This window comes from Lycorma delicatula, chromosome 7 (genome assembly GCF_047948215.1).
Source record: "Lycorma delicatula isolate Av1 chromosome 7, ASM4794821v1, whole genome shotgun sequence".
NCBI classification, from domain to species: domain Eukaryota; kingdom Metazoa; phylum Arthropoda; class Insecta; order Hemiptera; family Fulgoridae; genus Lycorma; species Lycorma delicatula.
The window spans coordinates 13996962-14069050 of NC_134461.1; the positions used below are offsets into that span (position 1 = coordinate 13996962).

Below are 72089 nucleotides of genomic sequence, written 5' to 3' on the forward strand. Positions count from 1 at the left end.
CAGCGGAAGGATCCGATCGGCGGCGGAGTCGATAATCCGAACGTATGAAAACCCCGAAAACACCACCGGCCATGAAATCCTGGATTTGTTAAAGCAACGATTGATGGTACTGTCATGTCGGCTACGGCGATATCGGCAGAGTAACACGGGCCAGGAACAAGTTCACTTGTTCTGTACCAATCAAAAGGAGCTGTATAAGCGGTTGCAGGTTTCGCCTCACCAACAACTTCAGCCGAATGCGTTCCCTACTAGTGAGGAGGTCTTGGGTTATTGGGGCACGCTTTGGTCGTGTTCCTCACAGCATAGCAGTGGGGCAAGGTGGATTCGTGAGGAACGAAAACGAGTTGATATGAGTCCAGACAACGGTAGATCATTTAATCACTTTAGAAGATGTACAGGAGGCGATTAGGAAAACCCATAATTGGAAGGCGCCTGGGATTGATGGAGTGCATAACTTTTGGTACAAGCGCTTTTATTCTGTTCACAAGCGTCTTGCAGAATTTTACTCTGCCATCTTGCGAGATGCAAGTCTAATGATGACCTTTTTCAGCCAGGGGATGAACTATCTGATCCCAAAATCTTCTACTGCGACGGTAGACCCGTCCAAGTACAGACCTATTACCTGTCTCCCTACAATATATAAGCTTTTTACTTCTGTTCTCACTGCCAAAATCAATAAGCATCTTGAGATGCATCAGATCTTAGCTGAGGAGCAGAAAGGATGTCGTCAGGGTAGTAGGGGCTGCAAAGAGCAGCTAGTGATTGATAGCGTTTTCTCTGTAGCGGCAAAGAAGAGTCGGGGCAGCCTATATACTGGTTACATAGACTACAGGAAGGCCTTTGACTCGGTTCCGCACTCCTGGTTGATAGAGGTCTTACGTCTGTACAAAGTCGATCCCGTTGTCGTTGAGTGCCTAAGTGTCGTTATGGGTAAGTGGTGCACAAATCTTTGATGACTATTCCAAATAAGAACCCCGTTAAGGTCGGAGTAACACAGATCAACCGAGGTATTTTTCAGGGCGATTCCTTGAGCGCTCTATGGTTTTGCGTAGCGTTGAACCCTCTATCTTCCATCTTACAGAAGTCCAGGAAGGGTTTTGCTCTTGGGCAGTACAGTTTTAGCCACCTCATGTATATGGATGATATTAAGCTTATTTCTGACACTGAAAAAGGGGTCCGGCAACTTGTCAAATTAGTCGAGAGGTTCAGTGTCGACATATGCATGAGTTTTGGTCTTGACAATTGTAGGATCAATGCCATGAAGAGAGGAAAATGGTCGCAGATTGAGTCGTGTGAAGTGCCGCAGATGGATGCTCCTGCACTCATGAATGCAATGCAGCGTGGTGAGACATATAAGTACCTTGGTTTCTTGCAGGATATTGGAATTAGCCATAGTCGAGCGGAAGAGGCCCTTACATGTGGCTTCAAGAGTAGAGTAAGACCCGTCATGAGTTCCCAGTTGAGTGGTTCTAATAAGGTAAAGGCCATTAACATATTTACCGTTCCGTTAATTTCCTATAGCTTTGGCGTGATAAATTGGACGCGGACAGACCTGAAGGGCTTAATAGAATGATGCGTGTATCGTTCACGCGACACCGCTCCCATCACCCGCTCAGCTCCGTCGAGCGGTTTCACCTGTCCAGGAATATAGCAGAAAGAGGCGTTGTGGATTTGCGGGAGATGCATACAAAACAGCTGCTGAATCTTCGGAAATACTTCCTAGAGAAGAGCCAATCCAGCTTGCTCCACGGGGTTATAGTAAAAGGTGACAGTAGTCTTACCCCACTACGCCTCATTGATGAGAAATTCCAGCCCCTTGAGGATATCTTCTCCGAGATCAGTGTGATGGATAGGTGGCGTTCGAGGCAGTTGCATGGGAGGTACTATGCGGCGCTTATGGATGAAGCGGTTGATCGAGATGCGTCTGTGGCCTGGCTGGAGTATGCCGAGTTGTTTGCTGAGACGGAAGGCCTTGTGTTTGCTATACAGGATAGGGTCGTCAGCACACTCAGCTACAGAAAGCATGTCGTTAAGGATCCTGCTGTAACCATTGACCTGTGCCGTCTTTGTGGATCGACCAACGAATCCATCGAACATGTCGTTAGCGGGTGTCATACATAAAAACATAAAGAAAATTAATTTTTCACCCTCCATTCCCACCTTGCGATCGAAAGTAATACCGTACTTTTCTTCGAAAGCCGGTAAAAAATATCTTACAGAAATTTCGTTTACATAACTATGCAAAAACTAGAAGAATCGGTTTGCTTCTCTGTAACTCTGTAACTCTGTAACTCTGTAACGACATTTCATATATTTTACTGAAATAGGTTATTTTTAATAACGGTATTTTGAGAATCATCATCATTATAATTATGCACTATACCATACAAAAATTCTCCGTTTTTGTATTTTCTTTGTACGTGAATATAAACACAATAAATCAGAACGTTCGTGTGTATTTTTATTTGTAAGTATGCGTATTTGTAGTCGAGTAAGAACTCTGGTTTAGGGAATACGTGTGTCGATCTGCTCCGTGTTATTGCTAGTTTTGGTGGGTATTTTCAGCGATTTTTTTGGATTGGACGATTGGCTTTGATGAATAAAATATTGGTGCGTGTTATAAAGTGATTGATTTAAATATTGGACATGGGACTCATTTTTTATAAGCGTTGCCTATGGCAATAAGGTTGATGTAACAATGTTAATGTAAAATGCACATCACTTAAAACATCTCCGAAACATCAACGTACTGTTGACTCTATAAGAAGAGAAATCCACAAACAACCTACCCTCAGCGACAAACCTTTTAATCAGCCTAGGCAAAACCTCGAAAACACCATCACGGTGTTTTCCCAAAGGCATCACGTCTACCAGTTTTGAACAAAAGCCTACACTCACACTTGAATGTCGCCTCATCCAAGTCGGTGTTTTGCTCTGATTTGTAACGATACAGCAAGAGAGATACAACCACCTCCAAGGACAGGTGACAATCTACATAATACACAATGACGCGAGGCCTCTTTTTACGTTTCCGATTCTCCTTGATCTCCAACCTTTTGCTAACGACAGGTTATGAAATGACTCTAAACGTCTCTTTGTTACCGCTACGACAACCAGAACTTTTCTAGTATCCTTTATGTTCCTAATATTCAAATTTGACCTCTTGCCCTGAAAGACAATCTGAAATTCCTCTCTAATTTCTTTAATTGTCTTTGTGGAGCCCTCCTTCAGTTTTACGAAATTGACTTCTGGCTGCTTACGGGCTAAGCTTGCCTCCAACTTGCCTTTAAGCACTTCGGCGTAGCATTTCCACTCCGTCCTAATAGGCATAGGCAGTGGTACCGGGACGAAACTGCCTCTTAAACGATAACCTTCTTAACTTCAGTTGGCTTAGACGCAAGCGCGTCAAATCCATTCACCGAAGCAGAGAACATTGTCCTAAACTTATTAAGCCTCGACTGTGCCGCTGCAGAGACGCTTCGAGAGCCTTCAATAAACCCCAACAACTGCTCACATCTTTCCTCAAATTGTGCTACTAGAGAGACAGAACTACCAGCCCTACGTGGCCTTAACGAAATCACTAATCAGACTACTTTTGGTAGTCGGTGGTCGAACCCGCCTGCCTAGATTGGCTTTCGCCATCGGCGGAGAAGCCGGAAACATCCCCTCCTCCCCACCGGGCAACCTATTCGTTTCTAACCTGCCTGGGTCTGGTTTTACCTTAGACACTCCAGACTCTAAAATTGACATCTTCGCCACTGCTTTCCTAAGTAAATAAAATAATCTAAGCTAATCTATTTACTTACTCGCTGATATCTACTGCTTTGTCGGGCAAACCAACAAATGTGACAACTGTCCGCATCCTGACCCCCGTAGGGGAAAACACCCTACGCGACTCACTTCGTTCCTATTCCTTATGGGCTTTACCGGAAGTCATCTTCGAAACTTCGGCTTTTGACATATCCCAGTCCGCCTCGGCCAGGATGCCACCGATGCGTATACCACAAATAACATTCCGATCGCTGTACTACTATTTAATGAACTCAAAACAAAACGCATCTTACCGAGTCTTAAATAAGACTGAAAGGACTTAACTAAACAAAGGAGCCGAATTACCTACCCGTTGAAGGTAAAGTGAGTTCAACAAACAACATGAAACATAAAAATATTACATGGAACAACCGCAACAGCAGCATTGAAACAAAACAAAGAACAAAAGCTACAACAAAAACATAATTTATAAAACAAATCAACAGAAACATAATACAAGAGAAATCCAAGCTGGGCTCTAGATTCCCTCAGCGATCCTTTCTTTTGCTAAGTACACTATAAAACTCTTCACTATTGCTCATTCGACCTGGCTCCTCCAGTTTACACGTAGGTTGTACGCCGACCCGATTTGATCAAGCCGACAGATGGTCTCCGTGCGCATTAACTCGTACTTCGAGCATTCATAAAGAAGATGACAGGTGTCATACAATTGTCTACACTGAGGACATATCCCAGAATCTACCAGGCCGAATTTCTGCAATCTGTTCCTAAAAGCACCATGGCCGGAAAGAAATTACGTCACATATTTATTAAGATGTAAGCAAGAAGCCTCCCGTAAACCAACAACATTTGGAAAGATATCTTGTGTATAACGCCCACCCTCTGTCTTATCCCATCTGGCCTACTACAAAGCGTTGCCATGTTGTTCAATTTCTCGAACTTTATCCGAAGTCAACTCATCAGACTTCTTAGCAACGTACCGCTGCTGCTTCTCAGACGCAATCAAGTCTGTCGGTTTCACGCCTGCAATCACCAAGATTGCTTACCGTGAAATAGTTCGGTAACCACCCGTTACCGTTGACAATATTAGTCGTTGAGCCCTTAATAATATGTCCCGATAGCTTTTATATTTTAGCCTATCCGCCCAAAAGACGCCGCATATAGCATAATAGCCTCATCGGATACGCCTTTACACAGAATGTTCATAGTCTTTAAATCAAGACGCCAATCAGACTGACCGTAGATCGAAAACCGAAGAAGGCACTGCAGGGCTCCACAAAGTATCGAAGGTGCTTCTTAGCGAGATACGGGTTGCCGGAGGCCGATTGTCCTCTTGTCACTCTTCGCACCTCTTAGCCGCTGGTGGATTGTTTACGAAGTGCAAGCCATTATGAAAACACTGATTACGACCCCGGTCTGAAAAAAAACTCATGGAAGACTAGGGCGAGCTCTATATGGGCGAACCATTACTTGTTACAGAGAACTTACACCAAGACTTGTTGCCACTTCTTCGCCACGTGTCTTGTAGAAAAAAAACTCGATCGCTTTAGAAGGTCCTCTATGAGGCGGAAGCACGTCTAAATCAAACACCGGATACCAGGAAGGAATTGGTCGAAAACGAACAAATGATGAGCGCTCTACGCTTTTGATATAGATGCTGTTAAAGCTTTAGTCGGTAAGAATTTAACTCTGGCGGAAGGTACACACTCGATCAACCGTTTAAATTAACACCAAAGCATCGGATGGAAAGCCACAGTACGTTGTTTGCTTTTAAGTCCTCTCTGATGAAAGTATCAGCCATCAGATTAATTCGACACTTGTAAACTAAACATCCGGATCATAAAAACCAACCCTTCGAATTTTTTGCAAGAAAATTACATACTTAGAAAAATCAACAGCCTTCTATTTGTAAAACAAGCCTTACTGATAAAAGTACGCTTGAAGCATATTATTTTGTAGCATTAAGAGTAAACTCTTAAGCGATCGAAAAAAATCTCATATTGCTTGCTGCAGTTGATATGGTCAGTGTTTTAATAGGCGTGGAAGCAGTAAAAAATTTTAAAAATTCCGTTTTCTTACGGAACAGTATCAAGGCGAATTGATGATATGGCTGGCGATGTTTGCGATCAGATAATTCAGCAAATGTGTTCAAATTAAATTTTTAGTTTTAATTGGATGAATCAACAGATATGGCAACCGTTTATCAGTTCTTACGTTTTGTGAGAATTGAATGAGATAGGGATATCAAACAGAGATTTAATCAAAGAAAATATGTTGTTTTGCAAATCAATCCGTGGTCATACAACAGGGCAATGCCTTCTTGATGTTTTTTATAAAGATACTAAAAACTGTAACATAGATTGGACAAAATATATTGCAGTTTCTAATGATGGTGCAAAGGCGATAACAGGAAAGAGCAATGGGAATTTCTGAAAAAAATTATAAAAGATCGTCTTATACTAAGGGAGGAATGGACGCTATGCTTCCATCACAGACATGAGATTGCGACCAAAAATATGCCGGAAAATGTCAAATTCTTTGTAAAGCTGCAAAAAATTGTAAATTTGATTAATAGTCGACCATTACATAATAGACTGTTTGCTAAACTACGCGATGAAATAGGCGAAAAGAAAAAATCTATTCTTTTCCATACAACAGTCAGATCGTTATCGCGGGGGAAATCGTTAATCCGGATATTGGAATTGCAAAATGAATTAATAATAATTTTCCAGGATAAACAAACGCCATTCTCAATGTTTTTACAGAATAATTAGTATATGTTGCGCATCGGCTTACTTAGCTCATTTAAACGACTTTAATGTGAATTTACAAGGACGTGATAAAAACAATTTATCAATAACAGATAAAGTTTATGCTTTCATTAAAAAGCTTGATATCAGGGTTATTCGCCTTCAAAGCAAAAATTTAGATATGTTTCCACTCACTTCTGATTATAATGAGAAAAATATGGATGAAGAAGACACTAATATTCACTCCAGTTAGAATAGCAACAAGATGCATTTGTACGAGTTAAAAATTAAATCGGTGTAGTATTTCCTGGAAGATGAAAATGATTTCTGTAAGACATCATTTAGTGATAACTGGAGTCCATTTAGTGAAAATGTTGTTGCAGCTGCTAAGTTATCAGTTGGATTTACAACCAGCTCATCAAAATAAAAAGCTACAACCACAATACACATGGATATAGTAAAAGGAACTGGCTAGGACGTTGTATGAGAAGAAAGTGTTTATTATTGGATATGATAGAAGGCTTGGTGAATGGAAGGAAAGGAAGAGATTTCAAATGACGGATGGGATTTTAGAAAAGGAAATATATGCTGAAACAAAGAAGTTAGCAAAGTATAAATCAAGGTGAAGAGCAGCAACCGTGACAGGATCTATCCTAATGGCAGAACACTGAGAAACTGAGAATGAATGAATGAATATCTATATAAAATGAAATTCCTAATGTTATAAATAAATTGCCTCTTAACATTCACAAAAGTTCATTGTTCTCCAAATAAAGTTTTAAGTAAACTTCTAAAACCTCTAGAAATTAAAAGTTGCAACGTACTGAAATTGAATTTGAAATTGAAATTCAAAATTTCTAATGGGCTAGTTAAATTTAAACTGAAAATATTAGGGTGATATCAGTTTATTTTAAAGTTCAGTTTAGGAGTGGTTGACCTGAGACTGTACAAGACTACACTTAATTCATATTTATCCTCTGAAGTAATACCTTATGGTGGTTCTGGAGGCTAAATAGAAAAAGAGAGAGGTTACAAATGAATTAAATTATTATTTTTAAATGTAGGAGATACTGAAAATCAATGATAAGTCTGCTGAAAATTAATTATCCTGAGTAAATAATACCTTTAAATATTAGTACACTAGTAATTAGTATTATCATGTGACGATAAGAGTATGCTTAATAGGTACAGTCGTTGAAGGGATGGTTGCAGAAAAGAGGAAGAGGTAGAAGGTACTAGTTAATAGGTAATATAAAGATAGGAAATAAGTATGAAATAATGAAAAGAACTGCACAGAGCTTTGAGAAGTGCACAGGGTGGAGAAAGGCCATGAGAGAATCTGTCTTATGAGCACAACTACCATTGATAATGAATTAGCATAATTGAAATGAATGTAATTAGTTAGTAAGAACAAGTGTAGTTGTAGTGCATGTATGTAATGTAATTAGTGTAATGGTAATTACAAGTTAGTGTAATTAGTTTTATACTCTTAACAATTACAGTGTACAAAAAGTGACAACCTTTTGGGAGAACATGAGTAAATTACAATAGTTGTTGAAAGTGGCCTCAATTATGCGATTCACATAATTGAATATGACATTGCATGCTGTTAAACACATGTTGTAACATCTTCTGAGGAATTGCAGTCACACATTATTCAATTTCTCCCTCAAATTTGGGAATGGTATGAGGATAAGTTTTGTAAGCAACATCCTTAAGTTATCCCCATAAGAGGGAATAAATCAGGAGACCGAGGGGGCCACAACCCCTTCAAAATCACTTGTCTATGAAAACGCTGACCCAAGAAAGTCAAAGTGTTTTTGGCTGTACAAGCCATAGAATTTTCCTGCTGAAACCACATGTACTCTAGCCGGTCTGTTGATATAGTGCTTACAAATTGTTGCATCATCTGTATGTAATGCTCACTGTTCATTGTGCCATGAAAGAATGTCATGAAGATTCGCCAACGTTGGTTGTTTAGTGTGCAACCAGAATTGGTTGCACACTAAACACCTGCTTTTTGTCCATGTAGAGGAAACTTGTGCAGCTGATGAGGATTTTCCTTACATCAAATCGTGAATTCATCACGTATACATCAAGATGGAACCATGCCATCAGACTGAAACCGATGATTGAATTCTTCACCATTTGGGGTTACAGATGGCATGAACCACTTACAGAAAGCAACACGTTTTCCAGTGTCTGCAGGTAACAACTCGTGAACAACACAGATTCTGTATGGATGAATCTTTAAGCATTTGCACAATGCTGTACCAACAAGAGACCAGACTGGCTAGATAGGCGTCGCACAGGCTTCTTGGGATTAACAGAATATGTTGCTTGCATGTCGATCAACTTTTCTGGTGTTAGCATTTTTGGCTGAATCTGCCACACATTCCCTGTCTGTTGGAACTTGTTGTACAGCCGCTTGATGGAGGACTTGTTTGGTGCATCCATACCATACTTTTCTGTGAAGGTTTCTACGTCTGGGTATAAATGGCAGGTCTAATGCATTGGGAGACAATGAATATACTCTGCTGCATTGTGTAACACTTTTTCCTCAATTTTCTTCAATTAAATCTGCAACCATTAATTAAATCAGGAACCATTCTTCCATGAGGTTGTCACATTTTGAACACTTCTCAAGAGTGTACAATATACGAAAGTCTCAGAAAGAGTTATGGATTAAGAAATGATATTGCTGCTGATTTGGAAGATTGTAAAGAAGAAAATATTGTTGCTTACCTTCATGCAAACAGATTACTAAACTGGCTGTAGTAAGTCTTCAGTAAAATGAAAATTTCTATATGTTTGACTGCAGACCCCCTGTGTAAAGACCCTTTAGATCTTTAGTGTGTTTCTATTTTTTTTTTTTTTTTTTGAATTTGTTTAGATGTTTATTTAAAAGATTTTTAATACTGTGTTTTTTTTACATTTAAATATAAAAGTCCTGTACACCTTTACATCTCATAATTCTATTGGTGATTTTTGTTCTTTTTTTAGACTGTGACGAGGGCTTAAAAAAAAAATCTTAACTCAGCTTTTTACTTTTTATTAAAGCTCTGATGACTTAGGTAATTCAATGAAAAAGAAATTACACCAGAGAGATCAGATATCTATTACCACAATATCAATATATTGTAGAACTTAATTCTTCAGCGACTTATATTTATATCATCTATAAATAAATAATCATCGCTATTTTTCAGTTTAAATTCAGTATAACTAGATCACTTAATAAGTTTTTGCTAAGTTTGAAATTAAGTTAGCTGTTAGAATGAATAAATTTAGAAAAAAATTAATTCTAATCAATCATGGTTTTGGGAAGTTTTATTTGCTATAACTGCAGAGATGGATGTTATTGATAAATCATGGATAAGAAAATAAATATTAATCTGTAGGTTTATTGTTTGATTTGTGAAAGTCAACTGATACATTTTTCTCTTACTTGTTTTTTGAAAAACTATAAAATCCGTTTCAGAATATTCTTAGATGTTTTATTATCCTGCTTAAACCATCATAGAGAGTTACTGAAACTTCAGCTGGAATGAGAAGAATAATTTTATGATATTTTAATCCATTTGCGAATCCATAAGTGTGTAGTACCTCATTCAGTGAATTAGACCTCTTTTTTTTGCATGACATTTTTTTAACTAACTCTGTATCATATGAGTAAGCTAAGTAAAAACATCATCCCGGTCTTATTTCTCATTTTCAGGAAAACTATTCGTACAAGATGAGAATTGCTTTGGCTTTTTAAAATATTTTATAAAATTTAGTCATTGAAATAAATTAGAATACATAAGAATTCTGTAAAATCCAGTGGACATCCATAGCTGATCGGTAATGTCCTTGTTTTTCATCCACAAGTCGGTGAATTTAAATACTGGTTATGCTATACATTTTGTATTATTGCTTACATCAACAAATTATAAAGTGTGGAACAGTCAATTTTTATTGGGGTTTGCATGGGAAATTTTTATTTAATATATAGTGAATAGATTTATGAGAAGTCAAAAGATGACAGGGCCAAAAAAATTTTCTTAAATTAAATTTTATAATTTTTAACATACAGAACAAAAGACTCTGTTTTTTTTAAATTTGCATTTCTTTCATATCTATAAACCATTGTTCAAAGAAGTTATTCGACATGAACTACAATGTAGTAATATAAATTTTAAGTTTCCAGTCTTGGTTTTAAACTTAATAATGAATAAAATGTTTCGTTTTATGAAAATAGAATTTTTACTCGCATAACTTTCAAATTTTAACTGAATGAAGTATTGTGTAGGTAGTTATTAATAATTTATCTTGTACAAAGTTATAGTGATAATTAATATATTAGAACTCCTCTACTTTTATTGTCATAAATGATACTTTCTTATCTTTCTTAGCCTAATAAGTTTCTCTAAACCAGTTTATTATTGGTTAATTTTAAATTTTGTCAACTTGTACAATAAACAGTCAATAAACAATAAACAGTCAAATTGTTCGTAATAGATTAAAAAATATAATCTTATAAGAACAAAAAATATAGTTATATCGGCTTGTTCATGTACATGTGAGGTCTTTTCAAAACGTATCTGACCATAGGCTGTTCCAGTTCTATTCTCCTTTGAACTAATCCAGTTGTGATTCTACACTATTCTCTGGTCCCTCAGATCTGTCCAGAGGATTCAGTGGCTTATCAATTGCATTTGGTATTTTGGTTTCTCGGTAGAGTGTGTACCTTCCGATAATTCATATTGCTGTTTGCATTCTATGGCTGCCATATAGCATTGTTCAAATTAGACTGAACTACTAAGTCTACTAAGACTAGTAGACAACTCAAGGAGGATTTTCAGGTTGTTCTTCATGGCACTAGAAAAACCTAAGGATTAGGGAAATTAAAGAGACCAGCAAAGGTCTGGTAATGGTTGCGAATGACAAGGAGACAGTCCACGTCATCTCAGAGTCTCCTGAGGTAAGGCAGCTTGAGGTTAAGGTCGCCCCGACATGAAAACGTTGGCCCTGGGGTCATTGTCTACAATATTGACTGGCTATCTGATAAGGAAGTTCTGTCTCTCGTCCGGGAGCAGAACACCGAAACTGATGAGGAAAATTCAGTAGATTCCTTCAATGAAGTTTGCTACTTTAATAGATTTAGGCATTTGGTCTATCTTTCTGCAAGCCTTATTCCAGTAAAAATTGTTTACTTTGCTATCTGAGCAGTTTTTGACTTCCTCATTGTTGCTAAACTCAGTGCCAAATAAACTCTCTTTGAGAGAAAAAAAAACAAATAATTGATGGTACAGAATCAAGACTGTAAATGTGGTAATATCGCCTGATCAGACTTATGAAAAGTTTCTGTGTCTGAGTGGTGTGGGACTGGCATTATTGTGCAATTTAATTACTGCAACTTTTAAAAGCAAAGCATCTTGTTTCCTCCTTTTGTGGGTTTGAATTTTTTTCTAGAAAATTACAATAATACTAGCTGTTGATTGTCCAAATAATCGCAATAAATTGGGCCATTATAATCCTGAAAATCAGTACCACTTCTGTCCGTTTTAAGTGTTAAAATCAACTTACAAATTTTCATAGTTAATGTAATTTTTACAATACTATTTTAACATTTGCGAGTGAATTTCAGCCGGTTTTACACCTTCCAAAAATAAAAATCTTACAGCATACTGTTTTTCCCTGGTACACTTCATAATAATAGAAATCCTTTTCATTCAACTGATCTTTTCAATGTTAAGAGGTGCCAACTTGAACATCATACACACTTACCTTACACTTTATTATCACTTATCATACACTTGATTGCCTTTAGGAATTAACACGTGCTATTATTGTGGATGAAGTTGTTATAAACAGTATGAAGCTCATGATTTTCCAGCGGTTGAAAATTGTTTTGTTCATGCTGGATTCACTTGTATTTAGAAAATGAACATAACCCTATGAAAATTGGATACCTCTTAGTTTTTGAAATGTTTCATTGTGCTGTTATAATAACTTTTTAAAATCGTTAAACTTCTAAAAATGAGTACCATGAAGTGTACAAGAATACGACTTACAGCTGTTTATTAACAGTTGATGAATTCATAGAAATAATTTTAATCAATTTTTTAATATTCTAGAAGTCACCAGTATCTAGCACAGTTCTCTTAATTCAGAGCCTGCAGGAAGCTCCATTTCTTGTTTGTATAATGAGTGTAGTTCGTTGGGTTTTCTGGCGAGATTACAATTAACACAACAAAATGGTAGCCAGGATTGACGCTGTTAATGTTAACTGCTTTGGAGGACTCTTAACTGCACAAGAAAATTCTAGTCAGAAAAAAATTTATTGAAAATCATTATAAAAAGACAACTACTGATCCAGTTACCTTACAATACAAAAGAGTTCACAAATATTAGCATCAACACAAATATTTTAAATAGTAACACCTTTTGTGTGGTACATCTTCTTAAAGATAAGAAAAAAATTGTATAAATAAAAAGTAGGCACAATGTCTGTACCCAAATGGTAGCTTTGGATTTTGAAAATTACTAAATTTAGTAAGTTCTAACAACAAAATTTAAGAAAAAAAAATTAAACTGAATTAAATTAAAATTTATTCTAAAGGTTAAATTTAGATTTTTAATTTTTTAATAATTTTTATTTTTTAACACAAAAAATTGTTTTTTGTTCCAATTTAAGGAGTAAATAAAAATATTCATCACCTAATCATGCTGATCAGCTGATCAGCTGATCACTGATCAGAGATTACCCAAGAATTTATTGTGAATTCTCATTCCAAGACTACAAACAGCAGCACAAGAACAATAACATTAGCCAAAGTTCAGTAATTCAAACATTAAAAAGTGAAAAAACTTTAAATCATGAAAAAACATTAATAAGAACTTATTGAAGATTACAATCTAAGACATAAGTTCTGTTAAATTATGTTGAACAATAATTGTGCGGATCCAAATTTATTAACACAGTTTTTAGTGAGAACCAATTTTTTTAAATGGCAATATACACCATAATTGTCAATACTGGACTGATAATATACATCGGTTTCGTGAGGATACAATACAATATAATACAATACAATACATTGCAGGTATTGTTGATGGACAATTGATAGGGCCTACATTTATTGATGGAAATTTAAACACAGTGAAATATGAGCCTTTGTTTCTCGATCGTAATCAAACATTCCTAAACATTTGGTTTCAACAAGACGATGCCCCACCTCATTTCAGCCTTCTGGTAAATGAAATATTAAATACATTTTTTCCTGGAAGATGGATCAGCTAAAAGGTCAAATAGAATGGCCAGCAAGATCGGATTTGTCACCATCGGATTACTTTCTATAGAGCCACTTTTTATCTTAATAAGCCCAAGATATTGATGATTTACAAAATAGAATTTGAGAATCGAGCACAAAATATATAACTAGGGTATCATTGAATAATGCAGTATCATCTTTTTGCAACTGACTGGCACATTATCAAACAACAGAAGGAGGACATTTTGAACATTTATTAAAATGAAATTTTAGTATATAAACAAACGTTATGCTTAATAAACCCGTTATCATTATTCGATAAAATTATTTAATCGACTTTTTATAAATTTATTTATTTGTGTTAATTCCTTAAATTATAAATATAATTGTTTCTAATACAAACTTTATCCAGTAACCATTTTAAGTACAGATATTGCACCAACTTTTTATTTATACAATTTTTCTTGAGACCTTTAAAATGATGTCAGTCAAAGGGTGTTACCATTTAAAATATTTGAGTTATAACTACTGAGCCAGTCCCGAAGAAGGGGTTGAAATTCTATTTCTTGTCAGAAGATAAAGTAGTTGGCCAATACCTTATCCTAAAAGTTACAGTATTCTATCTTGAATAGTTTTAAAGTTGTTGAGGAGTTTCCATACTTTTGACTCGCTCAAACTATTACATACAACTTCAGATTTTCTAAAATCCTAAAATACAAATCCTTAATTTATTTCTCAATCGCTTCAAGACAACACCAATACTGTGATGAAATATAAATTTTTCAAAAAATGTGTTCTAGAAAAATATTTAGAAAGCGAGTCACACATGTTATTGTCAAAAGTTGGCCGTACACAAAAATTCAATACATCAAACCATTTTGCATTGCAACAGATTTTTATTTAGTTTGATTCTATTTTTTTTCTTAATTGTAATTTCATCCAATTATTTATTTTATTTTCCTGGAGTAGTCAAGGAGACCCTGGGAAGTGCTCAGTATAGCATAGGTTGGAAACCACTTTTCACAATGGTTAATTTACCATGGGAACCAGTGGTTATATTATATGACATTGCCTCATAAATAGTAAAAACTTTTATTAGTTAACACTTCAAGCAATAGTAAATAAATAAATGTTTGTTGAGTACAATCAACAAATTTTCTGTGTATCAAACACATAAATAAGTACAAAACTGAAGAAAAAAGAATCATCAAAATAAATATATTTATATATTGACTGATTACTTATTTACTAAAGTTATTAATGCAGTAGAAAATAGCATAGCATCATTTAACCAATACTACACAAAAACAAAATGTGTAAGCTTTATAAATTATATTTATTGAAAGAAACTTAATTTACTGAACAAAAAATAAACATTAGCAAATTTTTTTATTTTAATTTTTTTTTTTTTTTTCATCTAATTATCTTTTACTATCATCTATAAACAGATTTTTATCATGGTCTTTTAATTAGATTAACATTTCTTTTAAAGTACTCCTGTTTACTGAACATTTAAAATTCAAAAAAAAAAATTGCCATGCTATGAAAGCAATGCTCAAACCAATTTATTTTTGAATTTACACATGAATAAATCTCACAATTTTGGAAGTTAATAAAAAAAAATAAAATAAGAATTCAGGAGTTCTTTATCAACCTCCATTCTAGTTCTGAATCTGCACTGTATGATTTGTATAAATGATCAGCCTTTAATAAGCAAATGGTATTAAGTTAGAAAGTTAAAAATTTTGTTATCTACTCTTTATTTAAACCGGTATTTATTTAAGCTGATATTCTGACTTAAGTTTTATAACAAAAGTACCTACTTTTGGTTTATGCTACATACATCTTACATACACTTTATATTTCTAGGATGCGTACAATAAAAAGAGAAAAATATGTATTTTTTTTTGAAGAAAAACTGCACCTTATTTTTTAAACTTCCTTATCCAACAGAAAAGGTTGAAATATAATCAGGAATTTTCACAATTAGCTCACAAAATGAATACAACTTACTTAGTAGAATAATACTGGCATGATTTATAACTTGTCATCATAACTTATCAGTATTGTTCGCAACACTTTCTTTCCCTTCCTTCCAGTATGTAATCGAAATGACTGAGGACAAAGAACACATCATAATTGTTGTTCAGAAAAGTATAATTAAATGTTTAATGTTATTAAGGATTATTCTATTAATCTAGATTATTTTAAAAATCAGTTTGAAATGAATGAAGGGACAAATTTCAGAAGGGAAGTGAAAATGTATCATCAAATGCTTTTTGACCAAGAATCTGAGTCAATGACAAACTGAAGTTGAAACAATTAGTATTGGTGAATTACTATTGCAATATAGAATTATTTGTAAGATTATCTCATATTTTACAAAGCAAGTGGTAGTTGAGCACCTTCCCTTATTTTGGCATAATACAAATTAAGAAGATTGGTCACAATTTTTCCAGCAATGTGAAAAAGATTCCCTCAATTAATTTACAATAAATTTAAATTCACTCTCCAGTCATAACCTGGAAATTGAGTATTGTGATGAAGCTTTTATCCACATAAAATAAAAACTTCAATTTTTACCTATTATAAAATAATGGTGACCTTCTCTTTAGCTTTATATGGGAAACTACGTCAACTTTCTCACAAAACAAAAATCACTGCTCTGTATTATGCTATGATATTAGAAGGTAAAGTGAAAATATAACAAATATATATATATCATTTATTAACTTGTAGATATACGACAACCCTGTAATTAATCATAATGATTAATTCTATCAAAAATCATTAGAAGTAAATGTTAATGTTGACCAGAATTCACTTTCTTTCTGATGACAAAGGATATATTTTCCTTTGAGATTTGAGTAGAAGAAATAGACTCAACAACAAAAGGAGTCTTCTATTTGTTTCCTTTTAGAAAATGTTTGTCAACTACAGAAATAATATAACAGCTGCCCTATCTTCTATATAATAGATCATATTTGTTTATCTGCTTGGGAAAATTAAAATTTTTAGGAGGCAGGGAGAAATTCAGCTTGAATGAAGTCTATACTGTGAAAGGATGGAATGATATCCACACAATATAATGGATTACATTGAAGAATAGTTTTACCCCCCCCCCCCCACCACTCAATTGCGTTCCTTTTTATATTTCAACACTTTTGTTATAGTATTTTTCAATCTTGTGTAAATCTAACTATGATAGTCTATATAAATTTTCTTATCCAGGTACATTTCAAATATTCATAAAGCTACTTTCTATTTAATAAATTTTCTAATAAATGGTATTTTAATAAATAAAAATTAAATTCAATTATTAATAAATTGAAATCTGTTAATTAAAATTCAATAGATAAAGAAAATCATTTATTTTTTTTTGCATCAAGCAAAGCTTTAATTGTAATAAGCTTCATTTTTCTAATTCTTTGTTCATCTAAAACAGTTGAAACTCCTTTTCTAAAACTTTGTTCTTCTGAAGAAACATCATCTTTTCTAGAACTCTGGCCACCATGACCAGTTGAGCTACCACGTTTGCCAAGAGCAGCTGGATCACCTAAATTATCTTTGTCAAACATTGCCTTTTTACATTTCTCATCAAAAACAACACTTGCTAAAGACCTTTTATTTACTTCATGAAAAAGATTAGTGGTGCGATTATACCTTGCAATAGTATAGTAAAACATAACTAATAAGCGAGTTAAAAAAAAACTTACGGCAGCAATAATACACAATGCGATTTGCAAAATGATATTTTCAGGACTCATAAGATTTTTAGTTAGCTGGCGTAAACTGTAGTTATTCGTTAATGCTGAAGAATAGGATTGAAATACAGGATTTTGTATCAAATTGGGTAAATAATGATGAAGAATTATGCAAAAACAGAAAAAGACAACTAGAATAGTTAAAATAACTCCTATAATATAATGTACTGTTTGACTTAATAAATCAAATGTAGGAGAAAGAAACCAAAAAAATATTAATCTGATAAAAACAGTCGATGTAAACAGAGCGATAAGCACTGTCACCAAGTATTCACGAACCATTTGTTTATAAAGATTTAAAAATATGGGAGATGATAAATATTTACTTAACGCCTCATTCAAAAATATATCAAATTTCAAATGTATAAGAGTTAATAGTACAGCAGTAGAACCTAGAAAACATGCTATTAAACTTAGTACATTTGAAACTCTTCGGAAAAAATTCTTTAACCCATATAATTGTAATAAATACATGGTACGTGCAATAAATATAATTAATAATATGATTATTAAAAAACATGCAGATACACCCCAGAGACTCATATTGTACAGATGAAAAATTAATGAACGTATCTGTAACATATAAAAACATGAATCCATTACTGAAAGTTGCTTTCATTTAAGAACTATTTTATAAATACTATATTTTATAAATTAATTTGATTTTCAATATTATTTTTTTAATTTGAATTCCTTTTTTATGATTAAGTCACCAACATAAGTAGGAAAATGGTATAGAAATTCTATGGAATATGAAAAATACAAAGCGTGACTGGGGTTTGTTATGTGAAATCTTCTTGATCAAAGACTGAGAAATGCTTAAGAGCATGTGCCAAGTAGGTCAAGCAAATCTTTTAACAGTTTTTTTTTTTTTTACATAGTATAAAATTTCCACCAAGTGAAGTTGCTATAAAACAGTAAATATAAAAGATTAAAATATACAAAAGAAATTCTTAATTTTTATCACAGCAGAAATGGAAATTAATCTTTTGATTTTTTCAACATATTTACTTAAATTATTTTCTACAGAACAAGAGAAAGCTGTGCCTTAAAAATTATTTAAAGTATGAAAAATATTTATTTTGTAATATGAAACTGTTTAGACTCACACAAGCAAAAATTTGATGAATGCAACTGGAGATGATAAATAAACAAACTTGTTTGTCTATTTAAGAGAGGATATCTAATTTTTAAGAAAGGACAATTCCTGTGGTTTATCATGTTACGAGCAAGATTTAGAAATTCTAAAATCATGATACCCTTCAGTTTTTTTATTAATTTGGTAGCATTAATAAAAATTAACCTAGTAACATAAATAACAGAAATTTAACCTAATTAACCCCATTACCTAATTAACCTGATTGACATAATTGTAACTTTACTTGTATCAACAACTATTCTATTTGAAAATACAGTCCTGAATCTTTGTTAACACCGACATATGTTAACAGAAGATCCACCAGTAAGAAAGTATGATAAGTTAATGTTAAATTATTATTATACAACACTTATAAGAATTAATCACTTGGTTTCTCTATGTTATGATTGACTTATTTGGATTTTTTAGATTACAGAATACATAGTAAGTAGTAAAGTCATGTAAAGTACCACCATATCCGAGAGCTTTATTTACAATGAGTATCTACACTGCAGTTATAATGTTTAAATATGACAGGCAGGATTTACCTTGGCATAAATTTATCAGCTGCTGAACTCCAGTAATAATGAAAAGGTTCTTGACAATGAGACCGGATTATTATCCAGATCAAGTTCTCCAGACATTCTGTATGAATATGTTTACTGTAATAAATTATAAAGTTAACAGCTTTTGTTTTAAAGTCATGTAATATGACTAAGATTATCTGGCTTTCACAACACTGTGTCCACATTGGTCTTACAACAAAAATCATGAAAGCAAAGGAAAGGTTGTGAGGGTGCTCACTAAAACACCCTCACTAATAAAGATTTACTTGAAATACGGTGAAAAATTAAAGAAACCCGCTCAACAATAAATTTAATTTAATTTACAGTAGTACTAAATACTTAATAATACAGTAAAATGCTGTCAAAGCTGGTAGTGGGGACAATAATGTCAAAGGTTCTACTATTAAATGCTAGTTAATACCTACTGTTTCTGTTAATTGTCAGCAAAAACTACTTTAATGAGTACTTGACTAGACTATGTGAGCAGTGCCCGTGTGTAGTCATTATGTAGCTGAATGGAAGATGGTGAAAAGGTAAAATTTCAACACCTTAAAGAGAGAACTTTTCAGCTAAGGGAAAAAACCATGGAAAATTTGTGTTTTTACTCCTCCTGATTTCGTAGAATTTTTTTATGCTTGTCCTTCTGTCAGATCTATGAATGAACATCTGAATCAAAATTTCCTACAGTCCCTTTCTTTTTAATTTTTACATAATATATAAAAAACTAAGATATAATAATAATGGAATTAAAAGCAAACTACAAGATATGAATACTGGTGTTCCTCAGGGAATCATTCTTGGGCGATTATTTATATCAATGACATATTTGAACTACAAAATTATGATTGTAAAATATTATCTTATGCTGATGACAGAGTTACATGTTATGGAAATACTTTGTTAGAAGATTGGAAAAACAACTTTCTGAATAAAATGATTGTTAGATTCCAATAAGTTAGCTCTAAATGTAAGCAAGACAGTTGTTTATTTTTTGGCAATCATTATGTACATCTATTGATTTTAATAACAATAATGAATTTATTCAAAGAAAATGTTGCATACAAATGATTTAGGTATTACCATTGATCAACATTTAAGATGAGATTGTGAAATTTCAAATAAAATTTGTAGTTTTTACATCATCAAGACTAAGCGATCTTCTAAAGTTCAAAATTTATTTATTATTATACATTGAATTTATTACAGTATTGTTGGTTATGGTATAATTGCATGTAGGAGGGTCAGCTAATAAACAAGAACTATATATAAAAATCTTGTAAACATTCTTAAAAAAATTAAATAAAAATATTGGAAAAACTGTAAATGAATGAACTTGAATGAAGGCTATACATCACAAATACTAATTCAGATATTGTTATTTTATATATTTTTATTTTATTAAAGAAAAGTTTTTCGTTTCTATTTTTTTTGTATATGTGTGGTGGGACTATGTACAGATGCCTTGGTATCTCTGAGGAGTACTGTTGAGTACAGTTACATTGTTTCACAATGTAACTGTACCGTGTTACCATGTAATCTGGTATTAAATAAATAAAAGTCAGTACATTGCATTTCTTATGATTTCATAAGATAAAAAAAGGTCCTCTGGTTTTGAAGTCGGGTGTGGTGTTAACATAACACTCTGTAAAATAACGGTTATGTAACCATTATCAAAAACCATTAACCTTTGTAGGACAGGATGGATCAAATAAAAAAAAATGTTAAAACTTAATGGATGATAATGTTGGATGTAGGTGGTAGCTTGGACTAAATGAATGAAGAGACCAAGGCACATTTGGAGCTGAGGAGTGAACAAATAAACTATTAATTTATTTTAATAATTTGACTTTTTTTTTTAATTTCCATGTATTTATTTATAAATATACTACTGATCCAATTTAACTAACTAATCATTTATTCTAGAAAATTTCAATTTTTAACAAGCTTAATTATTTTGATTATATAAAAAGGATTATTTTGATTATACATATTAAAAAAATATAATTATTTGATTAACATATTTTACATAAAAATTAGAGAAAATAAAAAATAACATAGAAAGCAACTGTAGGAAGATAACTTTTGTTTTAAATGTTTGTATCCCGGTCACAGGAGAGTAGCATAAAAAATACTATTAAATGGGAGTAGTTAAAACAAAGATTATTGCAAAACTGGCCGCCTCAACGTGGTACCTCCTGGCGGATGCCAACATTGCTGCCGGAGCAGCAGCCTAGCCTGGCGTTACCGGCTGAGCGCTGCCCTACTTTCCCGCTCCAGCTCGCCATGGCCGACGGACTCAGCAGGAGGAGCTGGCCCAGCGTGGAATCTCTCAGGGAGAACCGCCTCGGCAAAAGACAACCAACGCCGACCCGACCTGCAGGACACTGGGGGCCACCACTCCCACGCTGTAGTGAGTACCCCAACTCAGCTGAGGGGAAGCCCGGTCCGATTTCAATGGACGAGCCACAATTCCCCGATTACAGTCAGGTCGATTTCACCGGAGACTAGCTTCTGAACCCAACAGCTCTTCTCATAACTAACGCAAAAAAGGCACTTTTCAGAGCCACCACTCCAGAAACCTCAAACAGCCCTTCTCGGCTACCATAAGGTTTTAAGGTGCCACATACTGTCGAAGCCATTCGGTGACAATTTCAATAATTACACACATCTCTTGTGGGTAAACATCACCACATTTTACAGAGTTTGCTAAACAGTTATTTTTAGACAATCTATAGATTTACCTCAATTTTTGTAATATACGTTCCTGTTGCAAAATTCTCAGCCATAAAAACAACTGCAGAAAATGTATTTGTGTTAACATTATACAGAACTAACTCGAAAAAAACTACTCTTGTTAATTCATCTAACCAACTTTCAGATCTGAGTTTGTTTATTTTCAAGGCTGATTCTTCTTCATTATTACTTAGCAATGCGATATAGCCTCCACCGTCATAGTGTTTGCCAGATTTTCCTAAAAGTAATGAGAATCTTAATTAAAAATATTGTTTTGTAATTTATTTGATTTCTTGTAATAATTAATATGTAATGCATTTGGTGGTCTGATCGTTAGTTCATAAAAAATTACAATTTAAAAAAAAACATTTTAATGTATACAAAGAAATAGTAAATGAAAAATTAATATAAATAATTAATAGATAAAATATATTTTCACAAAAATAGATAACCCTGTATTTTCAGTGAAAAAAAAAAAAAGTTCGTTTATTTGCTAATAAAAAATATACCGGGTAAAATTTTGTTTGCATTTTCACACTTAATTACATAAAACAATTAAGAGAATTGGAGAATAATTAAGGCAAACATATATACCTTCAATATTAATAGTAATCAGTTGTTTAAAAATTTTAATCAATTTTTTTAAAAATTAAAAATGTTATCCTTGAATTAATCATCAATGCGCAGTGTCTTTGCTAAAATTATTAACAATTTATTCTCAATAAGAATTACATCCACCTCTATCGAATCAGATAACAAAACGTTTTTTGTAAAATTGAACACGGTACTTCTGCTTACAAAAGAGGGCATTATTATTATGCTTATGTAACATTTTTAATAAATTAAATATTTTCAAACAGTTTTTCTTTTGCCAAACAATTTCACTTTTTTAATGAATTTTTAAGCAATACTAATTAAATCCCAATCATATCATAATCCCAAACATAACATTGAATTCAAATCTAAGACAGCCCCGCGCGTATAGGTCAACTTCTATCTATATTCGTGCAAAAATAATTTTTTTTTAGTTAATTAATAGGAACTTAATTGTGTAGTCTGATTCTGTAATGTTACACTGAAGATTTTCTTTTATCCATTCATTTCAGATTTTATCTTCATGCATTATTATTATTATGTACAGATTATTATCTAAACAAAACTGAGCAATTAGCTGTTAAGTATTTTACTCTCTCTAGTCATTAAAGATGACTTATGAAACCATTTAAAGTTTATCAAGAGGATAAAATTTAATTAGAATTTCTACTGGAAATCTTTATCCCTACCACAAAATGATAAAAATGAACAAAACAAAGGTGGTGCACATCACATCTTCAGTAAATTATATTGACATTGCATGTAAATATGAATTATTTTTGTTATGAAAGAATCTGGGAGAAGAACCCTAGAAACCCTCTAATCTGAAAATGACTCAAACTGGCCTCGCAAATACTACCACCTCTTTTACTTTTTAATCCACACAAAATTTTATGAATTCTTATTTTATAGTCCCATAAAATGTTTCAGAAAAACATCTTTCAAGATCACTGAGCTTATTTCCTTTATAATTTCTATATCTATTGGCTGGTCAGACTAAATATCTACACTTGGCCAAAAATTAAGTGCTATTTCACTTCAATAACGTGTGTACAGATAAATGTGCCTCAGGTTGTTATTGCTGCAAAACTCCATAATCTACCGGTTCAAAATGCTTCCACATACTGGATTTGGCCTCCAGCAGTAAAATTGTTCACATACAGAAAACATTTTGTTAGTGATTTAACGCATTTTGTAATAGTAATTTGAGTTGATAGTAGGGATTAAGGGGAGTTCTTGGACTCGTCAAGAATTCTAAGAGTTTACTGTCTACTTAAGAGTATACTCTTAATGGTAGATAAAGGAATATTCTTAAAGGAGTACCTTTATGAGTATACTTACACTCTTAAATGGAAGGTTTATGAGGTTCTGAATGCAAAAAAATTAGACATGATTAGCAGCAGCACTACTCACCATATTGTATGTTGCTTCTTCAAAAGCTGACATAGGCCTTATCAAAATATGCGATCAATATTTACTATTTCAGACAATTATTTCAAGAGCATTTTATTTCTGTGGTTTTCACTTTTCAGAAACGACAGAAGGACTCTCAATACTCTCTGAATAAATTATTACTCTGAGGATACTAATCTCATCCTGTTTTACACATACCTGTGATGAAGCAGCCTCCCTCTTCATTTGTAAATTTTTTGCGCAACATTTCTGTGTACCTTCTGTTGACGTGTTTTTTATCACAGATTAAGGAAGAGAAAGACTTCTTCAATGAATTGTGAATTATAATTCATTAATAATAACTTACCGTTATATTAGATCTCCCCTTGTTTACAAAAATAATGTGCAATTTGAATTTGAATTTTTATATTTTTAAAAGAAAATTAATGTTGGGAAATACAATTAAAAATTACAAAAGATATACTTTAAAAAAAAAATATTAGTTTTATAGTGTGATCAACCAATGATAATAGGCAAAAGGATCAAATAAAGAAAAATTTACTTGATGATATATGTGAAAAAAAAAGTACCAAACATTCCAATTGTGTTTGTTTCAGCTGCAGTCATGTAAAACCAATTTTCATATCCTTTATCTTTTTTTACCTTAGCTATGCTTTCAGGAGTCAGAGCTTTCCACCCTGCAGAGTAATTTGTAGTGTCTTCAGAATTTTCAAGTTGATCATTACATACATAGCCTAACAGTTTGGACACATTTACTGATGAAGGAAATAAACATGTACCTCCTGAAAAACAGTTTTGAAAAAAATTATAAATCAACATAATGGAAATACAGAGTACAACTTATAATCAAACACATAAAATATGTGTTTGTCAAAACCAACAAATTGTGTTCAGGTCAGCGAACAATATGCAATGGCGTTAATCTCATTATTAATGAGGTTATCTTTCACTTTAAAATTTTGCGTACTGCCAACATTTTCCAAATTTGCATAAGATTGCAAATTTTCATTCAAAACCGTATCATTTGTATTTTTTTGATAAATGCCTTTGTCATCTTCTATAAATCAATATATTATTTATTTTATAAATAATTATAAAAAAACTGCACCTCTGAATGTAGCTCAAATAACTTTCTTAACGTTCTTCCTTTTCTGAATATGGCTGCTACGCAATAAATCATACCGTAGATTTAATACAATTTGCCTCCTCGCAGCCTTCAGGACAACATGTTTAAATTGTTCAACATGTTTCAATCTGTTTTACTGCTAAAGCTTCTCTGTAAATTAGTGAGGATACAATTTTCTACAAGAGATTTTATTTTTGCAACTCTAGTTTACACTATTTTATTTTTACACTACTTCTAGTCCAGTCAATTTTCTGCAACGGAATCAATTCAGCTTTTTGAATATTTCATTGGCAGTAGTTCGTATTGATAGCTCATCTAAAATAAATGCTCCTTTTTAATTGTGCTGTGAAATACACACTGCATCTAAACCACAATTTGAGCATAGTTTCTTTTCTACAATTTTCTATTCTTAAAAGCTTCCTACCCAGCGATTTTCTTACAACATTTTGTGTATTTAACTGATGGGAGGAAAGTACAGCAATCCTTTTATAATTGCAGCCATTAATAAAATTGTTCGTACATGTATGATTAAGGGAAAAGGAAATTCATGAAAAAATACTTTGAGTAGTTTTGAGAACCGTTGATCCGTTGTATTAATAATAATAAATAAATACTAATAATAATGATAGAGTATTCCATTTTAATTCAACAAATTATCAGTTTATCGCTATTTTTTATTTTGATGATATTTGGTATGAGATGCCACCTTGTAGTGACCAAAAAATATTTTTTTTATTTTACAAATTTTTTTTCTTGAGTAATATACCAATTTCTAACTCACAAACAGGTAAAAAAGGCCATTGTCATCACTTTTCCATGAGCTGTAATATTCTTATTTTACATTGTACAGAGGTCAAAAAGCGCTTTTTGTAAAGAGCAAAGATGGAAATTTATCTTAGTGTACCCAAAATTTTAACAAAATCTTGTAATATTTACTGAAGTTTTAAGTTTACAAATTGTTTTAAAAATGTTGGGCCCAAAATAAATAATGAAGGGCTTAACAGACCTGTTTTTTACCTTAACTCTTAGGTAGGTACTAGTAGTACTTATAAAAAAACTGGCTGTGTCCTTCATTAAAAAAATGGCTGCCAAATTGTACGATTTTGAAAATGTCTCATATTTGGGGCCCAAAAACCACATGTGGGACAAGTGGCAAAAATCTGAAATGTTTGCAGCAGTAAGTACTCTTTACATACTTAAAACCATATAAAATTTATTTTGTTACTCAATGGGGTTGACGAGTAATGAAGCCAACAAAATCGCTAAAAACGCTGATCCTTCTAACTGTAAACAATGTATCCAAAATACTGATGATGTTAGTATTTTTTTCAGATTACAACTAAATTCATTAGAATGAATAAATTGATAATTAATCAATTACAAAATTATAAACAGTCAATTACAGAATAATAATTAATTACAAAATTATAAACAATTCAAATATATTAAAAAGCTGTTCAATTTACTTTTCCCTCATTTTACTCCTGCTAAATGGAAGTTATGAATAAATTTTGCACTTTCTGATAACAAACTTGAACTGATAAATCCTCATTCATATTTCGTGTAATGTGTCCTCTTCCAGTAGTTGATAGAAACAGCTCTGAAGGCGTGTCAATGATTTCTTGAATGAAGTACCAAGACCCTGCGAATAGAAAAACTGTATTTGATATTCCTCTTCACTTTCATACATTTTGAATTCAATGACTTCACCTAACCGGCACTTGCCATCGTATACGCAGTAGACATAATTTTTACATTTTGGTTTTGGTAAACCAATAAAGCAATCAGAAATACTAATGTCCTTGTGTATTTATACTAACTTAAATGTTTCTGATTCAGAGGTCACCCGGACTTTCAGAATGCATATCTGACTTGTTGGAACATAACTATGAAAGGTTCTTATTTCTGGTATTCTTATGATTACATAATAACGAGAACTGAGGTATTCTTCAGAGCAGAATAACAGTTATATTTTTAATATTGTCTTTGCAGTAATTGTTCATTTCAGAAGGTGTAACAATTTGATTGTTGATTGTACTCGCTAAACACACAGTAGCTTTAACTTAGAGCTACTTAAAAAATATGAGAAATGAATGTACTGTGGCATAAGTTTTTGACCAGTGATATGACTGGACTTCATCCTGTATCACAAAAGGAAAATTTTGAGAGAAGTTCCCCCATAACCATATACATTCATCCTCCAACAAATTTTCCATTTTAATGCTGAGGAAATTAGCTTGTTTCTTTTCAACAAAATGATGTGTTTTTAGATTTAAATTTTCAGTAAGTTTATCCGAGTACTCTTGAAATTGAAGAATTTGAGTAGTAGTTCACAAGTCAACAGAATCCTACTGTTTGAGGATAATTTCAGAATCAAAATCATCCCCACTCTCTTGCAGTAATCTGAGCGCTTCCTTAGTGCCTGGACATTTTTCACACTGCAACAGCATGAAAGTTTCTCATGAAAGGAGAATTTTATAATCAAATTTCATTTTTAGAGTAGATAACATGAGTTTTACATTTCTGTGTGCGACACAACCACACCCCCACCCATTTTTTAACCTTAACAGGGGAAATGCCTAGTACTGAACAAGCTTGAGGCTGAAATATATCTTGACATTCCGGTTCACTTTCTGTATCATCTTGTGGTTTTTTTAAGCATTTTGTAGTCAGTGCTGTGCCTGGAATTAATTTTAAGTTTGGATGGCTTGTTACAAGTGTCAAGATATTTCTCCATTTCTTTTAACAGCTTTTCCCATTAATATGAAAATATTTATCTAACCATATGGTTTTATGAAAAGTACAGCTATTTTTTATTTCAGTATATCCAGTGACAACTGATCATGCCGTAATCTGTTTTTATAAATGCAAGGGTTCTTAGAATAACAATACAGTAAGTATAAATTATAAAACTACCGATTGCACCTTACGCTTTGTCTTATCCCAGTTTCTCTATAGCTAAAACAAAAATTTCTCTAATTAATAAAATAAAAATAAAAGATATCGCATAAAAGAGAAGCTCACTGCTAATAAAATTACTTTATAAACAAGTGTACATTACCTAGCCACAGTATTAACACTAGAAGCAATACATTTTTAATTCAATAAATGTGGCAATTTACTCCCCCACTCAAAAATATGATCAAGTGCACTTCTTTATTATTTATATGATACCATAAATTAAATAATATCTGTTATATCTTCTTTAAGTGGGGTTATTGCACCAAAAATCTCAAATATTGGGACTGGCTGAAATGTAATCTACACCGAACGAAATCTGTAAACAACATTATATGCAGCGACTTAACAGCAGAAAAAGTGGACAGTAGTGAGTGACATTCTAATCATTTAAAAGTTGTTTATAATGATGAAACTGTTGACTGAAGGTAAGTAGATGAACAATGAAATTTTGAGCATCAACAGCTTATAAAGCAATATAGAGGATGAACCTAGCAGTGGTCGACCTTTTTCTAAGACTGCTGATAAGTACCAAATCTCCCAACCCCATAGGGGAAGACATCCGCCAAGTGACGTTCTGGTCGCCACACCACCCCACCTGTTCCTAGCACTGATTGGCTTTAACAGGAGTCGTCTGTCACTCTCTGACTTTTTGCATCTCATAGTAATAAGCCTGGCCTCGTCAGGCCAAACACCCAACAGAAACAGTAAGTTATCAAACAGTAGGTGGAAACACCCACCTACCTACTTTCCTTCCTTTTGATGTTTTTAAAGCACCTTAGAAGAGGTCTGTGTCATGTTTGACAGTCCATAGAGACAATAATGAATAATGCTAGATCACACAAAATCCACGCGCAGTAACCAAGGATTTTGTCAAGTTGAAATTTGAACCTATTCCACACCCTCCATACCCACTAGCTTTCTCACCCTGTAATTTTCACTTCTTTCCACAATAAAGAGTGACATTAAGGCTATTCATTTCACATGGATGATGAATTGTAAGAATGTGGTGAGAGTTCACCCTCGGGAGAAATACGTAGCTGTAAGTAGTAATTACATGTATTTATTTTGTAGGAAATAAAATTACTTTTATGCCATGAAATAAATAAATTTGTGAACTATCTCTTTTGATTTGTGAATTATGAGAGACTCTACATTACATTTCAGCCACCCCTTCATATATACTTTTCAAAAGGTATAAATTTAATATCTCGCTATATTCAGGTGAAAAAAATTTTCAGCTATTTTACTTTCACCTATTATATCAAACATTTGAGAAAATGGGGTTTAAGTTCATTCAGATTCTATATCCACAAAAATTTAGCTTTACAGACACTAAGACTACAACTGTACTTAATGATTTTGAATGAATTATTGAATATAACCAGTTTATCAAAGAATTCTGACTGCATGGATCACGGTTTACTATTAAAAGAAATTAAGTATAACATGGCTTTAGAGGTGGATGGCATAAGCTCTTCCTATCTTATGCCTTCAGAGAAGAAGTAAAAAATGGTGCCTGGTTAACACTTTTATTTTAGACCCATTACTTTACAATACATACAGATCATTCTGTATTTTCATTAAATTCTGCTGTAGACTATGAGCCTCATACGAAAAATAAAATTTACACTAAATAGATAGTTTTCATTAAATTGAATTTTTCTCAATGTCATTAAAACAATTTCTTAATCTAAACTAAATTGAACAATGAAATTTCACTAATGAAATCAAATTTTGATATTACTCAAAACCAAAAACTTAATAGTTGTAATAATCAACAAAAATTTTAATTAGGAAATCATTCTCACAAACTCGTAAGGTTAAGGTTCCATATCTTTGGTTCTTCAATAATTTTCCAAACTATTTCAAGAGATATTTATAATGAAGTTTTATATTTATGTTTAAAATCAATTTTTAAGTATGATATTATGTCACAAATAAAAATATGTTTCACTTTAAATAATAATTTGTACGCTATATATATATATATATATATATATATATATATATATATATATATATATACAGTGTTACAGGACGTATTCCCTGAACTTCAAGTACTGATTCAGGACACTAAAAACAGCAAATACATTCATATCGACATGTCCTATTTTGCTATATTTTCTTTCTGGATGCCATTTTGTGATTTTCAACTAAAATGGGTAACCTACTTAATTTGGTTAATCTAAGGACTAATATCTTATTCTGCAAAATAAAAATTTGAAAACATCTTCAAAAATTTTAAAATATTGGCCATCTTAATTTTTAATCTTCAATATCTTAGTAATTATTTGAGCGATCAAATTTTTACTTATAGAATTTATTAAGAATTTTATTTTGAACAAAATGACATCTCATTTGTAAAATCCATTGACAATCAAATTATTGCAGACAATTAATCTGGCAGAACGCTTGTGAACCATAATGCAAGTTAAAGACTACTCCTAATTAAAATTCAGACTGCTGTAATACTGATGTTGACCTGCTGACCGGCTACCATGGCTCAGTTCCTAATTTTAATTCTGTATCTGTACATGTTACAACAAAGATCACTACATACAACACTAGAGACCGTTAAAATCTCTAATCATGTTTACCACCTCTGTTCTTCAGAGTAAAATAAAAAAAATATTTTAAAAGCAGTATAGAGTGCAATCAAATAGGAAAGTACAGCGATGAAAAATCAGTGGAAATATTTAGAGAATACTTTAATACAGACAGATATAATTTTCAGGGAGTTTTTTAAATACAATTTACAATGGATTGTTTACTGTAGAATTGGTATAGTAAGTAATATAAAAATTTAATGCATAAAAAACAACATTCAATTTTTTACAATTAATCTACCAATTTTTAAGCTATATATGGTTTGAAAATGTATTGTATGAAAAATTTTAATCTTACCCAGAAATTAATGAATGTAGGACCTTAATGGTAAGACGATACCACTCCAGAGAGAGTTAGCAAATGTTTTTGCAAAAATAACTGACACACAAGATACATTCAATTAACAAATTTCCAGTCTTTGGATGACTAATTCCCTTTGGTAAACTAATTCTTTTTATCAATGTTCTATCTGCCATAATTTTCTCCATCAGCCTGAAGATCCTGGATTTATAAATTTGGGATTATAATTTTGTTATTTGCATATGAGATATGATAGTGTTGAGATTTCTTTTTTTTCTTCCTCATTCCAGAATTAAAGTTTTTTTAATTTGAATTTATTCTCTATATTATCTTCAATTTTTTTATGCTTTGCTTAAGTTTAAATGAAGTTTTTAGAAAGTATGAAGTGTTTAAAATATGACTATATTTAAATGAAATAAGATGGCTTCAACTGTTTAATAGGAAAAAAGGTGTTCTTGGTTTTCAACAACTGATTGGAATCAATGGAATTGTCAATATATCAAAATAAAATATAGGCATTACAAGTTGTAGAAGAAGGGTAGATGGGGACACAAAGGTTTTAATGATGTTACTAGTACAAAAAATATAAACTTTTTTAATAGAATAGTAAAAGAATAGAAACTCCTTAGTATGGTAAGGATGTTCGCAAATTAGTAAATAAGGCGCTAAAGATAGAAATCTAAAAAGGCAAAAGAAATGATTTGATCAACAATACGAGGCCCTAAGAACTAGTAGATTATAAACATCTAGCAAGTTCAAAAAAGTGAATATGAGTAACAATAATAGTAATAAACATTATGCACTAATTATTTTTTTAATAGAATTTATTTACTAAAACTACAGAAAATAAGTGTTTCATACTTAAAACTCGTTTTTGACGAATTCTCGGAACACCTAGTAACTTGTAGACATAAGAACCATCCAGGTAACCAGTTTTATCATTTACTATTTTAAAAACAAACAGAAAAGCATACATATTTTAAGTATATATAAACATGTGTATATGTTCATTACGTGTAAAAAATGCCCCAATATAAAGAAATTTGTTCTAGAAAACAAATAGAATTTATAAGCTGAAATGGCTGCCACAATTAACTAATTTGAACATGTAAGATTAGGCAGTTATTAAAAACTGCTAACTATTATTAAAAATGCCAGATTTTTTCCCAACACTTTTCACATCTGTTTACTGTGAATTTACATTCTGTAGTAATTAAGCATCTGTATAGAAGTAATAATTAAATAATTATTCTAAATATTACTCAACCTATGCACTTGCATAATTTGTAATAAATAATCCTCATAATATCATGTACCCAGAGTGAGAAGTATCCTTAATAAAGACTTCTTTTTCTTTTCCTCTTTCTAAAAAATAAAATTTAATATTTGTAATTTTTAATTTCTAATATTCTATTACACAAAAAAATTAAATAACTTTACTTTTTTACTGTCACTACTTTTTTACTTTTAATTTGTCATTAGACCTTGCATTCTATTAGAAATCTTCCTAATCCAGCTTTTACAAAAATTATGACGAAACATTAAATTGTTACGATCATTAACCTAACACAAAACACAATCTAAAATTTTAGATCTACATCTAAAATCTAATTCATATTAATTCAATTAAAACAACCGTGTTTATTCATTCTCTATTACTTTCTCCTTTTAATTTCCATCAGACATGTTCAATTCGATTAAAATATTTCTAGGAAAGATAAAATGCAACCCAGAATTGTGATACAAATCTTGAATTTCCAATTGGAAATCAATATGGTGATTAACTGCCAGGGTGGTCCCACAATGGCAGCTGAAGAAGTCAGTTGAGATGAACTTTTTGGTTTGTACACTTCTGTAATTAACAATTATGGCTTAGAGAAGTGATTCTTAACAATGTGTTTTGGCCTGGCAGCCAAGTTAGAAGGTTGACCAAGAGTAAATCTGCTTCAACTTTGGCAGGGGTAGAGTTACCAAGCCCTGGGTGTTTTTTTCCATTTTCTTGACCGTGTATGTTCTTTTGTAGGAATTAGTTTGGAATGACACAGCTTTTAATTGGTGAATGGTTAGATTAATTCATAATCTGTATATGTTGGAATAATGATTTATGTTGGAATAATGATTTTTTTTTAACATACATGATGAATAGAAGCACAGCTGAGGTAAATATAATGTAATAGTGAAAATCATACACAGTTTTTTATACCTGTCAGATGCCATGTATCAGATTCATCAGGGTTAATCACATACCTAATAGGGAGGGTTAAATAATAAACTCAACTTCACAGTATAGAAAGGATATACACATGAGATGATATACGGAGTGACACACAGAAGATGGACGGACAGTTACTGAGTATTACTGAGAGCATGGTCGTGGAAGAATGTCGTAGTGGGGATAGTTCTGCTCCTCACAAGATGACATTTCAGTAACAATGGAGCCGTGGAACTTGCAACATCGGATATGTTCGCATACGACAGTTTTGTTATAGGTGGTGAGTCTATTACAGCTGTGTAGCTGTAATACGACTCGAGGCTGTTCAGAGTCTTAACACAATCCTCTGATGAGTGAACATTTAAGATCAACCAAAAACATTATGAATAAGAAGCATAAAGGTCAGAGGCGCAGTCTAACAACACCAAAAAACACAGCAAAGGGAGCGCTAGTCAAAAGTTCAGGATGATCAGCTAGATGACATGCTAGTAAGTTAGCAATCAATCTGTAAGTAAAGAATTAAGTTTCCACCCGTACAAAATTCTTATTTGCAATACTTAAAAGCAACAGATTTTGCTGCTCACCATATCATTGCTTACAGAATGCAAGTTATTTTGGGATTGAATGAAAATGTTAAGTTAGTGATGAGTGATGAAGCTCATTTTCATCTGAACAGGACTGTAAACAAGCAAAACCTGCATTACTACGCTCCTGAACATTCACCCAGTGTTCTATGCACTTTCAAGTGCCAGTCTGGTGCGCTGTTTGATCTTTTGGCGTTATCGGACCGTATTGATGTTAATGTCACTGTTAATTTGGCTCGATACACTCACATGCTTCTAACATTCTTCAGGCCAGAACTGCAAAGACGAAAAATCACTTTAAAAACGTTAGAATGGTGCAGGATAGCGCTACAGCACACACAGCTAACGCGAATCAATGGCAGTTCTTCAACACACGTTTCATCTCATGTTTTGGCAATGTTCCATGGCCTCAAAGATCTCTCAACTTATCAGTCTGCGACTATTTTCTGTGGGGGTACCTCAAAAGCAGTTATCTACAACCACAAACCCCGCAATTTGGATGAGTTACAGAATTCCATAATTCAAGAAATTGCTACAATTTCTTCAGAGATGTTGGCCCATGTTATGCATTTCCAGAAGAGACTTGAGAACCGCATTCAAATTGATGGACATCACTTGATTGATGGACATTAGTTTTCATAAATAAGGAGAACATAATTACAATCAAATGGCATGGTATTGAGCTTTAATTTCGTGTCAATAAACATAATCTAATATTAAAATTAACACAGTATTGCTTATTTAAAAACCATCCGTCTCCCATGTGTCACTCTGTACAATGATTTTTAGCATTGTACATTTATAATGAATTTACCTTGAGGATCCAGCAAGCCTCCACGGTAATCATATTTTGTATAAAGCTTGCTTATTATACTATGCTGAAAAAAATTCATTAACCTGAAAAAAAAAATTAAAATTAAGTATTAAAAGATAATTAATTTCCTTTTAGAAGCTGTTAAGCATATATTTATATTTTTTTATATAATTTTTTTGGGTATACAGTTCAGTAAGAATGATTTTAATGACAAGATTGAGGAATGAAAATGCTCTAATTTATAACAACCATTTTATGTTTCTTTATCTTATTTTCAATGGAAGTAAGAAATGTTAAATGAAAAGCCAATGCAAGGGATGAAATGCAGAAATGTGATATGTAATCATATTCAAGAGCTAGCAAGGAGGAAAAGGGATAGGCCGTTTTAATCAGCAGTGTGTGTATAGAAGAGGCTAAAAGAAATTAAAGAGACTAGAACAGAGGTGGTGGCAGGAATGAAAGAAATGTTTTAACTATATACCTGTACAACAATTATAAGATGCATATGCGACTTGCAATGATGATTTGCAATAAAATTTATTAATAAATTTTAAAACTCCATCAAAAGCCTATGATATAGTTTTTGTTACAGTAGAATTTGATGGAAGATCAAGAAACAGGAATTTGAAACCTTTTTTAATTAAAAAATTATTAATGTTTTCATTAATTTGTATATATATTTATTTTCACTTATGAAAAGTGCAAAAATCATTGTTTTACTAATATCATAAATTAACTGATTTTTTAACAAAATATATATATTATTTTAAATGCTTAATACTTAATTTGCTAATGCTAATTTAAATTTTTTAATGCTAACGCTTAATTTTGCTAATTTTAGAACTTATCAGCATTAAAATGTTTTCCACTTAAAATGAGAATAAATATTTGAAAAGTTCTTGACCTGACACTAAAATGAAACAAAGTAAAAGTTTCAGATATGAATTTAGTTGTTTGTTTGTGGCAGTCAAGTAAAGCAAACAAATTTTGGAATTTTCTGATGATTTGTATAAAATTGAAGTTCAAAATGTTATAAAATATATTCTGTTATATATACTTTTTTGGCAGTGTGCAAACCGCACACAAGATGAAACAAAAAATGTTCTATCTGCACAAAATATCAAGGCTACAATTTTTTAGGATTCTTGTGGTGTGGTGCTCATGAACTACCTGAGAAAATGCAGAACCATCTCCACAGAGTATTACAACACTTCATTGGACTAACCTAGTAAGTGATTTTCAGGCTAAAGATTCTCATATGGCCTGATTGCAAATGCAAAAAGTACACTTTCTGCAAAGCTGTATGCAAAATGCTTCCACATGCAGTATATTTCACTCCCAGCAATTACTTCCTCTTCCCAAATCTGAAGAGAAGTGGCAAGTGGCAAGCCAGGAGGATTAACTTTAAATGATGAGGTCAAAGGTGAAACAAGACAATTATTTTATAGGTTGGATAAATCACATTATACTGATATTAAAAAGTACTTTTAAATGTATCAAAACGAAAGATGAAATCTTTCTTTGTCATGCCAAGATCTTTCCAACTAATTGGAAGAAACTTCTCAGTATTGCTTGTTTAATTTTCAACTTCAATCATCATTCATTTTACACATGGTAGTCAAATGTGTCACCCAGCCGTCCAATTATGAATGGCTCCAGAAGCAAAAAATTTAGAGCCCATTAAACACATATCTATCACAATGTATCCTGCTTTTTTTTTGCAATACATGAATTAAAAATAAATTTGATGTAAAAGTTATTGAAAGTTTTCCATAAAAGTTAAAAAATAAGGAGAAATATTAAAAATAAAAAAAGGAAAAGGAGGTTAATATTTCACAGAGAACACGAGTTTTCCTTTTATTAGAAGGTCCACAAGGGATCTGGTGTTACTAAAAAAGTTAACTTTCATCTTTCCTTTTCCCACAATAATCAATCATTAAATATTGGTTGTTTTATTAACTTAAATGTTACTGTATATTGTGTGGCAAAATAAACAAAACTCAGCTCTATAATGAAATGAAGCTATCTAGTGAAGCTTTATGTTTTACCAAGGAATTTTAGATCTTAACAGTACAATAGATATTAACAAAGACATTCAATTTATTTTATCTACCTCATATTGTTAAAATCGTACCTTACCGTGGATTGCAATTAAATACATTGAATGGATAAAACATTTATCCAATGAATTTAAATCCATTAATGAATAGAACATTGCATTGCAGTTCTCAGATAGATATAACAGTCTTAATAATATGGACAGTTATTCCCAGAATTCCATTGTGGATAGTATTATTATAAAATTATTACTGTTATGCCAGTATTTGATTTCTCACTGTGAGAAATTCTTTGTATTTTGTGAGATAAGTTCCTCGATGGACGATTAAATCATGTTATAACAAAACCTAAACAATATTGTTTTGCTTTACACCATTACCTCCTCTATGAATCATGAGACCTTGCCGTTGGTGAGTGAGCTTGAGTGCTCAATAATAGAAAGCAGCTGGACCGAAGGTGCAACCAGATCTTAGAGGTATCTGTTGAGAGCCAGTCTAAGGAATGATTCCTGAAAGAGGGCAGCAATTCTTTCAGTAGTTGTTAACGGTGTAGGTCAGGAAGACTTAAACGGCCATATCAACATCACTCAGTCCTCTAAGTACTGCGCAGCTGAAAGCAATGGAAAACTACAGCTGCTTTTTTTCCAAGAAAATGTGGCTCTCTGCATTTCCATACAGCAATGATGGAGGCACCTTCCTTGGTAAAATATTCCGAAGGTAAACTAGTCCCCCGTTCGGATCTCCGGGTGGGGACTACTAAGGAAGGGGTCAACAGAAAATTAAAAAATAACATTCTACGAGTCGGAGCGTGGAATGTTAGAAGTTTAAAAAAGGTTGGTAGGCTAGAAAATTTAAAAAGGGAAATGGATAGGATAAATGTAGATGTAGTAGGAATTAGTGAGGTTCGGTGGGAAGAGGAAGGCGACTTTTGGTCAGGTGATTTTAGATTAATTAAATTAGCTTCAAATAATCGGCAGGCAGGAGTAGGTTTCATAATGAACAAGAAGATAGGGAAGAGAGTAGAGTATTTCAAAACGCATAGCGATAGAATCATTGTAATAAGGATAAAATCAAAACCTAAACCGACAACGATTGTTAACGTCTATATGCCTACAAGCACCCATGATGATGATGAGGTAGAGTGTGTATGCGAAGAGATTGATGAAGCAATTAAACACGTAAAATGAGATGAAAATTTAATAATAGATGGAGATTGGAATGCAAGCATTGGAAAAGGAAAGGAAGGAAATATAGTGGGTGAATACAGGCTGGGCAAAAGGAACGAAAGAAGGGACCGAGTTTTGCACAAAGTATAATTTAGTAATTGCCAACACCCAATTTAAAAATCATAATAGAAGAATATACACTTGGAAAAAGCTAGGCGATACTGCAAGGTATCAGATAGATTATATCATGGTTAAGCAAAGATTTAGAAATCAACTCGTTGACTGCAAAACTTACCCTGGAGCAGACCTTGATAGCGACCATAATTTGGTGATAATGAAATGTAGATTGGGGTTTAAAAACCTGAAGAAAAGGTGTCAGATAAATCGGTGGAATTTAGAGAAGCTTGAGGAAGAGGAGGTAAAGAAGATTTTTGAGGAGGACATCGCAAGAGGTCTGAGTAAAAAAGATAAGGTAGAAAATGTAGAAGAAGAATGGGAGAATGTTAAAAAGGAAATTCTTACATCAGCAGAAGCAAACTTAGGCGGAATAAAGAGAACTAGTAGAATATATATTGAACTAGACGATATATTGCAGCTGATGGATGAACGTAGAAAATATAAGAATGCTAGTGATGAAGAAAGTAAAAGGACTTATCGGCAAATAAGAAATTCTATAAACAGGAAGTGCAAACTGGCGAAAGAAGAGTGGATTAAAGAAAAGTGTTCAGAAGTGGAAAGAGAAATGAACATTGGTAAAATAGACGAAGCGTACAGGAAAGTTAAGGAAAATTTTGGGGTACATAAATTAAAATAATACTGAGATCTGAATTTAAGAGAGCATTAAAAGATTTAAATGGCAGAAAGGCTCCTGGAATAGACGGAATACCTGTAGAATTACTGCGCAGTGCAGGTGAGGAAGCGATTGATAGATTATACAAACTGGTGTGTAATATTTATGAAAAAGGGGAATTTCCATCAGACTTCAAAAAAAGTGTTATAGTCATGATACCAAAGAAAGCAGAGGCAGATAAATGTGAAGAATACAGAACAATTAGATTAACTAGTCATGCATCAAAAATCTTAACTACAATTCTATACAGAAGAATTGAGAGGAGAGTGGAAGAAGTGTTAGGAGAAGACAAATTTGGTTTCAGGAAAAGTATAGGGACAAGGGAAGCAATTTTAGGCCTCAGATTAATAGTAGAAGGAAGATTAAAGAAAAACAAACCAACATACTTGGCGTTTATAGACCTAGAAAAGGCATTCGATAACGTAGACTGGAATAAAATGTTCAGCATTTTAAAAAAGTTAGGGTTCAAATACAGAGATAGAAGAACAATTGCTAACATGTACAGGAACCAAACAGCAACAGTAATAATTGAAGAACATAAGAAAGAAGCCGTAATAAGAAAGGGAGTCCGACAAGGATGTCCCTATCCCAGGTACTTTTTAATCTTTACATGGATCTAGCAGTTAATGATGTTAAAGAACAATTTAGATTCAGAGTAACAGTACAAGGTGAAAAGATAAAGATGCTACGATTTGCTGATGATATAGTAATTCTAGCCGAGAATAAAAAGGATTTAGAAGAAACAATGAACGGCATAGATGAAGTCCTACGCAAGAACTATCGCATGAAAATAAACAAGAAGAAAACAAAAGTAATAAAATGTAGTAGAAATTAAAAATTTAAATCAAAAATTAATTTAAATGTTAGGAAAAGATTTTTGAAAGTATATGTTTGGAGTGAAACTCGGACAATCGGAGTATCTGAGAAGAAAAGATTAGAAGCTTTTGTAATGCGGTGCTATAGGAGAATGTTAAAAAGCAGATGGGTGGATAAAGTGACAAATGAAGAGGTATTGCGACAAATAGATGAAGAAAGAAGCATTTGGAAAAATATAGTTAAATGAAGAGACAGACTTATAGGCCACATACTAAGGCATCCTGGAATAGTCGCTTTAATATTGGAAGGACAGATAGAAGGAAAAAATTGTGTAGGCAGGCCACGTTTGGAATATGTAAAACAAATGTTAGGGATGTAGGATGTAGAGGGTATACTGAAATGAAACGACTAGCACTACATAGGGAATCTTGGAGAGCTGCATCAAACCAGTCAAATGACTGAAGAAAAAAAAAAAAAAAAAAAAATTTCTGAACATATTCCTGTCTGAAATACCTCTAGAAGACCTTCCAAAAGTCAGAAACCATGTTTTAGTATATGAGAAAGAGCTATGACTCTTAAAAGATCTATTTTACCTTTATTTTTACAGAAACAAATTTATTTTGCCTATAAAAAATACCATTTTAAAATAAATAATACATTTTTTATTTTACAATTGAGTATCTTCTAATATTTCTTTGATCAGTGTTTTACCATACTTTCATTCTTTGGTTTTTACTAAGGACTTTTGAATAATTGAGTAACTTCCATTGTACATATCCGTTTTCTATGACCACTATACAAAAAGTTAAAAATTCAAAATGGTGAAAACTACCTCTCCTCTTTTTAGATTTTGTCCAAAATTTAATACCACTCATATTCCATATACAAAAACTATTTGACTGTTCCAAGAATTTATTTTGAGCCATTTCAGAGATATTAAAATACAGGCGTATTTATGTACAGGTATTTATTTATTTAGTTATTTTTTATGCAATCTCAAAAAGTTGACATCTGCAAAAACCCCAATATACAAAATTTTGACAGATTGCTATAGTTTCCCTTTTACGTTATGTTGCTGCAACGTAGTACACTGCCAAGGTCTGCGATAGCAGACCATTTGATATTTTGAATATAAAAAATGTTCATACCAACTGATCTACTAAAGAGAAGATATAAAAATACTTACTCTTCCGTTGTGTAAACTCTGCTGAATTGAGGCGCATGTAATACTTCTTCACTTTCAAAATTAAATAACTTGTTAATATGGTTATAAGCCAAGTTGCATTCTAAAATACAAAAACTTCTTAGGAAGAGACTGAACAAAATCAAATAAATTGTCACTAATAATAAATCAATTACTGTCCATTTCTGAGCCCAGTTAGAGTACATTAATCTCCGAATAAACTAGAAACAAACAATTATATACATTTTTTGGATACACATAAACATAGTAAATAAATATGGTAGATATATTACATAAAAATTATAAAAAAGCTTACTCTCAAACTCATTTAGAGTTTGCCACAGGGAACACCTAAACGTTTTGTTGGATGTGCCTGTTTATGGATTGTGCTGTCATTTGAATTATGTTGTTAATGTATCTTCATGTCGTATATGTATCTTTACATTGCAATGTAAAGTATCTTTATTTTAATATAAAGATAATATTATTATTTTAAGTATTATTTTAATTTTATTATTTTAACTTTAAGTATCTATGTATCTTTTATTTCTTCATTTTGAACATATTTTAATAGGTTTATTTATTTTTACTACCTAAGCAAGTTTTACTTTTCATCCTTTGATTGTACATACAAATTTTCATGCTGATGTTTTCAAGTTTTCAATTTTTGGGCAAAAGGCCTAGTTTTTTGGGCAATCATTAGGCAATATTTTCAGTGATAAAAAAGAAAGTAATTTAGGAACAGTTGTTGAAGTAGTTAACTTTTTATATTCAACTAGGATTGTTCAACAATTTTAGAGAATTACAGTTATTACCATTTTTTCATAAACATTTTAATTTATGTGTGTGGAACAGTGGGCGTCTCACATATAGGCGCTGTGGAAGTGCAGCATCTTTTTTCTTTATACTTGCACAATATATAATTCTTAAGCTTAATGTCAGAAGCCATCCCTCAGTTTATGAAAAAATACAAAAATCTTTGTATTCACAAAGTGCTTCACAGCTCCAGCAGCATGGTGTTTGGCTGTTTGTGCATGGGCACATAGGAAGCTGCATGCAAGGCTACAAGCGGGATAGAGCACTGTTCCTCCCACAGTGCTGGTGGAAGGTAGTTTTTGTAGTGTGAAGGTCTATTTGTAAGACTGTATTTACCTAGGCGTATCAGCACGTCAAAACTTAATTTCTTTTGGTGAATAAGTCAACAGTATACCATTTAATTTCTCAATTTCCTTTAATAAGCTTGGCTAGTTATTTTTAAAAATGAGCATATATACCAACTGTTTTGTTTATAGGAACAACTTGTATGAGTCAGGTTGTCAACACTAGATACAATTTTCTAGAATAATTCACATATGGAGTTATTTAGCATAGCTTTTTCTTTATGATAAATTTTATAGATTAGATAAAAGGACATATATTTCAAGTATATAACATATTAAGGAAACTGAGTGAGGTTGTAAAATTAAAATGCAGGAGAATGATATGGAGTATCCCTAATAATAAATGCAGGGATGATATGTAAAGAATATAATGCAGAAACTACACTAAGAACAAAATAAGGCATAATAAGGATGACCTTTTAACTTTCAGCATAGTGAAAGATGTAAAATATTATAAAAAAATAATATTAATGAAATAGCTAAACCTAAGTTAGATACTCACATACTCTTTCTTGAAGCCTAATGGTTCATAACATGGCTGACATCGAATATTTTGCAGTCTTATCCACCAATTAGCATCTGTTAGTTTTGAATCATAATATGAATGTACTCCAAGTGGGTCATGAATTAGAACCGTAGTCACTTTTTGTGATATCTATAACAAAGAAATTAATAGATTCGTTAAACTCATAAAATGTATATATTTGCTTTTAAAAAATATATTTAAACAATTTGTAAATTTAAAATAATCTTAATAAACACTGGGGCTTTTATAAAATAAATTATACTGATATTAGATTTTGTACTTTAAAAAAAATATCTGAAATTGTGGATGCAAAAAGGTGGATTGTGAGTATAAATTTCCACAGTAAAGACAATCAGCATCAGAAGACGACTGATGAAAAGGAATGCTACAGTTTTTGTTTTATTTTTTATCTTTGTTTTGTCCTTTTCTCTAATTTCTGTTTGAAAACTCTTTGCTTTTCTTAGCCTTTTCCTTTACTTCTTTCTGTTTTCGGTTCATTTTTGTACAGTGACGCTGTTAAAACAGCAGTCTTGCCATGCTTTTGACATTTCTTTTTTAAATGGAGGTCACACTACAACTGGGAAGTGATAGGATTTCTTCTCACACATTATGTTTAGAATAAATAACATTATTTGCAGAAATTGATGTTTCATTTAAAACAGCAGGTCGGGAGCTTTCTGTGACAGCAACCTGGGCTGGCAATGGCATCTGATATCTGTCTGCAGTCTCAGAGAGTGCATAATCATGATCACTAAAAACTCCTTGATTGACAGCCCACTTGCAAGTCATTGATTACAGCTGACATGTTTGCAGCTTTTACAAATTCATTTCCTTACAACTTTACGATCTGGAATACAGAAACAACCCAATCTAAATTCAACCTTAGCCAAATGGATATTCCCGACTGTAAATAAGGTCAGTGGTTTCATGAAATTTACGGCAAGAGGTTGAAAGCTATGTGTACAGTGGGGTGGAAGTACAACATGGCATTTTCCCCTTGCGTGGTCTATGACTTGCATGTTTTTTAAATTTTCCAGAAGAAGGAATACTGGAGACTCATTAGGTTACTTGCACAGACAGTTCAACAAACATTTTAAGCAAAGCCAAAAAAATATGGGATTGCATACAAACACTTGGATCTTGGATCTTACTCTGCCCAAGTTCCAGGAGCACAATCATTCAATAATTGGTCATTTGCTCATACTCAACTGAAGATAAAAAAGGGACTTGTGTCTCTGAAAAGGTGTGATTTTTACATAGTTGATTTGCCCATTGATAGGCAAGACTTCTCAGGTCGATAATCCAAATAATCTTTCTTCCATTTTTATCAAGTAACAATTCTTTTCATCAACAGTAAAGTGACTTTTTATCAGAACTAAACTTGATACAGTAAATGTTTTGTCATTTTCTGAGCTTATTACCGAATCATTTTTACTCTTCTTTCAAATGTATATTGTGGCACTCTAAAGTCAGCTGCTCTTTTGAATCCCATATCCATTCAATACCATTTTTCACATGTTCCAGATCTCACATTACTCAATCAGTCTGCCTTTTGAATATCCTGACCATTTCAATTAATCTGCAAAGAAAAAAGAATGACCAAGGCAAGATGGAGTACTTCCACAGACATTTACCTTATCTTGCCCCACTAATTCGTTTTTGGGTTGTCATTGAGGTTGCATTTTTTCAAAGAGTAAATATGATTTATGGAAATCAATTGCACAAATAACACTTTTCATCTGTACATATGATTTGCTATAAAATAGTATATTATTTTACCTATATTCAGCATTAAACCGCTATAAAACAAATACAATATCCAAGAGAAAGTCACTTGCATGAAAAACCACTAAAAATAAGCTAAAGAACTCTCAAGATAGCTGCTGCTGCTGCTTACACCAAGGCTTCTTCTATGCCTTCACTAGTAATACCAATTCTTTTATAACTATATGGCACCACAATCAGTCAAGAGCTCAATTACCCCATTATATCTCACTACTCTGTCTTGTCACTCTCCCCTACTTCAAATTAGCAAAATAACCTTATAAATAGTTAATGACATATACAAACTTACCTTGAACATGTATCCTAGAATTATACCGATAAGTGTATGAAAGAAGCTTTCAAATATAAAAAATTGGATAAAGAATGTCAAACATGAAATTGTAACCCATTTAAGACCCTTTAATTCTGGATATGTAAATGAACGGATTGAATCAACAATAAATTCAACAGATACAACAATAATTACAATCGCCCTGTAAAAAGATTAAAAGACTGTTCAAACAATAGTTGAATTATAGTAATTACTTATATTTATTTGGAAAAGCATCACGATATATATTAGTAAAATGAATCATATGAACAGTCATATTACATAATTATTATGGGTAATCTCGGGACAGTTTCACTGTACTTTGTTTTAAGTACATGAAGTACAGTAAAACTAAAATAGTAACTGGAATTTTTAAATTCCTCAGTTAATTTCCTTGGGACCCCCCTTTGTTAAAGATCCCACATGATCTACATTATCAGATTACAGTTGGATTTTCAATCTTGAAAACTGATGTTTAAGAAATTCAAGTACCCCCATTTTAGCCCCTTTTTTTCTAAAATTAAAAGTTTATAAAATGGAATAATATATAATTTACTTCAATAAGTCTTTCTTAAAAATATTATTTTTTAAGGTATAAAAAAATAATTGTTTAAATACAAGCATTGTTCAAAATATATAAAAAACTTGTACAATTTCAAAATTTTCAGTCCTAAGGGAATATGTAATAAATTATTATTGGATAATGATTTCAATAATTCATTTAAGTTATTTTAAAAAAATAAACAGTGAAAAATAAGAGGCTAATCTTTATAATATGTGGAAGAAATATAAAATTTAAAGTCACGAATAAAAAAAAAATTGCATTTAATGATTTTGTCTTATTTGCTAATTTTTGTACAGCTAATTCTAAATTGGATGGGATAGACATCAAAGTAAGACGATATACAAGATTTAATGTTATGAATCAGAAGAGACTTTTTTGGACCTAAACTTGTTTATTTATCGGACTTAAAGCTTATTTCAGTCATTTTTACTCTCTCTTCAGTATCAAACCACTATAAAACAAATACACTATCCAAGAGAAATCGCACTACTTGCATGAAAAACCACTAAATAACTAGATAACTGCCCCTTACACCAAGGCTTCTTCTATGCCTTCACTAGTAATACCAATTCTTTTACCACTGTACGGCACCACAATCAGTCAAGCGTTCAACTACCCCATCATACCCTGCTACTCCCTAGCAAGGGCTTCGTTAAATATTATATTTCTATTAAAAACGATTAAATTTACATCTATTTACTCCTTATGCCTATTTTAATTATAAAAATATCAAAATGTTCAGAAAAATATTCACTACACACTAATATTTCTTTTCTTAATATGTTTCTGTAAAATACTAATATTCTCAAAATCTTGAGGATACGAACGCATTGAGGGCTCAAGGAGCAGAATTTTCTGTCTAGACAGTCCGGCAAGTGAATTGAGCCCTGGCGGCTAGTTGTTTATCACATTCCATAAAAAATGGATAGTGCGTGGGTTTGTTTGTAATATGTTCTCACATTTTTATTTTAGGTGCTACTGGCGCAGATTAGATCAATTGTGGTGAGCGAATGATTTGAGTATATCAATTGTGAGTATACTTCTAGAACGATTCATTTGTTCCTTGCATATTTCTTGATGAGAAATTTTGAAATATGGTTTTTGCTTTGTAGATATAAATGACAATATGCAGGAAATAAATTATTACTAACGTATCCAATATTAATTAATATTAATTCCTTAATTTAAAGGATGTTTGGTAAAGCAATATTTTTATTCACTGAAGAATATTTTGCTTTACAGATTATTAAATATGTTTTATAAGGTACTCCATTATTCTCTGTACTTTTTGTATGTACGTGTATGTTTTGTTATCATTGTTATAAGATTTAATTTTGTTTTATTGATACACAACAGGTTTTGTGAATACAAAATGAATAAGATTTTAATTGTACAACAGACAAAACCTGTAACTTTAATATACTTAATTCCTTATGGAATGAGACCCCAAATGCTTGCACAACAGGATGTGTCCTACAAGGTTGACGATATTATGAAGAACAGCAGTAAATAAGAACAAGTATATAAATAAGCAGTGATGGATAGACAGTAGAATGAGTTGCGGGTAAAGTACTAAGGAGTGTAAGGTGGTGGTAGGAGCAAAAATACGCCAAATAAGATATTCCACAAAGTTGGAAAGGATACAGTGCTGCAAATGAATATTGTCACCTATTATCCACTGATAGACCAAAGGAATAATTCCTGAAAAAGGACACTAGCACTTGATTGCTAAAAGGACAAACTAGTTGATTTGATACTTAATTGGTATGCCAAAAAAAAAAATAATAAAAGAAGCTAATTGGGCTCTTAAGTACTGCAACAGGAAATACATATAATTCCAGAGGAAATGCTATCATTTTCAGAAAATTGATATGACGTTCTCTTGTGCAAAATCATCATCACTGTCAGTATTAATTCTATGACATTTTCATTCATAGTATTTCCAGAATGTTCAGAATATAAAATGGAAATACAAAACAAATTTTATTAAAGATTTTAATTCCAAAAAAACATTTTCATACAATTTGAAACTTAGTATCATGCCAAATTTTTATTTTCCATTCAATATATTATTATGAATTAGGAACTACTGTATTTTAAATATAGTATTTGAATTAGGAAATGTGCACTTTCCATTTTCATCTTTGTTTTGAATTACATGTAGATGATTTATTCTTACTTTTTCCCATCTTCTTTCATATATGCTTTCCTCCTTCAACCAAACAGACATCATGTATCCTTTAGATGTGACATCTGCATCTGTTTATGGTCGAGTTTCATCTTCTCTGAACATGTTTTAAACTATTTAAAATATTCTCTATTTAAAAATTGCATTGTAAAATCTATCCACAGAACTTTGTGGATCACCTTTTATTTGCTGCATAAGAAAGTATGTGTTATTGCCTGTGCTGAATTGCAATATATTTCTAAACTATACATCACCTTAATTTAACTACCAATAACATTGTTATTTAACTACAAATAATATTTGTTATTAACTACCAATACCATAAAAATTATTATTTTCAGGTTTTAATGCCTTAATTTAACTGTTCAAAGTCTAAATTACTGTTTAAAAGTATTTAATCTATGTGTCCAACAAACAACCCTTTCAGAGGTGCAAAGCGTTCATGCTAGGTTTCAACTTTCTCTGCATTCTCCATTTTTTAATAAAACGTGTTTGTTGTTAATCAAAATAGTTCTTTACAATAAGGTTTACAAGTTATGTGTGGCTTGCAGATTGAATGGTATTACTATATTAAGGTTTTGTCCTCATACAATGTTTATATTTAACATTTGCAGAATAATTGAAAAAGCTGAAAAATGCCTAAGTACTGTATCCAGTTTCATCAATTTGATGAAACTGGAAGTACCATTATTATTTACAAAATTCACTTGATTTGAACTACATGGACTGTCATACCTTTCAGACCTGTAAAAGAAAGAAAATCAATTGAAATTACCCTTTCCTACAGCTCTTAATACATCAACAATATACATAAATACTGAAACTTAATATTAATTAATATTAAGGACAGATTTAACAGTCCCTAATCATGAAATTTGTTGTAATTCTCAATGTATAGACTGCAAAACAGGGCTCTAAAAAAAATTAAAATTAAAACTGCATACTTAGTGTAATTTAATCTATGAATTGAAAGAACCAAATCATGAAAAATAAATGTTTTTAAGTATTGATGAGCAATATCCTGGGACCATGTTTACATTTTTAGTGAAAAGACTTGTTTTTACTTGAAAATAGTAAAAACTCCTGAATCTGAACGAGTGAAAATTCCACACTGGTTTATAAAAATCCATGCATTGAAATGTCGACTATTTCTTATTCAGAAATTAAAAAAGTGTTTCATACATCAAGAGAAATCACTAATCTCAAAGATAAAATTTTAGGAGATTAAAGAGCTGTAGGAATGTAATAAGGTTAAGAAACACCTACCATCCAATAATTAAAAGTACTTTTTTGGTTTCATATTCATATTTTCTATTTGGAGTTAAAATAATCGGTCTAAGAGGTTGAAACATAAGAAGAGATGCGATGTTCTTACTGTGTCGATAGTTCTCTATAACATAGTTAAGAATAATAAATTAACATCAGTTATTTATAAGATAATAAAAAATAACATTAATAAAAATTACTTTGTTTATAATATTAACATTATTATTATTAATGACTGGTTTATAAATTGTAAACCAATGAAATGTTTTGCATTTCATTTTACAAAAAACCTCGTACAATACAACTGTAACAGATAAAGATAAAACGTACCTAGAAAACTTTAATAACTGAAGCTTGTCAATAAATTAGTTCCTTTTGTATACATTAGAGGGCCTCTCTGTATAGACAGCAACAGCAGTCACATCATCAATTCTTCCATCTACCTTAGTAATGCTAAGCAGGTTGCATCCATTTGCCAACGTACCCTGGTAAAAGAGTTCTCCCTGCTCATCACTCATACAGCACTCATTTGGTGGGAAAAAGTCAAAATGAAAATGCCGAAAATTTCAGTGGCATCCAGCAGCCAACATGTTATATTCAACAAAAGATTTTGTACTAAAAGAATGCTGGAGTGATGTTCTGAATTGGATGTTGAATTTTCCTTCATTAATTTGGCTTTTCTTAACTCAGAATACACTTGTCATAAATATGTAAATCTTTCTCCTTCTTTATTCAGTGCTTAACAAAATTCTTCATCAACTCCAATTTTATATGTAATCTAGGCAAAATAACATGCTGAGGGTTGACTAAAGAATATGCATAATATACTCGTATTTTGTCCAGGAGTGAAAGTATTTCTTTTTGGTCCCTCTTTAACCACATAACGTTCACTTGTTGTGAACATAACAGGAATACAACAGATCTTTCAATGAAATAGTGTTTCTTTCTGGTTAAAATATGAAATTTGATATCCTTAGTCAAATTTAATCATGAATCTAGAAGTTCTGTCTTATATGATAAATTCGACTGGCAGATCAAATCATTAAGTTCCAATTGTGGTTCCAATTGTGAAACGAGATTTGGTTTGCTATTTGATTTTTCTGGTATAAAATTATTTGTCCCTTGTAGCTTGTGCCACTGTAGTTTTTTCTGAACAATCCTTCAGAATCTGAAATCTCCTGCCACGAAGTTCAGGCTGTTGGAATAAGAAATCATCTCCATCAGCAGTTTGTTTAATAACCAATGGAACATTTCATTACATACTATTACTTATATTTTTTTAAGGAAAACCAGTGGACATTTGTAATCAAAGTAATTTGTTGGTTTGCGCCAAACCATACGTACTACATGGCAAATGCTCCTTTTTCTCTTGTAACCATTACACGACCTTAACATTCCACGTAATCATGTTATATGAGGCACTGATTGTTTACCATGATATCCCAGCGGACAACCAAAAAATAAAGGACGTAAGCAGTTTTCATCAATTTTGAAATCTGCTGAGGCTGACAAGGTTGCCAGGCTCCTGATTTCAGGGGGGAATATCTGATTTAGTAACTGTAATCCCACATCCTGATATACAATCTATAATTCCCGATTTGCAAAGAAAATTTTAAAATCAAACAAAACGTACATTATTAATACATGATTGCAGTTTTTGAATGCTTAGAAAGTAAGAATGTGAGTACGAGAATTTCAAAATGGTGCACACTGCATAATTACAATTTCTTTGTAAGTAAAAAGGTAATTCTATTAAAATTATCTGTAAGTGAATTTGGTAGACAGTCTTATGAAAAAACAAATTAATATTTAATAGGAGGGAAAATGGGAAATTTTGGAGCTCATAGTAGGAAATTTGATAGTAGGTATGTGGATAACTGTTTAGCAATGAATTTAGTGTGAGATGAATGGTCCACTTCATATGAAATCGTTTGGCTGAATGAATGGAAAAAGAAAATATTGAAACATCACGCAAGGAGTTTCATGAGTTTAAACTAAAAATGATCATTTCAATCGGCTTAATTTATGAATTAAAATAACGTATGTATTACAAAATATCATAAATAATAAATAAATAAATAAATATTATAAATAAAATAACCTCTTTAAGATACTATTACTATTCAGTTTATTTACTTTGTGTAAAGTAGATGTTGATGCCTTAGACTACTCTAATGTTGCAAGCATATTACTCAAGCTGAATTTCTTTATATAAATCGAATCACTTAAAGCACATTTATGAAAGAAATAAACTTACTCAAGTCTTCACAAGCCCTTGGTACCAAAATCACAGTGTCAGTTTTTTGATCATATTCTTTAGGATAATATGGAGGTGATGTTGCTTTCCTGAAAATGGATATAATTTTTCTTAACTAATACGATAAAAAATTATTTGCTACCAATAATGTAGTAATTTATGAGAAAAATAAAATTTTCTAATTTTTTCTTGTGAGCAAACAACCAGAAAGGTTACAAACAAATATGCTAAAAAATTAATGACTTCTTTAAAAACAAATTGTATGTACTACTAAGGTCAATTTTCTCTATTAAAAATACCAGTATGTAAACAGGGTCTACAAATTTCAAACACACATTCAAATTTTGTTATTGAGAATTCTGAGGTTCAAAGAACATAATTTAAAAATACTATAGATTTTTAAAAATTAATAAAAATTTACACAATACTAAATGAATATTGTCAATTTTTATATTGCCAAAAGATTTGAAGAGTAAATACATTCAACACACCTCGAAGTCTTTTGGCCTAGTCAAGTCTTCTATACCTTTCATCAACGATAAAAAATCTTATGTTTAGTAATCATAATTAATATTTGACTTACAACAAAGGCCACAGATAAACCACCATTACTACTTTACTAAAGAAATTTGTAATATTATCACCGAAGAGAATCATACATAATATTTTTTTTATTTTTTGTCAAGACTTTTAACAATTGATACCTAAACCTACATCTGATTCCTAATGATAAATATAGAAGATATGTATTATATTTACCTAGGTCTCTGAACTTTCAATCTAAAACAGAAAATTAACGAATGTAATTATTTATGCCATCAAAAAAAAAAAAAAAAAATTATTCTCACATTATGGATCACAGGACCTGATTGGTCAGGAACCAAGAAGATCATTTCACTCAGCTTAATTTATGAATTAAAATAACGTATGTATTACAAAAAATCATAAAAAATAAGTAAATAAATAAACATTATAAATAAAATAAACCTTTTTAAGATACTATTACTATTCAGTTTATTTACTTTACTAAAGAAATAAAAAGATAAATTACACTGGTCTACAAGAGTTTTGTTACATGGATAATTTTGATTTGAGATGCTGAATCAAAGTACAATCTCATATTTGTTCTGAGGGCTTCATTTTTCATAATTTTACTCAAAAAAATGAAAATTATAGTTTTAAAATGAAAATATTAGCTTTTTCTATTTAGACTAAACAGTCGTAAAGATTTGTTTAGTCTGTGTTTATATTACTAATGAAATGTAGATGTCTGAAGATTTTTATAAATGGCTCACGGAAAAATAAATTTACATTAGTATGAATTAAGAACAGTTATTAATAACAACTTAATTGATATAGACATTTCAATCACTATTTTACTACATTCACTTATTTTACCATACATACATGTCGTGAATAAACTTTTAAATTTGAAAGAAGTAATACTATTCCTTTGGTTAAAAATCATATGAGCTTTATTTTGGGTGTAAAATAGGAGATCAGAATGAATAAGAGGATCCAGATTTTCAAGGTGAGAGAGCCCTGAACCTCACAAAATTACTACTACTTACTTAATGATCTTAATTTGTCTAAAATTGCAGTCACAACCTCTAAGGTTAAAAGGTTGGATCTTCTTGGAAGCAGAAACTAAAATGTTTTTTAGATGTTAGGTAGCAAGAATTTCAGTATTTAGTCTCCTTACAGGATAATAATGTGTAGTACTACAATGATGTAAATTCTTTATTGGATTTCCAGCAATAATTGCTTAAAATCTTATAAGTTCATAATCTACGCTTTTCCCCAGACACCTAATGAAATCAAGCAAAATTGTTCGAAATCATTCATTATATTGCGAGGTAATTACTCAATAGATTTATAACAAGCTAGCTAAAAAAAATAAGATGATAAATTTAGATCTACAGTTTCTAATCAGCTTTTCATTTTGTCTAAAATATCAGAAAACATGGAACATCCTCAAAAAGATGATATAATCAGTAGTCCGTCCATGAGCACATCATATCCAATCACATATTGACACCTAGTCACATTAACTAAACAGAGATATTGCATAGTATCCTTAGGTAGAAATGATTCATTCACTTGTTTGTTTCCAGATGTACCTACAATGAAATATTTTTTTGTAATACTTTATTACTTTTGAACAGAGTAACTAGAAGTTAGCGAATGGGCCAATGTTCATTACATTAGGTCGGTAAAGGATCCTCCATATTAGTGAATACAATTTGTTGTAATTTTAAACAATTTTGTTGATTCTTTTTTCTTTCACATTTTCTAATTTCTTTAAAAAAACATACAGGAAAAATGACATGACTTAAGGCATAAAGACAGTTGAATCAGAGGTTATCATACTAAAGTTAATAAAAATCCACAAATTACATATCTAAAGTTTCAAAATTACATAGCCAAAGTGAAAACAAAGTTTTGATGTGCATTATAATACTAAATTATAAGTCATGAAAGATCTCTTATTTTCACTCCTACTTACTTGAAAATATAACACAATAAAAATGTCAAGACTATTGATATAAAAAAGCTTATAATTGCTATATACAAGTCTCTCATTTTTAATGCCATAAAACGTGGGTCATCCACTTTCTTTTTATCTGTAAAATAAAAATAAATTATGAATAAAATTATGCTTTTAATTATGAACATTTAGAAATGATGTTTGGTGGAACTAATAATTTTTTTTATTAACTCATACTGTTGGCCGTAGATAAAGGTCAAACAAACATCAAAATATCATACTGATGTTCATTCTTTCTTTATTACACTTAGTTTCATGAATACTGTGTTCTTTCTGACTATAACCTTTATTTCTAATGATATATGCCATACCAAGCAGTAATTACTTATAATCTTAGAAGATAAATCTGTAGCTTTTTCCCAAACATCTGATGAAATCAAGCAAAAATGGCATTCAATAGCAGATACTAGCCTATAAGGGGTGTAACATCATTAAAAAGTTACTTGTGCAATGAGAATGCAGCAGATGACATTTCCAGTTGCTAAATGCAGAATACAACAACATTTTTTCAGAGGTGGATCTTGATTTTAGCTCACCAGAACCATAAGGCAGAGCTCCTCCAATGATGTGCACACCAACTCCACAGGGACCAGATTCAACTCACTGGCATCTACTATCTATTATAGAATCCATATATAATCATATTTACCCCAGGTTGAAAGTTCAACTTTCTTGCCTGCACTAAGCAATTAAAGCCACCAACATTCAATCAAATGTTATAAATATTTATTTACTTTACAGAAGACTAAAAATTTCCCTAAATACTAGAAACTCATTTCACATATGAATCAACAAGCAGTAATTACATACATATCACCCTTTAATTTATTTCCTTACATGTGACTCTTTATAAGATTTTTCTGACAGAAGCTATTAAAAATATTTTGTAATAATACCAATGTTATTATAATCAACTATGTTATTAAAATTGTCTAATTTAGATAAAAACAGTGGTTCATTGTAATGAAGCATACACGATACTAGATGACTCTCTTCTAATATAAGGATATAGTTTAATCAAAGATTCTGAAAACGTTATTATTATTTTATTCAAATTCTGAGAAGGAAAAAGAAGCATCTTTTCCATTTAAGTAGCAGAAAAGAAATAGCTGGCAATGTGTTTGTAAAAGAAATCTTATCGTTAAAAAGAGTTTGGTATTTTAAGACCTAAGTTCAAATAAAAGAAAAAAATGATGTTTAATTCTAATCATAATGTATTAACAATGAATTACAACATATAATTCTTTAATAAGAAAATATTTAAGATCAAAATAATTTGTACTGAGAAAATGTACACCAAATGATCAAAAACAAACTACCAGAATGAGAAACATTTTTTCTTCATCACTAATTCTAAAAAACTATTACTACTCTTTTCAATTTTCTATAAGTCAAGTGATTTATAAGTGTTTACTAAACATAGCTTAAGTAATTATGACTATTTTTTGTACTTTATGTACTTTCCAAGATGGTTCTGCCAAAAACCAATCCAGGTGTATATCAGTGGCACCTGGCAATCCAGGTGCCAGAATCCAATACCTGTGTGATATGAGTGGTGATGTAGTAATAAAGCCACATACAACATGCTTCATTAGGCTTCAAAATCATCACCTTTGTGGTGGGCTGGAAACATGTTGCAACTAGCTACCATCAAATCAACATAAATATTTAAATATTATAAAAATAATAATAAATTAGTTTATTTACCTATCATCTTTATAAGAAATAAGTGTATAGTAAGTATATTGAATATTGAAAATAACATCACTCCTATGCGTTGCAGTCTGCTAAGATTGCTGCGTGCGTGGCTAAGTAAATAAAATACAAAGAATTAGTTTAAAGCTATACAACATAAATAAAAAACTAATAAAAATATAAAAGAAATCTTTTTATATTTGTAGTGTTATTTGGAAATATTTATTTATAGTTTCAGGATGTAATGAGAATAAAATCCTTCTATCTTTTGTTCATTAATATAAGAGGGGACAATGATTAACAATTACCACATATATACTGATTATATAAGAGCTGGGTTATGAGAATTTAATTAAAAAGTATACTAAATTAACAGAGAGATCAACCCGATTTACACCAATCAAAGAGCATACGGCTCAGGCTGCTGTCATTATGAATAAAAGTTTTAACAAATTATAAAATCTATAAACAAAGTTGTAGATAAAAACAGCAAGTGAATATTGAACTACTAAACAATTAAGAAATGAAAAATCACTATGAAAAGCAACAGTTAAATGACTTTTAACAAAGCCTAGATTATTATTACCTTCTCTCGTGTCACTGAATAAACAAGAACTAGTATCAACTAGTCAGTTTTAATATTCTGATCCCTTTAACAAGTAACAAAGCTTCCTTTGTAAAAGCATTGGCTTCATTACTCGCTATTCATTATATGGCTATGAACTCAACAGACATTGACAACAGAGAGATAATCTAAAATTATCAGGAAAGTTATAAATATAATTTGCCATTATTTGAAGGATGAATGCAAAGTGTGAGGCAAAAAAATCTAGATGCCTAGTTAATTAGTGAACAAGAAAATCTAGACTAGGCCTAGAGATCCCTATTGTAAGAAGAGATTTGAAAATCTGCAGTAGCATACTGTGATTAGTAAGTTTTCTTTAAACAAATCAAAGTTTACACCATGTGCATCAGGGAACTAAAAGAGCAAAACACAAAATATATAACGATCCTTGTTTTTACTGGGTTTTTAGGTAGATTTCATAAGAAAGCTACCTATTGTAATGGGTACCGTAATTCGACTTTGATGTGTTTTACATAGCCCAGACCCCAAAACTACTGTCAGTTCAAAAGTTTATATATGTATAATCTATATATTTCACTTTCTTGTTGACACGATAACTGCTGTAATTTTGCGCAAATCAGTTTCAAATTGATACATAAAATATTACAACCCAAAATCTCACTTGAGTTCATCAATGGGCAAAATCAGACCATCATCGCTATAACTTTCTTATTAAGTAAAATATCAAATTTGTTTAAAGTTCCTGCTACTCTTTGGATAAGGCCCTAAAATTTAAAAAAGTATTTGCCAACCATTGGCCCAGAGGGTAGAAAAAATAGGATTTCAAAGACAAAAAAAATCATACCTCTCTTAATAGGCAAAGTATCGAATCGGTTTAAAGTGTTATTAGTCCTTTAAACATTACCTAAAACTTGACTGAAACAATTTTTGATATAACCAACCCTTATGGCAAGGGATGACCAAAATGTAGCTTAAATTTTAAGATTGTACGCTTAACATGTGAAACCTTTTCACATGCAACAACCATTGTCGTATTGCGTAAATTTGAAGTTTTTCTTAACTTTAAGGTGGAAATCTTTTTTATCCCCACTTAGCACCGGTGAAATCAGAAGCCTTCCGGCATGCTGAAAGGGATTTTTTAATTGTTTTTTCTGCAATTTGTACAGATAAATTCTTTGTCTAAAATAAAGAAATTGTTTTTTTCTGAGATAAGATTTGATTATTGAGCACCACTCTATTAAATGTACTGTAATTTTATTCTATTAAATGTATTTTTAATTTTTAAGAAATTACGTTTTTTATAACTTGCAGAAACTTAATTTCTCTTAAAAAATTTTTTTGTAAGTTTTTCTTACTTTTTTGAAAGTTTTCTAAATTACACGTTCATAAAAACTATAGGGTACTAAATTTTATTCATTTCAGAAAATTTTTGTAAATTCTGATTATTGTATTATTATTTTTTGTTCTGCGTTATCTTTTTTGTGCTGTATATTCTTTTTATTTTATTTAAATACATTTTTTCATCTTTTTAAGTGCGATACAGTTATATATAGTACCTGGTACTATATATGTCAAAAAACCTTTTTAATTTTCCTATTATCTGTATTTTTTATTATTCATCGACCTTGCAAAGATCAATCCAGATAATCAGAGTTCAACTGAATACATTAATCTAAGGAATGTTATATTTGGCTTAAAACTGAATATTTTTAATATAGTTATGTTACCTGGACACCACACCACTAAATGCATGATTCTCTCTCAAAGTTATGGAAGAATTTAAAATAGTTAAGTAATTTTTATGTTGTGCTTTTGATGGATCTGTTACATTCACTTCATAAGTTAAAAATGCCATTTCTCTTAAATACACAGTAAACCATTTATCAACAAAAAAATCAAATACTTGCTTCTCATAAAGATCTATTACAGTAAATTTATGGCAATACCTAAAAAAAAAAAAAATTAATTACCAACCACTATGTAATAAGCAGTGCATTAAAAAAATATGACATTTACAAAATGTTAAAATAATATTGTAAAAAAAGAAACTGTTGAAAAAATAAATATATATAATAAATAAACATACAGGTTATGAACATAACCTATGGTATAAATAGAACCTACGAGCAGCCGAACGTTCAATATTATTACCGGTGATATTTTTTTATATAGTCTTGAAAAAGAATTTGTATTTCAGCCAAACATGTGTGGTAAATAATACCTATTATCAACACATCTGTCAACATAATCTTCAATTGACCGAACTTACTTCATTTTTTTAATTTACTCTTGTCAAATTTGTTCTTACAATTACGAAGACTGAGCTTTGACATCATACTGTTAATGTATGTTTCAACACTATCAATATATTTAAAAATACTTTTGTTTGAATGACATAATATAAGAATCCTGACTTTTACGTCTAAGACTTTGTAACAAGTTAAGGCATAAATTCGCGATACTAATGTTACGCCTAATAAAAGCTACTCGGAGACCAGGCAAACGCTACCTGTGGACGACATAAGGAACTGATGGGAGTAGCTGATAATAGGCATGCAATGAATGAACCGATTGGATAACAAACATTCTTTATCTATTAGGTCTATTTCTATAATCTTTTTATTCGCGAACGATATAAGGTCTACTATTTATCTTCCATCAGTTGGCTACGTAACCCGCAGTTCATATTTATTTAATTTTTGTCTTATTTAATATTTTTGTCCAATAAAATTTAATATTTTATACTTTGTAAAAATGAATCTTAAAGTTGAAAAACTAAAACGGTATTATATTTTGTGACCACAAATATAGGCATTATATAATACTAAAAATGGTGACATCTCATGGCGCTGCTTGGGAAGGAACTGCGGTGCCTCAATCAAAACAGAAGTAGATGCAACATCAGTGTTAGCGAATAATTGTAAACACACTGGCCTCACCCTGCCACCCTCAGATTACTGTCACCTGCTGCATCAAAGACGCATACAGCATCACCCTATAGTCGCCAATTACTGTCTCCTGCGTCATCGGCCACCCTGAGCCGTGCTTCGTCCGCCGTGACTCCCGCGCGGCCACCCATTTCACATTGACCGTTGCTGGTCATCCCATCGACACCGTCTCTCGCCGCGTTCTTCGCCTTGCCTCTCGACCTATCATCTTATACCCGATCTATTATCATCAATAACAACTTTCATTCAGTTTTAGTAAAACCACACTCCACACCTGTCAATACTTCAAATAACAGTGGGTTTGCTCTGGATACTACTGCTCTTCCTTTCCTCCTTTGTAGGATTCATGTGATTTGGTTGTGCAGAGTAAATGGTTAAAGAAAGAAATCCGTCAATTACAAGAGCAACTCCATAACGTGCTACATCACTCAATGGAGTCTGACATCAGGCTGCTTCAATTTACTGACCAGGTCTTCGTTGCAAATATAAACAACATTGCGACGTGACATCTACTGTTCACAAGGCTAATCAATCCTCCGTATCCTCAGATTGTGGTACCCAGTGTGACATTTCTTCTGCTGCAGCATGTCCGGGTCTTGATTTTACTAAAATGTTGGTTGACAATGGAATTCAAACAAACCTTCCATGTAAGAAATATAAAGCGAGACCAAAAATATGTTAAACTCGATTCAATTTGGAGAAAGAAATAAAAAAGTTTGAAAAGCATCCACGTCAACACATCTATTACAATGGAACAGAAGATATAAATACTGAGCTTGAAAAATAACTCTGGTGTGTGTGGTGAATTGCAGTTGGGAGCTAAATTTTCTCCAGTAGTTAATAAAAAAGGAAAAATAAAACTACCAATGTGATTAAAACGGTAATGTAAAATAACTAAATAACCAAACAAAATCAGCTGAGACACATACCAACAATAATGAAAGAGTCCCTTTCTCCAGAAGTAGGAGTTAGTGGAGTATGCAAGCCTGGTGGTGTCTACTGGATATCGAACCAAAATCCACTCCTCCAACAGTCCATTGCTTCATAATAGTGCCTGGGACCAATGACCTCTCTGCTGGGAGGCAAAATGTCATATGGCATATGGTAGACTTTACGTACAAGTGTAGTAGTAACTCCAAAGTCCTAATTTCATCTCTGCAAACAGAATTTTTCCTGGTCCCCGACAGTCCCGCCTACAAAATTGTCATTCTGATTAATAATTACATCCAGGAACTCTGCCAATGTTGTACAGATGTGGAATTTCTCAATGTTGGAAGTATCAGACGACACCACTAAACAGCGCATAGACTGCATCTTCAAGATAGTGGGAAAACTTGTTCTGCAAACTAATTTTGGAAAACTGGGTCAGTCATTCCCGGATTCTGATCTGCCCCACGCCAGTGATCAGCCTGCCCCTGTTTCTGCGGCTGCCTCCTCTGAGACTCAAACAAGACTTCCAGTGCCAGGCCCCCGCACTCTACTCTGATTCTTACGCAAGTGTTGTAGTGAACAATGTCCTTCTTCAATGCACGACTCCTCCGGACCACTCAACGGCCAGCGTCAAGGACACCTCTCCGAAGTGTTGCCATCCTGTGTACCAAAAAATGGCAATGTACTAAAGAATATAAAACCAGTTAGGCCAGAGAACATCGGGTTCGTCCTCTTAAAGTTGTACTTAAAAATTATTCTTTTTCAAAATTTTACATCAGAACGCTCAGGTGGCCACTAAGAAGGATGAGTAAACTATAGTGTGCCAAGAGCTTCAGTCAGATATATTTGTAATTTCAGAACACTGTTTTATATCAGAAACCATTCGATTCTTAAAAATTTCAAATTACAATTTACAGTTTTTTTTCTCGATAAAATCATTAAGAAGGAGGTGTGGCAATTTTTCTAAAACACTCATTCAAATCCGAACCATTGAATATCTTCTACTCTGTCGACCTTGATTTTGAGGTCTGTGCAATTAAATTCCAAACCTAGGTGCACGGAAGTGGTAACAGTGGGTTTGTATAGATATCCAAACCTACTATCAAATACAAATCCTTTTTCTGATAAAATCGATTCCCTTCTTAACATTCTCACGTTGACAATAAATAAATTCATTTTAATATTTTCATTTACATTTGGAGCTTAATCCAAACTTAAAAATGAAACATGGAAATTCTACAATTGTTTTAACTATTATTTAGAAATTTACAGAGATGATCTATTTATCATTTCTAACAGGACTTTTTCCCAGACTCCTTAAAAACAGCTAGAGTAGTTCCCATATTCAAAAAAGATGACCCACATCAAACCAATAACTACTGCCCTACTTCCATCCTTCCAGTTCTGATTAAGATTTATGAATTTTTCAGCTTTCTGGAAAGATTTAACATTCTTGCTTCGAAGCAATTTGGTTTTAGGAAAAATAGAAGCACAATTTATGTTGCAGAAAATTTTATTGATGGCGTTGTCAGGGGGTTGGATGGGCGAGAACATGTGCTCGGCATATTCCTTAACCTTTCCAGGGCGTTTCACTATGTGAATCATGAGACACTGCTGCACCATTTAGGAGGATGTAGTCTGCCACATAAATGGGTGGCGTCTTTCCTCCAGGATCATAAACAGTGTGTCCTGATGTCAAGTGCCACATCTAACAGAATAAGATTGACCCATGGGGCCAGTTCTGTTCCAGATTTATGTCAAACGCATAAATGTCGAGCATGGAAATGTGATTCAGTTCACCTATGACACGACTGTCTGATTTAGAGATAAATCATTTGGAGATCAAAAATTTCGTTGAAATAAATCAATTAATTCAACACTTTTCAGAAATAAACTTAAGGACCAATAAATCAAAGTCGAACGTTATTAAATTTTGTCTCAGAGAGCATGAGCATGACAGGAAACCTTCCGTGATGGTTGATGAACTCTTGTGGGTATGCACCTTGATCGAGAGCTATGTTTGCTCTAAGGTTTCATCGGGCATTTTTGACTGCGTAAACTCGCAAGTGTCTGATCAGAGCTTCCTGGGTAGGGTGTTTATGAAATTAAAATTCAGAGAGTCGTGTATGGATGTCTTCTCGGAGCTGGGATGTTGGATGTTGTGGTGTATTGCCGTCCTAAATGAAATTTAGTACGGAAAAGAGATATACACCTTTACGATACCGGTAGAAGAGACAACTTGCGTGCCCAACAGCACAGAACAGTGGCTTTTGAACATTTGCCGTCGCAAGTTGGTGTCAGATTAATTAATAGGCTTCCAGTAGATTTAAAAATAAATTCCCGTTCTGAGTCGCTTTAAATCTCGAGACGCTTTTTGGTGTCTAAGACGTTCTACTCTTTTGACGAGTTCATGGAAACCGCTGGGATAATTAATCAACATTTTATAAGTACAGAGCCTGATGTCAAAAGATGTGAATTGTGCATGAATGGATTTTAATCATTTCTCTAACTTTTAACCGCATTTTCTAGTTATTGATCGTTGACGATTGTGATGCTTACGCAGTAAAAATATTATTTTTATTATTATCTTCTACGAACTGTCATATCAGAAACATTATTATTTTATTTTCAGTAATTTCGCTTTTGAATTCTAGTCGGTTGTTAAAAGTTCTAATGCATTTGATTATTTTTTAAAGACCTTTTTTACATATTCCATTTGATGGTGGATTTTGTGTGGTTGTAAAATGTATTTTGATATACTTATCTGCATTAATTCCTCAATTCGGTACCTTTATCGGATATAATTATTTCAGGGTATTCCGTGGTATCTAAAATTACTTAACAATTTCTCGGCTACTTCTGTTGCTTGTGATCCTGCAGTCCGATATACTTGTGCATGCCTAGAAAAACTATCTACAATTAACAGAAATATTTGTTTTTTTCCAAATAAACACTGTCGATGTAAACTATTTCAAGTGGTTTGGAAAGTCTTAAGAGTCTTATTCATTTCTAAAATTAAATATTCATTTCTTTCGTGTTTTCTTTTTAAAAAATTTCATATTTATATAATTTTGGATATGTACTTTCATATTCGGGGTATAATTTTTTCTATTAATTCGTTTCTGTGTTCCTCTATAATTAGTTCATACTGCATTATAATGGTTTATCTAAATCTTGATTTTCATTTTACTAATCTATTGTAGTTAACTCTTAAAAATTTGGTTAAACTGGTGCGAATCTTTCATAAAAATAATTTTAAAAATACAAACACAATTTTATATTAGGAAGTAAGTATTTTTTTATAAAATTAATAAATACGTTAAATTTATTCAGATATTTCTATGTTAACCTGGTTTTACATTTATCAAATAATGTTTGTATTATGTTAATTTTTTTTATTTTTTGAAGCCGACTGATTCATAAGGTATTGGTACTTTCGCTGTGTTACCTTCATAATTCGAATGCATTGTTTCTTCCGGCTGGTTGTCAACTGGTTGGAATTTCTTCGCGATTTTCGCCGTCATCTACATTCACAGTCATCGATTGGTCATCCAATTTCTATTTATTTTTTCGTAACTATTTGACGCATCTCCATTCTGATTTCGTACTCCCATTCTTCTAATTTTATTCGCCACCTTGAAATTTTGGAGTTTGGTTCCTTGACAGTAAATAGCTATTGTAAAAGTTTACGATCAGTTAATTCAATTTTCTTCCGTAAAGATATGGACGAAAATATTTTGTTGCCCTATACTACTTATACCCTAAACTATAGCAAGTAATTCCTTTCTATAATGGATTAATTCTTTCGCTGTCACTGAGGGTCCGATTTGCATAAGCGATGGGTAGAAAGCATCAGCTCGTTTCACAAAATGGTCTAATATATATTCTTCTAAACTAATTGAATAAATAATAATATCGTCAAGATGAAGTTAAATTTCATTTTCAATTCCGCATAGTACATTAATTCATAATTCGTTGGAAGTTTGGTGCGCTATTTTACGAATGCTCCTATGCTCTACCTCTCCTCGAGTCCGTCTCTACTTGATGAAATCCAGAGTCGAGATCCAGTATTAAAACACTAGGTTCTCTTAGCTTAAGTCCGTTATATTCGATAGCGGAAATTTATCATCTATAGTTTTGAATTTAATCCCCTAAAATCAATAACCATTTTTGTTTTCCTGTGGCGTCAGGTTTTTTCGGCACTATGAAACTGGGGAGTTCCAGAGCGAATATGTGGATCGAATAATCTTTCTGATTTAGAACTGGGATTTAGTTTTCTACCTCATTCCTATATTTTTTGGGACAGAAATAATTTCGTATATAAACTGGTAACATCTATTGTTCGAATTCTATGCACTATTTGATTAGAAAACTATAAATCATTTCCTTCAACATGATTTTAAAAAAGTAATAAATAACAAGGGTGTAAAGGACCTTGCTATTATTTTACAAACATTCTAACCATTTCTCATGAAATTTTGTCAAACGCCATAAAAAAAACACACACTTTACCGTCATATAAAAATTAAGATACATATTGAAAAACACACAATGACAAGGATGTAAAGTGTCCATGCACTTAATAACACACAAATCACTTCTAATGAAAAGTGTTCAGAAAAAATATTTTTAAAAATGTCGTTATCATACAAAAATTACAAGATACACTTATTAATAAAATTCTTCAAAAAACGTATGAAAAAAATATCTTCGCCTAGGTTTACCCTTAGGTCATTTTTTTTTCTTCTCTTTTCCATCTTTCTAAAGGCCTCGATGTCAAATTCCAAGGTATCCGAGACTTTGCAGATAGAATCACGCAATCCTTCGCAGTAAAGCACAGAGGATCCTTTGCTACCGGTACCGGGGCTCCATTTTTGTTTTTCCTGTATCTTCTTTTCTAGCATTTTTATTTCTATTTTCTCAGTTCGCTGCACGGGAAGTTTTACAATCTCTACTTTGGCTTCAGGCCTCTATTTTAATTCACTGTCTGCCTTGGAACTGATCGAAGGCTCATTCCTCGGTGTCGATGAATTTTTTTGTTCAATGTTTGTTTACGATTTTGAAGTCACTGGGCTGCTATCCCTAACTAGCCGACTCTTCATCTTCTCATTAAAGCTCTATTCTACTAAACTGGTTAAGACTGGCGCCAATTCAGTTAACACGTCCTTTGGATTAAATGAGGCTGCAGGGGCAGCAGCAACCTGTGCATAGAACGTGACCTTTAGCGATCTGTTGAGCATGACTTTTCTGGCCTCGAGCTGACGTTTTGAATGGTCTTTGCTTCCTGTAATGCACTTCTTTCGTGTATTTGGACAATTTCTTAATCTCGCCATGTGGTGTCTGTATTTCCTCGTGCATCGCGCTGCTGTATATCCGAACATCGTCATCTAAAACACCGCAGTGTAGTCGGGATGTAAGGACGAAATCCAGTCTTTGAAAGCCTTAAATTTTTCAGGAAAATTTTAAAATGTTAAAGCATGCCAAGCTTAAGGTACAACGTCTCCTGTTACGTCGAGTGTCCAAAAGTCGATATACAACAACTTCCTGTTCGAGAAGCTCCTCGACGATCTCTTCTGTGCAGTATGGAAGGTGCCTGCACACAACTCCCTTGGAGGTATTTAGTGTACTACTCAGTACTATCTCAACATTGATGAGTCCTATCTTTCAATAGCCATGATGACTGTAGGATATTGATAGTCTTCACAAACAAGCTCTTAGGTCGAAACTTGGTCGATCCTTTTTAACACAAAACTCAATGCTCTTCCTCCTGTTCGCCTGCAAAAAAAGAGGCTCTCCAGGAGGAAGATTTTTACATTGACCCTCTGCCACGGAAGTGGCAGAGGGTCAATTGTTTATTGTTTCGCCAGCCAATGATTATTATTATTATCATTATTAATATTGGTACACAATTTTAATTACTTTGTGGGATATAAGCTTTATTGAAATAAAACATTGTCAAGTCCATTTACATTTTTGTAAGACAATACACATTTACAGTCTTAAATTTGCTATATGAAACTTGATATTTTGTGTTGTGCATTGCCTATATTCCTACACATTAATTTACTATTAATAAAATTTATAGTAATTTTAATTTTTTTCAAACTATTTAATACTAATATCAAATAAAAATCTTTATAAAAATCAAACAATATATCAAAGTACTAGAATCTTTTTTCAACGTACCATATGTCATGGTTACTTCGAAAGGGTCTTTCCCTAGACATTCTTTAAAGTATTCAAAACAATAATTCTTCTGGTACTTCCAATATCAATTAACATCCTACACCTAATTTGTGAATCTATAATATTTGGCAGTTCCTTAATTTCAGAATGATAATTCATAACTGAAAAAACGGTTCCTAAGTTCATGTCCCTAAAAAAATGACCGTTTCAAATTCTTCAGCCGTTTCATTTTTTTTTATACCAATTTTGATACATAAATTAAGGTTGTCCATTTCCCTCATCGCTTGTGTGTTTCTAATTTTTTCCAAAATTTGATGTAAACTGGGATGTTTGTTTGTTGGTTCTACTGAATGTTTTGTTGTAACGGCCATAGGTTTTGTTGTAACGGCCCTAACAACCCTAACCAGAGACTGAAGTCTCTGGTTAGGGTTGGAAATTTGAAAAGGTGGTCGCTCACAGAAATTTGGCTATATTTGACTTAGATCTTACAAAAAAAAATGAGAATTTCTATATGGTAATCTTTGGAGAGTTGAATTTATTGGAAGGTAATTTTGGTTTGATAACAGGTTGCGGATTCGATATTGGTTAAATCTGAAATATTTCTGTTTTTGTTAGGAGCACTTTTCTATTCAAATTTATTATTATTTTTATTATTATTATTATTAATAATAATATCATAGTTAAATTTAGTTATTTTAAATTGAAAATCATTTGCTAACACACTTTATTGCGTCAATTTGACTTTTATTTATTGTACACGTAAATTTTACATATAAATTATTCCTTCTGTATGGGAGATATATTTGATTCTCCTTCCAATAAACTGAGTACATGACTTTTACATATAATGTCTGTGAAATAACAGACAGAATAAATAAACATTTTATTTATTCTTCAATCAAATTAAATTCTTTTTTTTTTTGTTTCAACAATAATAAAACATTTCTTTGAATAACTACTATTCCCAAATATTATAACATTATATATATATATAGTATTCAATCTTTTAGAGTTAACAAAATTAAATACAACAATAATAAATGATTAAAAAGTTATAGTTCTTATTAAATGAATACATGAGGAAGGGCAATTGATTGATTCAACTGCCAACTTAGCTACTACAGGTGAGCAACATAAAACCGAACCAGACTGATATGATCAGTCGAGCTGAAAAGCTGCATCGATGTCCAAGTGGTCATTTTGAACCTCTTTTGAAAAAATAAGGTAAATAAATGCAACATTTAAATTATGTTTTTCTTATTTAATTTAACCGTATCATTTATGAAATTTCATTCAAACATAACCTACTGATTCTGCAGTGGTTATGTTATGGGTTCGGTTTTATGTTGCTCACTGTAGTATACCACAATCAATATAAATTTTTCAAATAATATTTTCTTAAAAGATTAGATTACGAATCAATAGAATTTTAGTCTGACTGTGCTTGTTTGTACTATTTATTTAATAATGTTGTGTTCTATGGGATTTAAAGTTCTGCTTTAAAGTTCCTGCACCATTGTCGAACTTTGCTGTCACCCATTTAAGTTTCACCGTACACATTACTTATTCATCGATAAATTTCAGCTTCATTACACCGCTCAGCCTGAAGAAATAGAGTTGTTACCGCACGCACTTCACACTTGTCGGGAGATGCTATTGTTGTAGACATGTTTACATGCTAGCTGCGTGTTCAGAACTAAACAAAGTGACGCGGCGTGACTGAAGGTCAAACTAGAGACTCTGCGCAACACATATGCGCAAAGGTTCATCCGTTTTTTGCATAGGTTTTTATGATGATAGTGGATGATTCTGATGATTGTGAATTCAGTAATTGTTTAGACACGGCTGTTTTTGATGGAAATAAATTGAATCGTCATACTTGGTCAGGCATGGCATATGTATGGTGGAAAAGTTTGATTCCACATTCCCATGTATAAGCTTTTAAGCTTATGATAAATTACTAATCAACCGACCGTTAATAAATTAAATTTTTAGTAACTATGAGGAAAACCTAGTATAAATTATTACCATGATGGACATTTTCCATGGAAATCTGACCAAACATACAAATAATCAACACAGCCCAAACATTTTGGTGTAAATAGAACAAACCAGTCATCTGAACCCCTGGTAAGAACTCTTCTGTAGCTACATTTCAAAATGTGCGGCTGAAATAGCAGTACAAATTAAATTACTCTGTGAATACAAAATAAAATTAAAATTAAACAGAATAATAATTTTTTAAAAATTAGGCTATATCTGTTTAATACCAAAAATTCTTCATTATTTTAAATATTAACATTTCCTTAACTATTTTACATCTTACCATGCAAATATTAAGAGCTTACCTTATAAAAGCTATTACATTACTTATATAATTAGTTATATTTATCCTTGTAAAAAATAATTTTACATTACGCCAGAAAATTTAATACTTTCTAGTCTTGTAATCACTTTTGAGTGGTTTCTCTGCATTCTTAGGTCTACTTACTCAGCATACATTGATAAGATTCTGTGAAGGAAAATTAAGCTTACTTTGTCTTTACCTTTCTGCATTGATTATTTTATGGTGAGTCAAATCTAACATAATTATGCAAAACAGCATAAAATCACAAAACAGATGAATAGCAACATGATGATAGCAATATGTATGAGTAAAAACACTGTAAATATTTTTAAAAAATGTTATTTACTCTTCAATACATTTAATGACACTTAATTCATTCATTAAATATTAAATAAGGTAAATATATTGAATAATTTATATAAATATCATGATTAAAATCCAACTAACAACTTCACTTTTAAAAATATAAGTTTCCATCATCAGAAAATTCTTGTATTGACATAGATATGGCTCAGATATGAACAAGTGAACATTTGTCAAGCATTATTCTTTAGGTAACTGCTGCAAAGTTTCAAATGCACGAGTTTAGTTGCTTGTTTGTGATAATCGAATAAGGTCTCTAACGGTCATACAAACTGAGATTTAAATATAATTCTTTCCCTTTGTTTTCATAAAAATGTGGGCTTCTAAATTTAAATATGGTCGTACATTCTTTCAAGTTGATAAATACTTGGGACGCCTAGAAGTTCAAAAAACACATTTGACTGAACACTTCATGGTTTAGACTTATTTAAATACCATTCTGCTGAGTTTAAATAAACATTGAAACATGGATTCACCGTTAAATGACAGAACACATTCCCGAGAGTTGATGGGATAAGTGAAGTGCAACAAAGAATGCAAAAATGACACCATTTGCAGGAAAAGTAATGGCTACAATTTATGGGATTCTCTTGGTGTGCTGCTCATAAGACTGCCTGGCAAAAGGCAGTACAATCACAGAGGAAGAGAATACTCTTCCTCTTCATGGGAGAGGAAGAATCATGGGAGTGTAATAACACTCCCACCCCATGATTTATGCCTCAAAGTGCTTCCATGTTCATTAGGCTTGGTTACCAGCCATTACTCCTCTTCCCAAACCTGAAGAAGTAGCTTGTTGGATGTACGTTAACTTCAAATGATGAGATCAAAGTCAAGACAGCTGCTTATTTTACAGAATTGGACAGATCACATTATATCCAGCATATTAAATAGTTGGAAGCCATTGGTCTAAATGTATTGATTTGAAAGTTGAAAAGTAAAAATTTCTCCAAAGTCTTGTGCTTTCTTTGTCAGGCAAAGAACTTTCCAGCCAGCCCTCATTTATATTCTTATGACTAAAATAAGACAGAAATCTAGAAAATGCCTTGTTTTTTAATTAGAGCAAGTAAAGTTACTTCCTTTTTGATGTCCAAGTAAAGCAATATGGTACTGCATTTAATGTGAACACAATTTTAGGAATTTTTTTATTGGCGAAGTGCCAATAAAGTTTTATTTTATTAAATAATCATTTGATAAAAAAAAGACATAAAGACATAAAATGTAACTTTTGGAAATGCTACAATATTGTAAAGAACATTTCTTTATTTCTTCTTCTCAGCTACAGCCTGGGCCTTGGCCTCAACAATTAACCCTTCACCTCTCTATCCTCTTTTCCCATCCTGCCACCTTCATCACCCTCAAATCTGTCAACACATTATCAGTCCATCTCAGTCACTATCTCTACCCCTTCCTTTTACAGTGTATGGTCCCATCACTCATATTTGTTACATTTCTCAGTCTTTGCAGTCTCTTATTGTAGTTATTTTTACAATTTGGCATTGTATTGTACAAAGTCGTACAGTCAATAATTAATTTATGAAATAATGTCTGATTTTGCCACAATTTTCTTCAGAACAATCTTTGTGCATTTTTTTTCACAACTATGAAAATACTTATACTTTTTGACCATTTATTTTTGCATTGCTTCACTGGAATTAGGACCACAGGTTTTTAATTCTTTAGTAAAAATTACATCTAAAGTAAATTTAGTTAATATATTTAAGGTAAAAAAAAGGGGAAATGTTTTAGTGGCTTATACAAAAACAATGGATTTAGACAATCTTAACAGTGCTTGTTCAGACAGGTACAATGTTAAAAAAACAAAAGTAATAGATGTATATACTTTAGATTCTCCTTTCTCTCCAAATAATTGAAATCCAATTGTTGCTGTTGTACCAGCACCAATCCTGTTGCCTGTGAAGACTCCAATTAAATATGGATGCCTGTACCCAGGATAGTTGTCCTCAAGAAATATGGCTCTATCCTGAAAATAACAAATGATTTTCAATTTTATTTTTAAAAAAATGTTTCCATATGTTATCTTAAAGATAAACATACAGAAACATATTAATACCTACATTATTATATTGGTACTACATCAATTAATTGCATCTGTCTTTTTTGTTTATTTTAGGGGGAAGGGTTTCACAATCTTTTTAATATGGGTTCCATTAACAACAATGCTACTAGATATTGGGAAAATCTTTCCTTCATGGTGTGCTCTTTCTGGCAATGTTACAGTGGGGACTCCACATTCCCCAGTCTGTCTAGTTGCAATTACCCTTTGAAGCTATTTGAAGGAATAAAACTTATGAATCAAATTCCCACACTATCAGTGAACTGAAAGTGAATTAACTTTCTAAAAGAAATCAATGTTTTGTGTCATGCAACCCAATATGATCACTCCAGCATGAAAGTTCATCAATCCACAAAGCACTTACTTCAACCAAAATCTGAAAAAATATGTAAAATTTGCTAATTTAAAAACAGAATTATGTTAACAAGAGAATTATGTTGCATTTCAATGTCACAGATCTGTCAGAAAAGATTAAAAAATTGCTATCAAAGGATTTTGCAATAGCTCATCAAAATTACAACAACAATATGAATAGTATATTTTCTAAATTAAAATCGCCTATAGAAGAAAATCAACAAGCCAGCGTAGTATACAGCATTCTGTGTAAAGATTTTAACATGTTGTACATTGGGAAAACATCTCAATACCTTAAAAAAAAGAATAAAAGCCATAAATATAGAAAAAAGGAAGTGATAGCGCTCACAAAACATACAATAGAACATGAACACTCATTCGATTTCAACAGCACCAAAATATTAGACAAAGAACAAAATACATATAAAATGACCACTCTAGATATGATATACATCAAGAAAAATACAAATGCTGTCAACAATAGAATGGATATAGCTGGAATACGCAACATTTATGTTAATTTAATTTAAAAAATCATATTTATATTGTAAATTTAGTTAAGGAAAATAATTTAGCATTTGTAATTTCTGAGAAAAATTTGTTTATTGTTAAAGGTTTCAATACACAGGAAACAGCAATTTTAGGTTGTATAAAGAGATAATTATCTAAAGATAACATAGTTAGGAGTGAGTAGGGGATCCCTATTGCAACAAGGATGAGGATAAAATATTGTTATCTAGGCTGAATAGATCAGTTAATTCTTTCGTATATAAGAAAATTTTGTATGACGTGTGTATAAATGTGTATTGTCACTTGAGGAAGCTTAGAGAATTCAAAATGAAACGTGTACTTTATAAGTTTGTGTAGTTGATTGGTTAACCCAAGAAATTAATAAAGGTAACATTTTTAAGTAAAATATGTCTATTTTATATATTTTAATTTAAAATAATTCAGCAATCTTCTTGAATTATATCACAAAACTATTTTGAATATAAGACTTCTCAAACTTTTATACTATATTGTATCAAAATGATTCAATTCTAAGCAATGATGACAACAAAATTTTATATGGGTTTTTATATTTTGTAAACATTATTTACTTAGGAAATTTCACTTATAAATTTTTTTCTGAATAATCTATAGCACAAAATGAAAAAATTGCAAAAAAATCAGTCCACTCATTTTAAAGTATAGCTTATGTTTCAAAGTTACTCTTGCTAAAATACAAGGCGTTTCATAATGTTCTTTGGAGTTTTGAAAATTCATTAAGAAAAAACTATTTTACTCATAAGAATAAAACAAGTACTGTACGAAAGAGTACTTTAAATACTTTTTTCCAC

At 31.9% G+C, this 72089-nt stretch overlaps 2 protein-coding genes across 8 annotated transcripts in view; both read right to left on the minus strand.

Moving 5' to 3' along the window:
• Positions 1-15082: 15082 nt before the first annotated feature.
• LOC142327462 (polycystin family receptor for egg jelly-like) lies at positions 15083-58066 on the minus strand. 7 transcript variants are annotated; one of them, XM_075370555.1, is made up of 15 exons: positions 57699-58066; positions 57275-57493; positions 54974-55074; positions 53225-53342; positions 51478-51498; positions 50719-50807; positions 48462-48585; positions 44422-44605; positions 42324-42476; positions 40665-40882; positions 34590-34672; positions 31841-31924; positions 24555-24767; positions 21987-22216; positions 15083-18114 (listed from the first exon to the last, which is right to left on the minus strand). In XM_075370555.1, exons 1-15 carry the CDS (start codon positions 57791-57793, stop codon positions 17143-17145), a joined length of 2904 nt encoding a protein of 967 aa, XP_075226670.1. In that variant the 5' UTR covers positions 57794-58066; the 3' UTR covers positions 15083-17142. The 7 variants fall into 7 exon arrangements, with proteins under 7 accessions (XP_075226670.1, XP_075226674.1, XP_075226672.1 ...); XM_075370559.1 differs by having other exon boundaries at positions 15084-18114; positions 57856-58066; XM_075370557.1 differs by having other exon boundaries at positions 15084-18114; positions 57817-58066.
• An 8352-nt stretch (positions 58067-66418) lies between these two features.
• The window catches only part of LOC142327907 (uncharacterized), a 53215-nt gene continuing 47544 nt past the window's right edge, over positions 66419-72089 (minus strand). Inside the window, exons 10-11 of the mRNA XM_075371271.1 lie at positions 70162-70302; positions 66419-67779 (exon numbers count right to left, since the gene is read on the minus strand). Of these exons, the coding sequence (XP_075227386.1) occupies positions 67636-67779; positions 70162-70302 (285 nt within the window). The 3' untranslated portion in view covers positions 66419-67635. The remainder of the gene's footprint in view (positions 67780-70161; positions 70303-72089) is intronic.

What these genes read in the sequence shown, in the direction of transcription:
- LOC142327462 (XM_075370555.1), bottom strand. Translation starts at nt 57,793, where the DNA reads ATGTTGACAGATGTGTTGATAATAGGTATTATTTACCACACATGTTTG. An exon ending in TTCTAGGATACATGTTCAAG is followed by an intron (nt 42,477 to 44,421) that starts GTAAGTTTGTAT and finishes TCTTTGTTATAG; the next exon opens with ATATCACAAAAAGTGACTAC. An exon ending in AGGCTTGCTGGATCCTCAAG is followed by an intron (nt 31,925 to 34,589) that starts GTAAATTCATTA and finishes TTTTTAAAATAG; the next exon opens with TAAATGATAAAACTGGTTAC.